This window comes from Malus sylvestris, chromosome 14 (genome assembly GCF_916048215.2).
Source record: "Malus sylvestris chromosome 14, drMalSylv7.2, whole genome shotgun sequence".
NCBI classification, from domain to species: domain Eukaryota; kingdom Viridiplantae; phylum Streptophyta; class Magnoliopsida; order Rosales; family Rosaceae; genus Malus; species Malus sylvestris.
The window spans coordinates 7,901,043-7,967,899 of NC_062273.1; the positions used below are offsets into that span (position 1 = coordinate 7,901,043).

A 66,857-nucleotide genomic window follows, 5' to 3' on the forward strand; every position below is an offset into this window, starting at 1 on the left:
ATGAAGGTGGCGTTCGGCGGAGTAAGATGGTGGCGGCGGGTGATTCGAAGTCTAGGGAGTTGGGAGGGTGAGATACGTGGAGAGGAAGTTGGAGTTCTAAAGGACCTTGACAACATTTGTTGGAGGAGACTCGTAGTCATGGTTTTTTGAGATCACCATATGTAGTGTAGTTTTTTTTTTTTCGTGTTACTTTTATTTTTGACATATAAGATTTAGTCTTCATAAGTGTTATATCTTTTATGTTGGATAGATATAAGTCATCTGTAGCTCAAAAATTGTATTATATTATGAGTTTATAATTGTATAATTGTGGCGATTCTTTGGGCATGTCTGTTATTTTGTTCCTGATCTAGGAATTTCCCATGTGTTTTTTTTTTAATTAGGTATTGAGTTGAACATACTAAAGCTTCATTGTGATTCGTTAACAAAATTTTCTATTTTTTTTTTACTAGAGTAATACTACACTTATCAGTTATCACATTTGTACCACCTAACAGAGATAAGACTCATGAGCACATGTGGATCCTTTATCTATTAGAGAAGTTGACCAAATACGGTATGAAAAATAGCCTAATCGGATCTCTTAAAATATCCAGTAAGCTATAAAAGTAGCATTTTTGTTATTACTAGATATATAGTGATAGTTGCCCAAGATTGGTTGTTCTTGGCAAAATTCATTCCTAGGTTCCTAACCCAATCCACAAGCGTGAAAATCCTCTTGGCATTAAAGAAAGGCTGCACGAAAACCCTAATCGGGGTCGAAAACTTATTGGAAAACGCCTCCGTCCACAAAAGCTTGACTAGCAAGTAAAAACACGTGCGGGGCAGCCGCGCTTTGATTCCATCTTGGTCTCCTTATGAAAACCGTCAAATATATTGAAGTTTGGTTAGTGTGTGTATTGAAATTTGGTTGGTTGATTTGTATGTTGAAGTTTTGTTGGTGTATGTTGAAGTTTTGTTGGTGTGTGTATGAAACTTTGGTTGGTTAATTAGTTTGTATATTGAAGTTTGGTTAGTTGATGTGATTTGTTCGGTTTTGAGAATTTTGTTGGAATTTAATTTAATTTTTTTAAAGTTAAAACATTCATATAAATTAAATTAAGATAACATAATTCAAAATTACAAAAAAAATTCATACCCAAAAAATTAGGGTTATAATCATTCCACCACAATTAATATATTTTAGGTTCTGAAATTTATGTTTTAAGGATTGGGTGACATTTAGTGTTCATATACCCAAATTTTGCCTTTTAGTAAGCCCTAAATATCTGAGTTTACATTCGGGTGGTGCTATCCACGTACCATTGTCAGATAGAATGAATAAATTGAAGAATATCACATAACAAAAATTAACAAGAAATGTGTGAAAAATCTTGATATACATCATTTTCACTTGGTTTTCCATACGCACGGAAGGCCATTTGTATCGATGCTAATCCTTTTTTTTTTTTAGAGAAATTATATTCACACACTCCAAATTACTTCTCCCACACATTTTTAATATTTTCTACACACCACTAGCACTTGATAAATAAATATTAAAAAATTAAAAAGATTTGGGAGAAGTAATTTGATGTGTATGAATATAATTTTTTTCTTTTTTTAATCTGGAGCAGAAATTGATGACCACTTATAAATTCAAGAACTGAAATTGGTCTAAAAGAAGTAGTTGCACTCCAACCCCTCACCAACCAATCAGGTGCTTCAAACTGAAAACAACAAGAGCAGTCTTCAACTTCCAAGTGCCAACCTCATAAAACACAACAAAAACCCATAAAAATTAAAAACAGTATTACAAAAAACCTCCGCAAATCATCATTCCCATAGCCATCGCCGGAAATGCAGCGGTTCGTGGAGCAAATCGTGGGCTACGATTTCAGAAACAAAGGAGCACTGACCCACTCCTCCTACTCTGAATCGCCGTCGTTCCAGCGCCTCAAATTCATCGGCAACGCCGCTCTCTGCTGCGCTCCGCCAATGTCAGGCTAGCACGTTTGCCTGTCCGGCACGGCCTTTAGCGCCACCTCCGCCACAATGCACCTGCGCTCCGCCACAAGGTTGTTGATATTAATTAATTAACTCTCGTTGTCCTCAATCAATTTCATTTTTTTGCGATTCTCTGTTTTATTTGTGAAAAGAAAGAAAGAACAAAAAAGTGATTCTCTGTTTTATTTGTGAAAAGAAAGAACAAGAAAAGGAACATTTTACTTAGGTTTTTTATTTATTTTTCATGTTTTCTTGCTGTCTGGATTTGTACCGGAAAACTCAACTGTTCCATAGGTATTAATTTTGTCATCTTTTTAGATTTTTCCCATTGTTTTTTCCGGCTTAATTTTCTTAACAGGATTGTTCTTGTCAATTAACGGTTTAATTTTAGGATTTGTGTGCAATTTGTTATGAATTTTACGTTAAGAAGTTTACTAAATCTGTCGGCTGGAGATAATTTCTGTTGTTTTATTGAGGCTTTGGGTTGTTGATTTTCTTTTCGGTCAAAGATTTTGGTGTTAATTGAATGGTTATAATCTGGGTATTTCTGTGCAATATGTTCTAAATTTTAGGTCACTGGAGAAGACGAGACGCCGGATATGGTGGAGTCTGCGGCAGACGCTGTGTTTGTTGGCTTAAATTTTGGTATGGAAAAATTATGGATGGTGTGTATTTGACTAGTCAAATACACACCATCCATAATTTTTCCAGATCAAAAGTCAAGTTAACATACACAGCTACTCTCCACCATATCTGCAAGAACCTTAGGAGCTCTCACAGAACCACGATATACAAGTGGCGTTTCGTCCTCGGCGTCCTCATTGGCCTTGTCCTCCCCATGGCCTACATCTTCGAGGGGGTTCTCAAGAAAGACCCAGCTAGGGATCAAAGCAGCTATATGGCCACATGTTTTTCTCCTTGCATGTCAAGTTTTCATGGGCGAGGTGGTTTTTAGTGACAGATGGACCAAGGGTGAAGGGAAGTGATTTTAGTTAACTTTAATAAAATAAAAAAACACATAGGAAATTCCTGGATTAGAAACAAAATGTTATACATGCCCAAAGAATTACCACAATTATAGAATTAGAAACTCATCATAAATATAATACAATTCCTCAGCTACAGATGAATACAGATGAATCATATCACGGGGCGAATTTGGTATAGGAGGAAAGCAATAGAGGGTTGGCCGTGCGTGATTTGAAGTCTAAGGAGTTGGAGGGCGAGATACATGGAGAGGAAATTGGAGTTCTAGAGGACCTTGATGACATTTGTTGGAGGAGCCTTGGAGCAATGTTTTTTGTCGATAATTGCAAGATCATCATAGGGTAGTGCAGTTTTTTTCTTGTGGTACCTTTATTTTTGACATGCAAGATTTAGTCCTCATAAGTGTTATCTTTTACGTTGGTTGGATATAGGTTATATGTAGTTGAGGAATTATATTATATTTCTATTGAGTTTATAATTGTATAATTCTGGTGTTTCTTTGGGTACATATGGCATTTTGTTCCTGATCACATTTGGCATGTATATCTTATGTAAAATCTAGGTCTTTTTTAATTAATTGCTATTTGATCTAAAAAAAAAACAACTACTTCATGGTTGCTTTTCCAATTTGGAAGAGACCGAAATTTCTAAATTCATTTCCTCCCTCCTATAAACAATTACAAGTGAATTTAATTTGAGAAATTGGCTGAAATAATAAATTCAAGTTTCAATGGTTGTAATTTTTTAGTATTTGATCAATACATATATCCACAAATTATGATTGACATCTAAGAGCATGTTATGACTATTCAGATTAGTAGAAGTATACGTGAACTAATCATGATACTATTTCGAACCTTGAATGCAATTTGGTTGTTCTATCATTTCTATCTTGATCAAAATTTATGTGATATGGAATTATGTCTTCTTTTCTTTTCTTTTTTTTTGATAGAAAGTAAATACCATTACCAACCAAAATAAGTACAACAAAAGCCCAAAACATCCTGGAGCATGTTATGACTATTCAAATTAGTAGAAGTATACGTGAACTAATCATGATACTATTTCGAACCTTGAATGCAATTTAGTTGTTCTATCATTTCTATCTTGATCAAGATTTATGTGATATGGAATTATGTCTTCTTTTCTTTTCTTTTTTTGATAGAAAGTAAATACCATTACCAACCAAAATAAGTACAACAAAAGCCCAAAACAAGTTCACAACAAAAGAAAATGGGCAACAAACACATAGAAGAAAACGGCCCATGACCAAACTTGGAGCCCACTACACACAAACAAACTATACAGAAGCTGCAGGCAACGCGGCCACCAGAAATTTGCTCGATCCGCTTCCTCCATGACCACATGAGATCTCACCATGAAGAAATCCAAAATTGGTGAAAAAGGCACGCAGGTATAAACCCACCTGCAACATCGCCGACAAAAGCCAACAGCGGGAAGGACCAACAAGGGCGGTGATGCGAATACCCGAGACAAAGCTCTACACGCCATCCCAGAGATTTGGGAATGTTGGGAATAATCGCAGTACGGGGTGGTTTAGGAGTGAGGTGCTTAAAAAAAAAAACATCCATAAAAAAAAGCTGTGAGAGTTTTAGGTGTTTGGTAAACTGAAAAAAAAAAGGCTTATTTTAGAAGCTGCTATGAGAATAAGCTGAAATCAAAGGAAAAAGCTGAAGCTGCTATTTGTAGCTTTGGAAAACTGGCTTTTTTTCAAAGCACACGGAGCTACAGTGCTCCTTTAATGAAAAGATCCACTATCAAACTGCTTTTTTTTCAAAAGCACTTTTACAAAAAAGTTTACCAAACACTCTGCTGATTTTTTTCACAGCCGCTTATTCTCACAGCAGTTTTTTTTCAAAACACAGTAATACCAAACCAACCCTAAGCGTAACAGACATTAACTCATTATTATCCACCATGATGCATCTCAACATCATCATTTATCAGTAAGTATTTGATGTTGATTATTGCAACAATTAGAATTTGTAAATTCATAATTTCTGCCTGTTTTTTTTATGTAGTTTATGGGTTTTATATAATTTGCAGGTTTGATAACATTTCCAATTTTCATATTGTAGTGGTAGAGCATTTTATCCTCCGCAAAACCCTCACCCTCCTTTTTGAAAAGCAGAATAACGAAGAAGAGCAAAAAAGTTGTTATCGTTTTGTACAAAAAAATATCAATAAAAAATAAAAACTCGCCACAAATATTGGTACTAATTCATTAGGAAAAATCAAATTAATATTTCATTCCTTCGTTTCTCTATAATTAATCACAAAACAGAATACAACATGAACTCATTGGTGGTGTTGGCCTCCGCATAAGCTGCCGACGCCGCCCTGACGCCGCAACTGGCCGTGATGACGTCATCAACGGATCTGACATTGGTGGTGGGCTTCTTCTGGGGTTGAAGATGATGGCGGTGTTCTTGACCAGACGTAGAGGAGCTGCAGGGAGGATGGTAATACAATCGTCCAGTTTGTGGGCAGTGAGAGTGAAACCTTGCTGCTATTCTCACCCCCGTATCCAATAATTCCACCCACTTCGCCGCCATCTTCCTAGATTTTTATGTTTCTCTGTCAATCTTTTTCTCTCTCTCTCTTTGTTTTCCTAGAGAGAGAAAGACAGAAAATCTAGAGAGATAGAACTCAATGCAACAAAAGAGAAATAGAAATGGTTTGCGAGAAAGAAGGGGAGACTTGGTCCTTTATATGAGTGCATTTTTGCTCACCACTATAAACTATGGTGTATGCTCATCATACAACTAATCAATTGACACATGTCATTTCACTAAACTCTAGTTAACTTTCACCATAGTTGTATGGTGAGCATACACCATAGTTTATGGTGGTGAGCAAAAATGCTCCCCCTTTATATAGCCTTCCCGACGGTCCCATAGTTTGGGTTTTTATATTAAGGGCCCATATTTTCTGTCAATTGCCGTGGTGCCCTTTTATTTTAATTATTTTCTTCTTATGTGGAAAGCTTCAACAAATCATTTTACTCTTTCTTTAAGGGTAAGTGGATGGAATAAGGTTAGTAATAACATGCTAGATTCTGTTGTTTGATTAGATAACTAGCCTAAGCGCGCACACTTATTGGGCGAATGCAATTTTTTTGCTTTTTTTATTTGTTTTTGGCAGGGTTTATGCAGATGTGGGGTAGAGATACGAAGAAGATATGATGCTATGATGGTATATGGATGAGGGAAGAAAAAAAATTACAAAATTTGATTTGTGCAAAATAACATTACAGTCCATAATTTTATTTTGTGCTAAAAAATTAAATTGTCTTTTCACTCTTTTTTATTAATAAAAAGGATTTTGTTGTAGGTAGTTTAGATTAGGTTGGTGTATAAGGTTAGCACGATTTCAACAACTAACAACAGAGGGGGTAGGGAATCAAATTCTACGATTTTATAAAAAATAAATAAGACTTTAGTTGTATGATAAAAACAAAATGAAAAATCCTAAATATTTATGCCTTTGCATTAGGAAAGTAATTTTTAGTTTATTTGCATTTTCTTTTTTAATTTTCAAGTTAAATTAAAAAATAAAAATAAAGTTGTCATGAACCGCAATAGTATTCAACCCTCAACAGCTAGAAAACACTCATATTTATGTGTATTTTTGCTGACCACTATTAAGTGATGGTAATGCTTACCACCTATTTATCTTCATTTGATGAGTTTAAATTTTAAGATTTGTGTCTATTCACTACACAAATCACTAAATTTAAACGCATTTAACAGTAATAAATAGAATAATGAGCATTATACCATCATTTAAGGGTAATAAGAAAAAATATTTCTCCATATTTAAATATGATTTCAGATTTACACGCTTCAGATGCAAATTTATAGACATAAAATATATAATTGCATGGGGTTTTTATGTTTTGTATGTGTCAACGTGGTGACCAGAATGAAATAAAATTCCACTATTTGTGCAAAGTCAAAATATAGAAAGAGTTGAATGACATACGTCAAAATAATGACCCCTACATATTTTTCTAGGCCACGATTTGACTAGTTCGTTTAATTATTCTTTTAATTTTTTTCAGTTTGGTTCAAGGAAATACTGCGTCACGTTCTCAGCTACGCGTTGAATATTCGCGTTTGGTCGTTAGTTTGACGGCCCCTATTACCGCGAACGTTCATGTCCTTGGATTTGGATCCTCTCATGAGCTAATGAAGAGGATCCTCCTGACCCATCATCGTGGGCCGTTAAATTTTTATCCAATGGTTATAATTATTATAATTTTAAAGGAATCCTCCTGTTTGTAGCCGTTGGATAAAAATTCAACGACCCAAGATGATGGGTCAGGAGGATCCTCTCCATTAGCTCAGAAGAGGATTCATATCCCATGCCCTCAACCTCAATGGCTCATTGGACCATTTTTTTAACCATTTTTTAACTTGTGGCTGCCGTTGTGTTGGTATTCAACGTGACGACTAGAATTTAGGACCAACCTTAGTGCCAATGCACTTTCAACTTTATGGTTCCATATTGTCACTAAAGTCAAACTAAGGCCCAACAATCTTAATTTTAGTTTTAAATTAAATTGAACGATGAAATATGTACCGACCTTGAATGTTTGTAAATATTAAAACAAAATTCAAGATGAAAAAGTCTTTTTTTATACGTACTACTTTTAGTTGTAGAAGATATTTATGCTCAAGAAAATAGTGTTGCTATTTTTAGTATCGACTTCTTTAACAGAGATAAGGCTTACATAAATATTTGAATGGACATACTATTAGACGATAAGTTATTTCGTAAGCATGTATTATGCTGCAGGTCTCTTGCTAATGTATGAATGTATTATGCTGCAAGTCTCTTGCTAATGTATGGAGCCTGCATGAAGGTCTCACACCCAACTCAAGAGGGTGACTTAGTTGTGGTTGATGTTCTTACTAAAGGTCTACATGGACCAGATTTTCTTAAGCGTTGTTTCAATTTTAAGCTTGGTTAGTATATTTGCCACATCAGTTGTGGCTTATGTCCTAAGCAACCTAGATTGAGTGTTAGTGTATAAGTATTGTTTCTCTCTCATTTGTAATAGATAAGGTCGGTTGTAATAACTGTTTTCCTCTAGTGAAATACAATTCAGTTTCCTTTCTTCTCTCTTAGAATTTCTCTGTGTTTATGAATTCTTGATTCCTCCTGTAAGTGTTAATAACCACATGAGAGGACAATCGTACAAATAAACTTTTCTTATTACGAAAGGTAGTCATTAGTAAAATGTCATACAAATAACAGTAACGGTAAGAAAAACACCCTAAATGTAGTACAAGCAATAGTCGTACACATGAACCTCTCTGGTTTAGTTTTCTAATTGCCTCAAGGCTCAAGCTACTTGAACGATCATAAGCCTGCCATCGATCTTGTCATGATTAAGAATATAATTAGCATTTTAATTAAAATATTACCTTGTCGGTTTCTTTAGCACAAATGGGTTGGTATTAGCTAATAACAATATGAAAAGGGTTGCTGAAACCGCCCTAATTTGGTTCTTTGTTCTTTGCTTATGTATTTGCTGAAACCTTTAGAATTTAATTGTTTCTTTTTTTGTGTCACTATATTTATACCTATATATATATATTCTCTCAGGTTTAGCTATCCATCGTAACAAAATTTACCCAACCCGATTCAAGGGAGCAGCCACCGGATTGGAACTCTAGGGATATGCTATCCACACACCTCTATTTATTTCTCACATTCTTTGTTAATTTCTATCATTTAATCTTTTTTATTTCAGTCGCTCTGACGGCATCAAATTAAGATGATATGTATAAAGTAAAAAAGGGTAAGTGGATAGCACATCCAAAACCCTATTATTTCTGGCCAACTCGACCCGTGCTTGCTCAACCGGGTCTCCATTAGCTACCTTCTCATGCTATCTGCAAATTAAAACAGTAAATCATAAATTAATATGAAACAAAAACATCAAGTGAACTTAAGGCATACTATTTTATTTGGATTTGATTAATAGTTGTTAGATGAAATTGATTACGACGCAAATTTCAAAATTTTAACACTTCTTACAATACTTTATAATATTTAAAAGTGGTGAGCAAATATACACACGTAAATAACGAACTTTAATATATATGTATACGGAGTCAACATAAGGATTGGGACGTCCTCCGGTGCTTGATCTTTTGACCTTCTCAAGCTTCAGCAACCTGCATGAATAATCAATTACATATCGCAACGTAAGACAAAATTGTGTTCTGAGTTCTAACTAACATATAACAAATCAGTATAGTTAGATGCATTTCAACCGTCAGATCCTCTTCCTTGTCTTTCCACAGTTTAGATCCGACATTCGAAAAATTCCAACCATTCATGCATAGCACACGCCATGTTCCCATACATATGAAAGAGTATACAAATATATGGCGAATCAAATACCACAATCTAATAACGAACCGTTGTGATTAGTTGATAATATTAGTTGATAGTTTTGTGAAAGATTCCTATGAAATGTTTCATTAACTTCATAATTTATGTCGAGTAGGCCTTGTTCTTGTGAGAATTATTAATTGATTAGTTGTAGGGAGGGACTTATGTCACAACAAACAGAGACTAAAGCAAGTGTTGGAATAAAAAATCAAGAGAGAGAGAGAATGCTAAGAGCATGTTTGGTACTCTACTTGAATCCAACTTTTTAAACTCAAAAACAATTTTCAAGTTTTAGGCCTTAAAAACTTGTTTGGTAGGACTATTTTCAAAAACTGAACTCAAGACTAACTAAAAAATATAGTCTATTATCTAAAAACATAAAAAGTGAGTTTTTAGAGTTTTTAAACTTAAACTCACTCTTTTCTTTTCTCTTCCTCCTCCCCTCTCACTCCAAATCTCTCTCTCTTTTCTTCTTTCTCTCTCCCCCTTCTCTTTTTTTTTTTTTACCTCTTTCGTCTCTCCTTCAATCCGCTATCTTGATTTTCTCAGTTCTTTCTCTCACTCCTCTTCCTCTCTATCTTCTCTGATCTTCTCACTTCTTTCTCTTTCCTCCAATCATCTCTGACTTTCTTTCCTCTTCTCTCCTCTTTCTCTCTCAACCCTTTTTATGGATCTTTTTGTCCAGTTTAAGTTGTAAGATTTAAAAATTTTAAATCGCTTACCAAACAAGTTTTTGAATCTTAAAAAAAGTTGTTTTCAAAAAAAAATTCTTAAGAAATATTTTAAGAAATTATAAAAAAATTCAAATAGGATATCAAGCAAGCCCTAACATTCTAAGTGCTTCTCTCTCCGTTTCTGAAAACTGACGGTTCTTCGCCTATATTTCAAAATTTTTCTCTCTAAAACCTTTTGCGTCTCTCTCTCTCTAAATCCGTTTTTCGTGATCACGTGGAGAGGGGATGGCCTTTGGTAATGGGCCTGCGGGTCTCGGAGTTTGTTAAAGTGCTCAATGGCTACTTGACCTGTTTGATTGGGGCAAGTTATCATTGGACTTAGGATAATTACATAACCCGACCCACCGTGAGACCTGTTTATTTTTTTATTTTATTTTTTTGGTCCCTGTTAATACTTATGAAACAACAGGAGGGGAATTCAAACATAGTCTCTCGAGTGCATTGATGAATTCTTTTATTTTTTATTTCAAACAGTATAAAACTTATTAAATTCTCCAACAAATGATTACAATATAAAAACAAAATGAACAGTTAATCTTTAAATTTATAGAGTTTATGTTCAAATGCTAAATGTTAACAAACTAATAAAACTCAAGGGTGGATGGATCCAAGTGGAAAAGAGAGAGAATGTGGTTCTAAAAAATGAGTGAGTTGGGTTTTTTACTATTTGAATTGATTGATAATAAAATATTAACTTGAAATGAATTGTTATTCAAAGTTTGTTAATATAGAGTGTTGTTGAAGATGAAAAGTTAAAGAAATTAGTTAAAGTAGTTTTCCGACGCTGTTCACTCTCTACACTATCAAAAAGTTAACAAATTGTTAGAAATGCTCTAAGTGTTTGGTATACTATATTTGGGAAAATGATTTTTGCAACAAAGAGAAATAAACCTCTCGAGCCACAATTAGTTGCAAGTAATTGCATAAAGTTAATTCAAATAGTGGAGTAGAAGTAATTCATAGCACATAATTTATGTAAAATAAAAATATAAACACGAATTTTATTGAAAAGAACAAAAATTAATGGTGTGGGAAATGTAGCATACTTACAAAGTCACAAGTAACAAAACGAAGAAGAAAATTGATCAAATATACATAACTGGCAGCAGTGTTTCTGATACACGCACAAATCTGCAAGTAGCGGTTCATGTTCGACTAGGTTAACTTCCGCCATATGGATCCCTTGGAGCTCGATAAGCACTTCACTCGCGGAAAAACGAAACCCGGCTTTACGGGCTTCGAATTGACAAGAGAATTCTCGTATATCTCTTTGCACTCTTGGACGACCTGTTTGACAAACATGTTATTACACCCCCGGGGAAATGCATGGTTATAGTTTTATTCTTCCTCCGGGGAAAAACGAAGAAAAAAAAAAAGGGAATCATGGGATTGCACATACCTCTTTGGCATCCTTCCGTGGTATGCCTTCTCGCAGTGCAACAAGCTTCTCAACAACCTCAGGCTGCAAATGGACAATAAATATTTACAATATACTCAAACGCGAAATACTTTGGTAATTATTTCTAATAGAGCGTTTGCATGAGGGACTTTAAAGTTCCATGGAACTTGGGATAACTTGTTTTGAATGTACTGTATGAATTAGATAAAATGGGCTTGAAAAATGACTAGATGCAATACAGTTTGTTTAGTGTTTTTGTAGTGCATTTCTTGTGTTTTAATAATAGCTTTGTAGTGCGTTAGTAGTTCATTGGTAGTGTTCTAGTCGTGCATTATTAACAATTGAGTCTGGGGTTAATGTTTACCGGACAGTCAGGTTGATGTTCAAGAATATTTGTGTAAATGAGTGTGAAGGTATCCAAGCTCTCCGCCGAAGCAAGTTCTCTCAAATCACCCAATATTCTGACTCTGCTTTCAACTTTCTGTAGCCAATTTCACGAAATCAGAATGGAAAAGCATTAGACACTAACAATATAAGCATATCCCACAAGCAAATGGAAAACACTGTCATCAAATATTTATTCCGATAAAATATTGGATGACAATATTTTCACAAAACGTCAAAAGCAAGGATTAGCACTCACGGAAACACTTAAATACTCCCTAAAGAAGTCCATCAGAACCTCTTCATCTAATCTCATCCTCTCGATAGTCTCTTCCTTGATGTAGTTTTTCTGCCATCACAAGCATTAACAAATATTAATTAGAAAAACGCATTAACAGATACAATTAAGTGATAAAATGGTCTGGAAATACTATTCAACACTGGAGTCCCAAACCTATGTTGTTCACAATAAAAAGTCAGCTACTTGTGAGAAATTTAACCTGTGTTAGAAGAGAATCAACATAAACGACCACTGTTTCCTCCAGACAGGCCTCGACAAATCTCCTAAATGATCTTTCTTCAATGTACCTTAAATTCAGAACAGCACAACCCAGAAAAACAATGAATTCAAGGTCACAATGAGAAAACAATAAATGCATTGAAAAACAATGAATAAGGTTTTGCCGGTGTTTGAACAAAAGAAACTTACATCTTAACATCTGTAAAATAATCACCAAATGTTGCAACAAGATACTCTGTAACCTGTCCCTCACTCCACTCTGAAAAATATAGAAAACAAAAATTAAATAGAGAATCATATAAACAAGAATAAAACAACAGGTTCTTAATAATAGCATTAGAGGGAGGGAGGGAGGGAGGGAGTAATATCAATCACAATACCAGCAAGTAAATTACCTTACCCTTTTGATAAAGCTTGACAAGTAAGTCTTGCACTCCTGGATCTTCAAAGATAACACAGACTGTTTGATGCACAGCTTCCTACCATTAAGGCAATATTATTAAAACTCAATAGCTATGAAATGACATGAAGATAATAATTGAAAGACACTTCATTATTTATATCTAAACACAAACGAATATCCTTCTTCGTGAGTCTTTAGTGCACTCAATATACTTCTATATGTGTATATAGAACAACTGTATGTAAAAGGAAAATAAACATAAAAATCCTGGTACCAAAAGGGAAAACACACTCCAACAGCCAAAATACCTTTGCAACCTCTAGGAAACCTTTGCATGTGTCTTCAAAGTTGACCTGTCATAATGAAAAAGAAAGGTTGATATTATCATGGCGATCTCAAAATCACCCCTAAATGCCACAGTTTTGATGACAGCATATGCAGCTTAAGTTGCCCAAATACCCATAGGACAGGCTCATTACAGTAACAAATAGGAGGACTTAGCTTGGGCTAGTTCAGCCCATATTTAGTACAAGTCATGCAATGAAATCATTTATTGAAAACGAAAAAAAAAACTTCAGATAATAGCTGCAGCTAATAAATAAGCCCCTTACCTGGATATAATAAAGTTTTAAACAGAAAGATTGAAAACAAAGAAACAGAGGGTCGTAATAAAAAGAATCAAGATTAATACAGAATGAATAAAACAACTACGGATGCTGCGTAACCTGCTCAGCATAGTTTTGTGGGAGAGCTTCCAAAGTGCTATTACTTAGCTCCATCGCAAGATCATAGCAGCGCAGGTTGTTGTTAACCTGCATACAATTTAATGGAGAGAACCTTTGGTAAATTACTTATCAACCAATCAATAAAATACAGACAATTAAAGGTAAGAAATTCACAAACCATTGCACATAAAGGTTCCAAACCAATTTCCGAAGCAGGTTCTTCAAGTCTCTTTCTTTCAGCAGCTTGAAAATCAATCATTACCTGAAGAATAAGAGAGACCAATATTGCAGCTCTTTAATTTTTTCATCTAATACCAAGTGAAGAAGCATTCTTAAATCAAGGAAACCGAGGAAGAACATTAGCAAATCCAGGGAAACTCATGCCTATCTCAAATCATCAGGCAAAAACTTTTGAATCTTGTAAATTTAAGCTCTACTTATATGGGCAATCAAAATATGATTAAATGCCTAAAAATTATTAAAACAAGAAATATTTGCCAAGGCACTATAATAGTGTATCAGCATGAAAGCTTAGCTGAAATAACCTGAATAATTGCCAAGGCAATCCTGTAGAGCATCAGATCAGTGCTATTCTCACGAACTATTTGCACCTGCTCTCCTAGGATCCTGAATAAATCAACAGCAGCTGGTGTATATAGCTTCCCATCTTCTGTTTTCTTTGGTGGTTGTACCTTATCAGCCTCTAAGATATTCAAGTACCATTTCTAGAAAATATAAGTGCAAACATCTTAAGACATCAGAATTTACATGAAAGAAAAACTGTAAAACAAAGCATAAGAAGATTATTAGAAGAATATTGTTACCCTTGTCGTAGCTTGCATTCTCTCAACATAAGAATTCATAAGGGGATCCATGGAACCACTCTCAGAACATACTTGAGCAAGAGATTCATCGACCCCAAGCCCAATAAGATTTTCTTGGTATTCAACCACCCAACCAGTTACCTAGTTCCAAACAAGAAAGGACAGTAGGAATAGGACTAAGAAATTCACGTTGTAAGATGAACTTCTGAACTTGAAGAATAGTTAGTAATGAAAGATAATTTCACAAGTAAAACTAATTACTCGGATCTGCAGGTATTCTAGAATATTTGGTGTCCTGGTTTTTTATTAACATTTTCTACTCTATTTAAACGTTTTAGAGTTATGATTGTTACATCTCATTCTCACCAGTGTTTTAAAAATAGGCCTAGGCAGCTGCCTGCCGACCCTACTAAGCATGAAGTTTGGCGGCAACCGAGAAGAAGATGATACATGAATAGTGGTGACCGAGAACAAGAAGATGATGAATAGAAACTTGTTAAAATAACTTACGCTATACAACGACATTTACTTATATCTAAGTGGATGTCAGCATCTTTCAATTTTCCATTTAAAAGTTAAATGGACTTGGAGTTTAATGGACTTTTTGACCCAATCAAAAACGTCCAAAATAAACCTAGTAATACAAATGAAAGTATATGGGCTTTTTCATTTCTAATTTTTTTTTTTTATTATACCTAGTGGACTTACATTAGGTTTTATTGAGATTTTTAAATATAAGAATGTAATTATTCATATGTTTTATATTAAATTTAATTAAAAGACAAAAACCACCTAGGCCCCTCCCTACAACCTAGCGATTTTTAGAACATTGATTCTCACCCTATCTTTAGCAACAGGTAGTAACCCAACTTTTTTGTATCCAAAATTTGGTTTTGTTAGGTCTTATTACTTCAGTTTTAGTTTTTAAAATACAATACATTGATTTTATTATTTTTATAATTGCATTCCTAGTTCCTGTCCCCACCCCTCCCAATGCCAAGAGTCAAAGCTTTTGGCCCCTTAATTGTATTTATTAGAGTAGAATATAAAACAAATATCATTCACCACTACACCAATTTCTTAGCATACACATGTTTTTATCAAATACAGACAAACATTTAGTTTCATGCAGAAGAGGTATCTTCAAAACTTATAATTTATATTTAGTATAAATGTATAGCATACAAGGTTGGTTCTCAAGAAATGCAAAACTGTCTGCAAGTTTGGAACAATTAAGGAATCAGGAGAGTACCTTTAAAATCTCTATGTTCGTCATTTCATTTGCCCTGTCACTGAGTAATCTAAGCATTTGAACGAATCTTTCCGTATACAGATTGACCATCAGTTGGAATATTTCATATCTGCCAGAATGAATTTTCCATCGCATCAAATAAAACATTTAGTTAAGATAGTTTTCTAAACAAAATGCTTTCCAAATTCATAGCATGTGCATGAAAAATTTGGGCAAGCACCCACTTCCTAGAATACTCTTGACCCATTAGATCAATTATGAAAGCTTCATATACATTGCTTACTTTATTCTCCAATAGCTTAAACTTGTGTTATAAAACATATTCAGTATAGTATTTAAGTTCTGATTTTCAAAGGTTTTGGGCTCCGAAACTCTCATTCCCCAAAGCCTCTATTCTTCTTAGCTACATTGCCCTCTAACTGGTACTACCAGCAAACGAATGAAATTTCCACCCAAAATCCAAATTACAAACATAAAGTGATGACCAAGGGAGTAGAGATAGATTAGAGGAAAAATAAAAAATAAGAAGCTAAGAATAACCTTAACACTTTTTGTTTGCACAATAATGCTTGATAAATTCAATTCTAAGATCTATCCTAGACAATCAGACCCTTTCAGGACCGGAGCCAAAACAAACAGTTGCATAGCTCAAAGGTCGTAAACCAAGGAAAATATAAAGCACAAACCTTGGGGGGAAACAAGGAGCCACATGGTCATATATATCTCCAAGCTCTTCTCCAATCTAGAACATTAAAAAAAAAAAAAAAGTGGAAACTGAATACAACAATTCAGTTCTGGTATCATTAAAGAAAGTGAAACACAAGAAAGCCAATCACCACAACTAACAAGAGTGAACAACATGATACTAAAACAGAAGTACAATTCAACAACCTTCATGAGAAATGTGTTAAAACGAAAACAAACATCATTTGCCGCCATATAGTTGTTAAGGTAGAAAAGGATAAAATCCCAAACCTACTCTTATTTAATTCAAACGAAATTACACAAAATTTCAAGCTTCCATTAAAAATCTACCAATATTTCCAGAGACATCAATATTCATGTTGGCATTTCCATAAATCCTAATGATATTTCTACCAACATCAACATTTTGATCCTTGGTTCCAGACTACACAAAAATCAATTGAAAAACTTATCAGATCATCAAGATAAATAGATAAATGCGTGTACCGTTCGAGCTTCCTCTAAGGCTGCCTTAAGATCTTCAAAAACAAGCTGTTCCAAAAATTGCAATACCAATAAGATAAGGCAACAAGAAGTCATGGAATTTTCATCAATATGTGGCAAAATGATTATTTTCAAATGTACCTCTGTCAGTAGCTTGTTGAATCGTCCTTCAACAGTCTTCCTAATTTGCTCATAGCATTTGTCCTTATAGCCTTTGCCTTGAACATTCAACTTCTGTTGTGCCAGGTTTCTTGAAGAAGCCGTTGATGTGGTAGACTTTCTGCAGTTAAGATGTATTGATGTGTAACATGACTTGGAGATGCATACACGATATATCCCTATGTTAGCATTATATTTGGTGACTATCATGAGAAGAGTCATACACCAATCAGAAGATAAGACATAAAACTGAAAATCAATTCAAAATAGTTACTTGGCAGTTCTACGAGGATTTGCAGCAATTGTTGCCATGGCACCACCTCCCTCAGCCTCAGCTGCTTCTTCAGCAAGTTGTTGGTCAAGGATTTCTTGCATTTCAACAACCCTAACAGGGGGACACAAAACAGAAGAACAAAATGGTTATCAACTATTGAAGTAGCATAAAAAAAAATTGAAAAAAGGATAACAACACACAAAACATTGCCATATAAACTATCATTGATCTAACACAATAACTGTATGAACCCATAATTTCATAAACACAAAAAAGGAATTCAGAGCTTTAAGAAAATAGATAGAACTCCAGTTTAAGCCAGATAAAGTAGCAGAAAATTAGGTTTTAAATCCATTTGAGTCAAATATTTTTATATGAAATTTCACAGCCAGAGAGTGGTTAATTTTCAATACATGGTTATTATCAAGGATCTCTGTATTCAACGGACGTGAAGAGATTATTAATAGTCTGCTACGGTAAAGAAAAAAAAATACAGCAGTTCATTGTATAACAAGAAGACAATTGCAGAAATGTATCCCAGATTCATACCTTAAAGCACGAACCAAAGTTTGAGGGCTGCAACATAGAAATGATAAAAAGAGCATTAGATGGATCTGAGCATACTCAGAACGACATACATATTAAAGTTATCAGGATGCTTCAATGCATTTGTGATCTGAAACCAATATACATAAAGAAAGAAAGATTAAAGCCAGGAAAAGTGTGAGAACAAAAATAATTAATGATACTCTTACTCTGAGAGGACACTAAAAGCATCGTAAGCAAATCTTTTATCATCAAAGAAAAAAACAAATGCTTTGTAGGGATGCAATATGTTAGCCATCCTTTGGGTCATATGTTTAGAAACAAATATAAGGATTTTAAAGATTTTAGCGGGTTGAGGACGAATGAACTTTGGTATAAGGCCAGATTTTGGTGATCACCCTGGAATTCAGTATTTATGGAATTTAAGAACTCCCTCTCAGCAACTCTTCCCAAATGGAAGGCTGCAGCATGTTGGAATCATTTAATTAGGAGTGTTTGAAGGAGCTTCAGAGTCTCAACTTTGTTCTCTATTGGATGGATACCTGAACCTCAATCACTGCAGAGAATTCTACAGAACACTAAATGACAAACATCACATAGAGCAGATTCATACAACTGCCCCTATTGAACCATTATCCATAGAATGGAGAAAAGCACCTGTCTTTGGAAAGATTATAGAAGTTGGAAACATGGCCCCATAAGGTCTTCTCAAATGTCTCCCAGGTCCTGTCGACATCTTCGAAATATACACTACAGTACACAAAATTCAAAATTGAAAAAAAATAGTAACAAGTCATCACGAATTATGTATGGCAAGCATCAGATAAACAAAATAGAATGACACAAAACTATTATTGCGACCATTACCATCACCCAAGTCCTATTACATTGTCAGGTTCATCAAGCCAACCCCAAATGGGATCAATTTCAACAAACTGACCCAAAGTGAACAGGACACACAAATAGTTACAGAACATCATAGGTATTGAGATTGCTAAAAGAACTATAAATGCCAATGTGAACTAGAAAAGAGGATATGTACATACCTTAGCCTGCCAACCTCTTCCTTGTGAGATGCTGCAGCTGCTAATGCAAATCTCCGCTTTCCGTCAAGAGCTGTTAACCTCTATAACAAATTTAAGGATGAAAATGAAAAATTTGGAGCATAAAGATACAATGTGGAATGTAAAGTTTGCTGAGCTTTATTAAATTTAAAGATAAGTGGATCATTAGATGAGAAAAATAAGGTAGCAACCAAAACAAACTAAAGTATAAGAGATTAGGCTTAAAAATATCATAATACACTAAATTTGCAACACTACTTTTACCTCATACGTATTAATGAGCTCTTTATCATCACTCAAAGAATCCCGAGCCTCAGAGGCTTCAACAGAAATTGACATCATACCCTCAACATCCTATCAAAGATCAATATATATCTAGTGAGCAACCATAGAACAATGTGAGATCCCAAAGCTTCGCACATCTAATTATTATCAACCAAACTATGCACATACACACAAACAGAATCACAAAGGAAAAGCTTGCCAACCTTCAGGGTTGTATTCAAGTTATTCCTTGCATTGCTGAGGAGCTTTATCTTATCATGGTTTTCAATCAATGTCTGGCATTCTTGACATAGCCTGATGACAAGGAAATCATATTAACCAAAGAATTATGAACACATCAACGTTGCACAATTGCTTATTAATATTATACAGTGCAACACACAAAAGAAATCTGTTTTAAATCATAAAGCCTCTAGAAATTCCCATGAACAACATACTTCTCAATAGAAACAAAGTTCTCGCGGAGTTGGTTTATTGACTTTTGAGACAAGGACAACGATTCCAACCCGGTCTGTGCTTGTTCAACCTACAAGAAAAACAGTTCCTTTGTAAGGCACTTGTGATACTAATTAAGAGTCAACAGACTATAAACAAGAAACATAACTTCTATACAACAATATTGGAAGTGGGGTTTCGGCTACACAACAAACATAAGACCTCTGACCAACTCGAGAGCGATACCACTAGACCGTAATGCTACTGGTAATCAACCAGCAACTTTCGACTATGACAAAAAGAAAGACCTCTGGAAATATTGATCAAATTTACACATGGTGTACCTGCTCGGCGACCATCGTACTAAGCTGTGCATCATTTGCCTGAAAACACAGAACAACTCCAAATTATGTTGAATTTTCAAACATTTAAAATCATTTAAAAAAATGTATTGCAATCTCCTAAATATGCAAGCATATATTCATTAATTAGAGTTTCCAATTCAAATACACTCTCATTAATTACATAAATAACATCAGGAAAAAATGAAAATTACTAAAAAATAAATTGAAGAAAAAGAAAAGGGGGAAAAACCTGTTGGCGGGCAATGTAATCGGCCTTGATGGAAGATATGGACTGGAGGAGTTCGGGAAGCGGCAAGAGCTTGGCGACCTCGCGAACCGCCGATTCCTTGGCTTCCACCCCAAGATCCTCCACCATCATCTTAGGAAGTGTTTTATCCGGAAAAGAATAAAATGACAATTCTACCCCTAGCGCAGAATCCACGAACTTCCGGCCGGAAAATCCACGAACTTTCACGGCTTAGATCTGAAAATCGAACCTATTAGCTTCGAATTTGATGAAATAAGGTAAAGATTTGGAATGGTATGAAGAGAGGATTCTAGGAATACCAGGTTTGGGGTCATTAAAGGTCGAAGGACAGCGGCGCCGTCGTCCCTGCCGTGCTGCGTCTTGGCTGCTGTAGCAGCGTGAAAGGGAGAAAGCGAGAAAGGGAGAAAGGGAGAGAGAGAATGCGGGGAGGGGAAGGAGTCCAGGAGAGAGAGTGGAGGAACAGAGAAAAGTAATGGATTTTCCTAAATGGGCAAAACAAAAAGAGATCTCCAGAAAAAAAATTAGAGAAAATGGTAAAGGGATTAACATTATAAAATAGGAGTGTGCTATCCACACACTCATTTTTACTTCTTACACACCTTTTGTTGATTTATGTTCTTGATCTTTTTCAATTCATCTGATCCGACGGTCGAAAATTAAAAGGATGTATAAATATCACACTCCTATAAAATATTGTATAAAAATATATGAGATGATGGAGAGTTTATGGAGATCGACTTTAAGAGAATGTCTTTAGCATTTCTCAAACTAAAATAAATATGGGTTAAGTCGTCTAACAAATTTGTTTCGACTCTTAACATTTTAAAACATTTCAAATAATTACCTACTACTTAACAAATTAGACATTTGTCAAGTCACTACTATTAAATAATATTCTTAACAAGTATTAAAGTGAGATTTCACTCTCACGTTACTTTACAATTTAAATAGAGAAAGGTTGCGAAGCATGGTACGACGCAGTAGTTGATATAAAGATTCAACTTGGATTTGCTCGGAATGATCAACGAGTATGCAGGACAAGTATTATTTGTACATGCTAAGAAACGGGTTGTTGGAAGATTTAGGGCACGTTTGATAGCCCAGTTAAGATTGGATTTCACATTTCGAAACAGTTAAGTTAGGATTAGAGTGGATAGGTTTGGAGTTTTGTATATTGTTTGATGTAGACAACTAAGCTGTATCTAATTTGGCTAGGATTCTAGTTTGGCTAGGATAAGACAATTGAAACTATATCTTGAGGCCAAACTTTACTCACTTAGCTTACTACCATATAGCTCCTAGATCACAACTTGAGGCCTCTTTTTCTCATAGACAAAGACTTGTTCTTAATCCTAGGTTACCTTCTTGGGTCAAACCTTTTTCCGGTTCCTCAACCTGGGTGACAACCCACTGTGATTGAGAGAGCCAACAACACTTTCACCATATAGAAGGGGTGACCATAGTGCAAACCAACTTAGTCTCTTCTGTTATTGTCGAGCATTGGGAAATGAGAGTGCTCATGGGTAAAATGTTTGGCAAGCACTTGGAAGCTAGATTGATCAAATGGAAGATGAGCTTAATCTGGAAGATTGGAGTCAATGACTAGTTTTATTTGGACCACTTTGGTCACAAATTGCTTGCGGTTGCGTTCACTAACGAAAATGAACTGTAGTTTGTGTTAGATAATAGCCCATAGTATGGCAAAAGGTAAATTTTCCATTTTGAGATATGGACACCTGAGTTCAGGGATGTGGATAGGGTCAAATCTGTAGGATTGGGTTCGTTTACCTAGACTACCTATTTAGTTTCATGAGCAACGAATCATTGCTGATATTTTTCAGCCTATGGGTGCTACCGTCAAGGTCGATGAGACTAAATGGACTTTTTGTCCAGATTTTGATGGAAGTCAATTTACGTTTTCCTTTTAAGAGAGTCATTATTAGCAAGGATTAGGACAATCAGATATTGGTTAGTTATGAGAAATTTGTTTAAAGTTTGCTTTTATTGCGGACGAAAAAGCTTACAAGGACATGTTTGTCCAAAGGATGATTCTGATGAAATGTGTTTTCTTATAAATCATGTTTTGAGGATGAACTTATGGTTTATCCTAAGTATGCTACAGTGGATAGTGTTTATACCATATTTAGGGCCTCGTATTTAGATCTCGTATAAATACTCGAGGGACTTAAATCTAATTATGTGGTAAAAGAAAGGGCAAATATGTAATAAGTGAAGAGTCCTTATTATATAAAAGGACCCCTCACCCTCATAATTAGGGGAGGCCATTTCTGAGGCCAACTCTTATACCTGAAACCCTCTCACATCCCCTCTCATATTACAGAGGCTCTTTCCCTCGCTTCTTAGAGAAATACAATACAATCAGTGTGGACGTAGCCTAAACATTGGGGTGAACCACGATACATCTTGTGTTATTTACATTTCTTGCAGATTCACAGTCGGATTTACGTTGTTCCAAGACCTCTGGTTTTGTGCATCAACATTTGGCGCCGTCTGTGGGAATTGACACAAAAAACTATGTCGGTTCTCTTTCATTTTTTTTTACCTCCACCGTGAATCTGCAGAATCTGCAAAATCTGCAAAACCCAAAATGATGCAAACCTGAGAAGAGAGGTTTGGAAATCGAGGCAAAAAGAACAGGCCAAAGATGCAATTTTATCAAACACGAGGGCTTTTCAGAAAATTCAACTGTCGGATAAAGCGACAAGTGTAACATCATTCAGCAAACGAAGATCCAGTTTTCTACTCAGACCCACCATCGATACAAAGCTTGTTTCCGATCTCCTCCGTTATGGAGAGGCACATCGAGATATTCCTGAAGAGGCTCTCCTACGTCGCCATCCTCATCGACACCGTCACCTTCGTCTTCATCCTTCTCAAAACCCCTGACATCTGTGTTGCACCAGGTTCTTCCCCCAAGCCCCACCTCTGCTTCCCCAAATCCTCCTGCGACGCCTCGTCGCACCAGGTCCTCACGACGGCTCTAATCTCAATTTTTGCGATTTCTGGAGCTCCCTTTGACTCTGACCCATCACCAAATCCATATATTCTTCCTTCATCCGCCTTGCTCCGCCACTACATCTCCTGAAAACCACTAAATCCCCCGATTTCAAGATTACCTAGTGTTGGAAATGTGCCCTAAAACCAATCATATGATGATACTTTACGGACATTTCACAAGTTAAACTAACGTAGTTTAAATATAAAGGGCAAAGGTTATTGTTTGAGCCGTCTCATATAAATGTTATATGCTTAAACGATAAGTCCAAGGAATATGTGATTGGGAGAATGCAATCTAAAGAAGTTAGATTCATGAGACCATTCTTTCGTAGACACATCCTAAACGTTCCTGATCATAGGATTGCCAATTGGGCATTGACAGTCCGTTAAGATCAGTACGTGCTGTGTCTTCTCTCAGGGAGAGTGACTAGTCTCGAGTCATTGGTGTGTGTGACATAAAGACAAATACGTAGGTGCTCAATAGAGAATGAGTTCACTGAACACGATCAACGAAGAGTTCTCATATTCATGTCACATGAGAACTCATGGTTGGGATAATGCAAAGTAGTCATTTGACCTGAGGCATCACAGTTATCTTGTGGTTAAGTTCTTGATCTTTGATTATGTCAAAGTCACCCCATCTGCGGGTGTCCACGGTATCGTTGGGGTTAAGCCACTTAGCCGTGGAGGCAAGTGAATGCGCAACAAGGGATCTCTAACCTTCAAATCGTTTGAGGGAGAATACTCTATGATATGATTGAAAATCTCTGATCAGAGTATGAATGAGATTTAGGAAGACGTTCCAAATCACATTCAAGGTAATCATATAAGCACACGAATCACATTGGATAGTAGACATGAATAAACTATCAAACCAAACAATGTGGTCAAGAGTATTGTATTAGAGAAAGACCGTATTGCATTTGTAATCCTAAACTGAATAGGTTCTCCACCTCTTCTGATTAGCTTGGGTAACCATGATATGCTGCTAGGTGTCACTCATGGTTTGTGGAAGCCCTAAACGTGTATAATCACTAAAGGAAGAATTGAAAGTAAGTTTCAATTCACAATCGATTTGAAATGGTTTTAATCGCCCACTGCCTCGCTAAAAGGAACCTAATGGATCGTACACCGAGTAAGGTGGAGATTGAAGAAACAATGGAGATGAGTAAGAATAATTAAATGGTTTAATTATTTAATCATTTATGGCAAGGATTAATTAATATGTTAATTAATCAAACGAATAAAGTTCGTTAAAAGACCAAGGGTTAGTTTTGGGCCTCAAGGCCCAATGGACTTCGAACGTCAAGCCCATTGACTTAAGTTGTATGACAACTTAATTCACAAAGGCCCAAAAGCCCAATAAAACCCTTATGGCCGGCCATGTTAGAGAGAATGGCTTTTTGGTTCTTTAGGTCACTTATTTGAAGGGACTATATAAAGGACTTTATAGCCTAAATTCATTAAGGGTTTCTTTTGGAGAAAATTGGAGATAACATGTCTCTCCCTTTCTCTCTAAAGAGGCCGGCCCCCTTGGAGGGATTAGCTAGCAATCCAACTCCTCCAAGGTCACTCATTTCTTCTCTAATCTAACCTTGGTGTAGAAACTTAGAGGTTCTCTATTTTGGGAACTTGGAGAATCCTATTCTTCCATCCAAATCTATAGATTTAAGAAGCAAGGAATGAATGCTCTCTCTTTGAGTGATTAACCTTTGCTTATGCAAAGAGGAATCTACAAAGGTATAAATCTCAACTCACTTTGTTTTTTAGTTGAGTCTTGGTTCACCAATCTACTAGGCTTTGAATTTCATGGGTAATGTTTTGTTTTTGAATGCATGCTAGCATGATTCCGCCTTTAATTGTTAATTGCATGCTTATAGATGTTATTCAAATGAACATGTTTTCACAAAATCTTCCTTCACCTAGATGCCGGGTTTCTCAGATTTCGTAACTCTAGTTCACGATCTGAGGTGGGTTTGGTTGCAACGTTCGGGTTTAAGAGCTTCGAAGAGCATACGATAATGCCTGGTGCCCACTCGTTCTTAATCACGACACAATCGGAATCGTTGTCCTCCAGTTCGGGTTTAATCTCGACACAATCAAAGTTTTCATCTTCGTCGTAGAGTTGTTGGGGTTTGGGGGATGATCGGAAGTCAAAGGACTCGATTGGGCGCGGCGTCAGGGTGCGAGGCTTCTTGAGGACGCATGAGGGCTTGAAGGTGGATGAGTGCTTATCCCATTCCTCGTCGAAGATTTCGAAATCGTCGAACCCGCGCTTCATGTAAGCGGTGTAAAAATGACGGAAAATGGGGCAATGGAAAACCCTAATTGCAAATTAAGAGGGAGTGAGGGAGTGAGTTGTAGCGTTACTAATTGAGTAGCAGTACAAGAGAAGATCGAGCGGTTCAAAGACTCCGTGCAGAAGTTGCTCATGGCTTTGACGAACGGATTAAAACAGAGATCAGAGAAGGCCGAGGCCAGAGAGGTCTTGGAGCTTCTGCTTGATATGTTTCATGTCGATTTAATTCGAATGCTTATGGGTTTTATGGTTGCTTTTACTGGGCAAAAATATGCTGCAAGGTCCATTCCTACTTTTGTTGCTAATGGTACCTACACTGTCACCACATTTACCCTTATGCTTGAATTCAACAAGGGCAGGCTGCAGAACTTGTGCTCAAGTCCCATGTCACCGGCTCCCCTGACTCCAAACTCACCGTCTTTCTCATCTCTGACATGGTTCATTGCACTCACGGTCGGGAATAAACCCATGCCAACTTAGCTCCTTTTGGAGCTACCCACGCATACCAGATAGCATGTGCATATCTTCACCCTTTTCTTTTGCAGCCTTCTAGCAACCAAAGTTATGTTGAAGAGACTGAAAGCAATTTGTTCTCCAATTAGCATATGGCGCAACAGCTGTTGAATCAAGAGTGCAGGTGGATAACAAGTTGTGGACTCGTGGACCACGGAGCGCTAGGAAAAGAAAATGGAGGCTTTCCTCACATGCCATCCCACTACAAAGTCCTAGCAACAACCAAACAGAGAGCAAAAAATGAAAGCAAAAACAAAGAAGAAAACAAAAGCAAAAGTAAAAGCAACGCACCAACAATCTGCAACTGTCGAAGCTTTTGTGTCGAAACCTTTTGTAAACACGGGAATTCCTGCGATAAACGAGACAAGAACACGTGTACAAAATAATATTTGTATTAATGATTTAGGGGTTACAATCTCTTCTACAAATTTAGCCTCTGATTCTATCTTTGAAACGTGTAGATGTAGTGTTGTTGATCCAAGGGCCGTCGAGGCTTGATCTTGGACGAACAGTTGATGAATGATGAACACCTTCTTCAAGGGTCGTCGAGGGCTTGATCTTGAATTGGTGAAAGTTCTTCAAGGGCCTTTGGGGCTTGATCTTGATTGGTGGATTGTTGATCCAAGGGCCGTCGGGGCTTGATCTTGGAATAACGATGAACGAAGAACGAAGAACACTTTCTTCGAGGGCCGTCGGGGCTTGATCTTGAAGAATAATGATGAACGGATCTTCAAGAGCTTTTGGGCTTGATCTTGAAGATGGATGATTGTTGATCCAAGGGCCGTAGGGGCTTGATCTTGGGATGAACAGTTGTGTGGATTTATTGATGTTGTTGATCCAAAGGGCCGTTGGGGCTTGATCTTAGGATGAACAGTTGTATGGATTTGTTGATGTTGTTGATCCAAAGGGCCGTTGGGGCTTGATCTTAGGATGAACAGTTATGTGGATTTGGTGATGTTGTTGATCCAAAAGGGCCGTCGGGGCTTGATCTTAGGATGAACAGTTGTGTGGATTTGTTGATGTTATTGATCTAAAGGGCCGTTGGGGCTTGATCTTAGGATGAACAGTTATGTGGATTTGGTGATGTGACTGTACTTGAAGTTTTGAAGTTTCAAGTTGCCTACGTACCCTCGGTTGAGGAGGGATCAAGTCATGACGTAGTTCAAATGAGCGATGAATTTCTTTTTTTTTTTTAATGGTGATTTTGATGATGATTTTGCCGTACACAGTTTATGCTCTTGCGGGCCAGGAGCCTGGTCGTCGCCTTTTTAGGGGTAGTATCGCTTCAAGAATCTGCCATTGATGGAACTGATCTTCAAGCCGTCTTCTGCCATGATTAAGTAGGCGCCGCTTGTGTAGACCTCTTGTATTACGTACGGTCCATCCCACTTTGATGTGAACTTGCTTTTTGTCTTGTGAATTGTGATGATAGGCCTTCGTAATGCAAGGACGAGATCTCCAGTTTGGAAAGACCTTGGGCGGACCTTCTTGTTGAATGCCTTGGATAGCCGTGCTTGGTAGCATTCCAGGTGTTGTTGAGCTTCGAGCCTTCTTTCGTCGAGTGATTCCAACTCTTGAAGGCGCAACTTTGCATTCTCTTCATCAGTCAAGCCTTCTTGTATAGCCATCCTAAGTGAGGGGATTTGACTTTCTAGCGGTAGAACAGCTTCCACGCCATATACGAGAGAATAAGGGGTAGCTTGGGTAGGAGTCCTATGCGTCGTCCTATATGCCCAAAGTGCTTCGCTTATTCTTTCGTGCCAGTCTCTCTTTGTTCGGCCGATCACCTTCTTTAAGAGGTTGCACAATGTTTTGTTGAATGCTTCTGCGAGACCGTTGACCGGAGCATGATACATGGAAGACTTGTGCTGCTTGAACTTGTATTTCTCACAGAGCTCGTCTACAAGTCGGTTGGAGAACTGTTTTCCATTGTCAGTGATAATGTAGCGAGGCACACCATATCTGTGGATGATATGTTCTTTGATGAAACGGACAACAGTTTCCTTTTTTACTTCCCTTAGGGGTATGGCTTCAGCCCACTTGGAAAAGTAATCTGTTGCAGCTAGGATGTAGGCTTCTCCTGCGGATGACTTTGGAGTAATTGGTCCCACGACGTCCAATCCCCATGCATCGAATGGCCATGAAGCAGTTGTAGGGTGTAATGGTTCAGGTGGTTGATGTATGAAGTTGGCGTGGAATTGGCAGGCTTGGCACCTTTTAGCATGTTCCAGGCAATCCTTCACCATACTTGGCCAGTAGTAACCCATTCTTTTGAGCTGGAAATGTAGCTTTGGTCCAGATTGATGCGCCCCGCACACGCCTGAGTGTGCTTCTTCCATGGCTTGATTGGCTTCTTCCTCACTTAGGCATCTCAGAAGTACTCATTCGAAAGAGCGCCGGTAGAGTGTTTCTTTGTAGTAGAGGAAGCGAGGTGCTCGTCGACGTATTTCAGAGCTGTATCTAGGATCATTTGGAAGTTTTCCATACTCCAAGTAGTCAATCAATGGTTGTCTCCATTCTTCAACATCGACTGGAAGTACCGAGATGACATTTGTATCATCTAGTAGCATTTCGGTGGCAAGGGGGATGACCCATCTTTGGCAAACTGGCACATCTGCAGCTTCGTCTTCTCCTAGTGTCATACTCGAGGCTAGGTTAGCGAGAGCGTCTGCCATTTGATTTTCTTTTCTCGGCACATGTTCTAGTGTTACGGCCTCGAACTTTTGTAGCAGCTGAGTTGCCAGTCGGAAGTACGGAACGAGATCATCTTTCCTCACCTCATATTCAGTCAAGAGTTGACTAATTATGAGCTTGAAGTCGCCATATACCTTAAGGGTTGTGATTTCTATGTTGATCGCCATTTGGAGCCCGATGATTAGTGCTTGGTACTCAGCGACATTGTTGGAGCACAATTCGCTTAGTTGGAATGAATAAGGTAGTATTTGCCTTTGTGGCGACATGAATACTACTCCTGCCCCCGCTCCGTCTGCTCGTGCGGATCCGTCGAAAAACATCGTCCATCTCGGGAATATGTCAATGTAGAATACCTCCTCGTCAGGCAAGTCGTCTGAGATTTTCCAATCGGCTGGGATTGGATGATCGGCAAGGAAGTCTGCTAATGCTTGTCCCTTGACGGCTTTAGCTGGGACGTAAATGATCTCGTATTGATTGAGAATCAACGCTCATTTAGCTAGTCGCCCTGTCAAGACTGGCTTGGACATGACGTATTTAACCGGGTCAGCTTTAGCAACCAAGTGGATGGTGTAAGCATGCATGTAATGTCTGAGCTTCTGGATGGCAAACACCAAGGCAAGGCACATTTTTTCTATTGGGGAGTAGTTCAACTCAGCGCCGGTGAGTGTTCGACTCAGGTAGTAAAGCGCTCATTCTTTCTGGAATTCGTTTTCCTGTGCCAAGAGTGCTCCCACTGAACTTTCCTGAGCGGCGATGTACAATATGAGTGGTTTCCCGGGCACATGCCCCCCTAGGACAGGTGGACTTGATAAATATTTTTTTATGCTTTCAAAAGCATTGTGGCACGCTTCGTCCCATACGAACGGAACATTATTTTTCATGAGTCGGCTAAACGGTTGACAACGCCCTGCAAGGTTGGAGATGAAGCGTCTGATGAAGGCTAGTCGTCCTTGTAGACTTTTCAGCTCGTGCAGGTTTCTTGGCTCGGGCATGTTTTGAATGGCCTTGATCTTTGATTGGTCCACTTCAATGCCACGGTGCTTGACAATGAAGCCGAGGAACTTTCCAGAGGTGACGCCAAACGCACACTTTAACGGGTTCATCTTGAGGTTGTATTTTCGCAGCCTTTCGAACACTACTCGCAAATCCTTTAAGTGATCTGATTTTTTCTTTGTTTTGATCACCACGTCGTCTACATAACATTCTACGTTTTTGTGTAGCATGTCATTGAAGATTTTCTGCATTGCTCGCTGATATGTGGCTCCAGCGTTCTTTAGACCAAAGGGCATCACCTTGTAGCAGTAGATACCTTTTGGAGTGCGGAATGCTGTTAGTTCCTCATCTTCGAGAGCCATACGAATTTGATTGTATCCAGAAGAGCCGTCCATAAATGACAGTGCCTCGTGGCTAGTGGTTGCGTCCACCATGATTTCGATGATCGGTAAGGGGAAGTCGTCTTTCGGGCAAGCGTCATTGAGGTCCCGGAAGTCTACACAAACACGTATTTGTCCAGATTTCTTAAGGACGATGACGATGTTGAAGATCCACTTGGGGTATTGCACCTCTCGAATGAAGTCTGCTTCTATTAGCTTGTCAATCTCTACCTCGATTTGTGGAATGAGCTCGGATCGATAGCGCTTTTGAGTTTGCTTTATCGGTCGCGTTCCAGGCTTAACTGCAAGATGATGCACAGCGATGACAGGGTCAAGGCCGGGCATTTCCTTGTAAGTCCAAGCAAAGACGTCTTTGTACTCTGATAACAGTAGGTAATACTCCTCTACCTCGTCCGCACTTAGCAGTGCACTCACGAAGATAGGTTTCTGCTCCTCTTTTGTGCCTAAGTTGAGCTCCTTGAGATCATCAACCGTGGATTGCCCCCCATCCTCAAGTTGCGGTGGCGCAGCAACGACATCTTCTTCGGGGATCTCATCTTCTCTGCTTTCTTGGATCGTGATGTGGAAGACATCTTGGAATTCCTCTTCGGTGTCGTCATCTTGGGCTGGTCGGCATGAAGATTGTCCAGTGTGGATGATGGTGCGCCTTCTTACTTTCAGTGGTCCATTTGTGTCCACCTCCAAGATTGCTTGGCGCTTCATCCTTGAATGAATTGAGCTTCGAATATCACATTTTTCTGCTATCATGTCGAGCTTTTCTTCCTTTGACGTTGTCTTCCTGTTTCTAGAAAACTTCTTGTTGTCTTCAAGTTTTTCCAAAGCTGACTGACGAGGAAGAGAGCTAGTCGTGTTGCTTTGCTTCTTAGGTTTTGACAACCTTTCAAAAACAGAGTTTTGGGATGCTGGCATGTTAAGTCTCTTGAAGACGGAGGTTCGGTTTTGACCATCAATGCGGTTAAGTGCTGACATTCTGGGTCTTGAACGATTCATCCTATCGAAGACTGACGTCCAAGGAGTGGATTTAGGCTCATCATGATCTTGTTCAATACTCACGCTGATGTGTTGAGTGCTAGCATTTTTCGCTTTGCTTGAAATCTTCATGGGTGCATTTGGTGTGAAGCCTAGTCCAGCTTTGTTGTTATCAACTCCGTAACCGTGCTTCTTCAACTTCTTTTGAGTCTCGGTGAGGTCACGTTCTTTATTGTTAACGGTGTTTGAAACATTTTTTCCATGATTCGAAGAAGAAGCGAAGTCGTAACCAGCTTTCGACATGAGTTTATAGGCGTTTGGATCAAAACCTTCTTCGGTCCTCTGGGTTGGGAGAAAGCTTGGTTCCACCCCCTTTGGTAGAGCTTTTATGAAGCCTTGTGGTAGTCTTACGACCTTAGTGCCGCCTAGCTGTGTCAGAGGTAAAACTGCATTCGTCTTGAGCAACTTTACATTATCCATATGCCTCCGTGCATCGGCTTTGTTTGTTCCAGTTTCGAACGGAGATTGACCATTCTTTCTTCTCGACATCGGGATGTATCGAAAGACGAGTGTGTTTGGTCCATTTGAGGGCGTCCTACTCCCCTTTGTTGTTGCACGTTTAGCCAGCTCATTATCGTTCTTGCTTGAAGACGGTGTAACTTCTTCTTCTTGCTTCTTAGGCATGGCTTGTCGCTCCTGCTTTTTAGGTGTTGCTTTGCCCATGGATTTGATCTCTTTTGGAAGAGCTTCGGGCACCATGTCTTCATCCATGTAGAACTTGGCGTCTGCGAAATGTGATTCGACTTCAGTGAATGGTTTGGTGTCGCCATAGATCACCTTCACTCCTTCTCGGTAGAATTTTAAGCATTGGTGAAGGGTGGACGGTACTACTCCGTTCGCATGGATCCAAGGCCTTCCTAAGAGTAAACCGTAGGAAGTTCTTGCATCAATCACGTGGAATATCGTGCTCGACTTGAGTTCACCAATAGTCATCTCCACTCGGATCATGCCCATCGCTCTTTATCTTCCTTGATTAAAACCTTGGATTAGTAGACGACTTAGGGACAGTTCATCCGCCTTGATGCCGATTGTAGTCATTGTCGACTTTGGCATGATGTTTATGGCTGATCCACCATCCACAAGCATGCGGTTGACTTTGTGCCCTTTTACATACCCAGAGACGAAGAGAAGACGGTTGTGAGGCTTGGATCCTAGCAGCAAGTCTTCATCGGTGAAATGGATTGCGTCATCGATGGCGCAACATGTGGCACATTCATGTGGCCGAGGCTTCAAGCCTTCGTTCTTGCTTTCTTGTACTTCGTGTTCATTGGGACTTTCCAAGACAGCTGCTAATGCTATTCGCATCTTCTTTGGTAATCGTAACGCTTCCTCAATGCTAAAGTGTGTTGGCAGACCTTCTTCGAGCGTGAAAGTTTCTTCTCCCTCAGTGGTGATATCTTTGCCTTTTGAAGGTTCTTCCATTTCTACTTCGACCATATGGCATGCAGCGATAGTGCACTGTTGGAAGAAGTCATTCGGGAAGTACTCGTACAAGGAGACAGGAATGCGTGGCTCTTGCTCCATAGGTTCCCCAGCATACGTTGGCTTATCGACTTTTACGTTTCTTTTAGGCTTCCTACTGTTGCGGCGACGATGTTTTCTCACTTGTTCCACCTTTGGTCTTGTGGCTTGTGGTTTTGGTTTCCTTGTTTTTTTGTAGGTCACCAACGTCCATCCTTCATCATCATCGGTATACGTATCTTATTCGTTTGCCCCCGGCGATGGTTGTGTAGAAGGCGTCGTGTAGCTTGCACATTGATAGGAATGGTCGGGTGTCGTTTGGAGAGGCACATGATCGAAGGATCCGAACGCCACTGTAGTAGTATGTGTTGCGGCTGTGTCCTCAAGGTCTAGCTCGATTCTCCCTTGTTGCGCTAGCTTCATAATGAGTTCCTTGAGGACGAAGCACTTGCCCACATGATGGCTTACGATGCGATGGTACTTGCAGTACCTAGGATCGTTCGTTCGATTCATTTCTTCAGGGCGCTTGCACTCTGGTAACTCAATTACCTTCTTTTCCAGCAAGTCGTCTAACATCGCATCCACGTCTGAGTCAGGAAAAGGGTACGTCTTTTGCTCCAACTCTCTCAAGGTGTTTTTATACTTGTCTTGGGTGCGAGGAGGCTCACTTTTCTTTGTCTCATTTGCCTTGGTCTTGGAGGAAATCTTGATAGGTGCAGAGGTGGTCTTGATAGGCGCGGATGGGGTTTTGATGGGGGTAGTGTTGACAGTAAAAGTTTCCTTGGCGGGCTTTTTTCCGGTCTTGTCTACACTCGGGGCGAACACCTTATCCTTCTTGAAGTGGGTGATCGGCTCATTCTTTCCGTGATTGGCAATACTCAGTTCCATGTCGTGGGAACGAGTTGCCAGCTCCTCAAACGTTCTTGGTTTTATGCCTTGGAGAATGTAATGTAACCCCCAATGCATACCTTGAACACACATCTCAATGGCAGAGGTTTCAGAAAGCCGATCTTTGCAATCCAGACTTAATGAACGCCATCTATTGATGTAGTCGACGACAGGTTCCTCCTTCCACTGTTTCGTACTGGTCAGCTCCAGCATGCTTACGGTGCGGCGCGTGCTGTAGAAGCGGTTGAGGAACTCCCTTTCTAGCTGATCCCAACTGTTGATAGACTCGGGCTCGAGGTCGGTGTACCAGTCAAAGGCGTTGTTTTTCAGCGAGCGCACGAACTGCTTGACGAGGTAGTCTCCCTCTGTTCCAGCATTGCTGCAGGTTTCAATGAAGTGGGCGACATGTTGCTTCGGGTTCCCCTTTCCATCGAACTGCATGAACTTTGGTGGCTGATAACCCCTCGGCATCTTCAAAGCGTCAATCTTCTTGGAGTAGGGTTTTGAGTATAGTACGGAATCATGTGAGCTTCCTTCATACTGCGCCTTGATGGTGTTGGCGATCATCTCCTGCAGCTGCTGGATAGAGAGAGACCCCATGAGCGTCGCTGCTTGGTCTGGCTTCAGCGTCTCTTCGAAGTTCTCCACTGGAGGTTCCTCATCCTCGTCGTTTTCCTTCTTTACTGGATTATCCCCTTGCCTGGCTTTCTCATCGGGCTTTGCATCTAGTTGGTTAACGAGTGCTGCGATTTGCAGGTCTTTGTCCTCAACAGTCCTTGTGAGTTTTGCGATTGTTTCATTCATCTGAGCCAGCTGCTCCTCAATTGAAGTCGCTCCAGCAACCATGACTTGCATAGCTATGCCGCTGCTTGAGTCGGCATCAGAAAGTAAGGATTCAGAGTACTTCCTCTGGCTTTCCTCTCTTGGCGCCCTGAGCGAGGCCAGGGTGATCACCGATTTGTGCCTCGGGTGCTCTTGTGCCTTCGGCGGAGTTGATGCAGGGGCGGAAGAGGCGGCAGAAAGAGTTTTTGCCTTGCTTCGAGTTATGATGCCTGAAGTGACGCCTCCTGCCGTGATGACGCTTTTGTTTCTTGCATTAACAGCGAGGACAACTTGGGCCTTCTTTGACGCCATTTGTGCTTGTTGCGGATTCAAAGATAGAGATGAGAGGTAGAGACTATCCCACCGGGCGTGCCAAATTTGTAAACACGGGAATTCCTGCGATAAACGAGACAAGAACACGTGTACAGAATAATATTTGTATTAATGATTTAGGGGTTACAATCTCTTCTACAAATTTAGCCTCTGATTCTATCTTTGAAACGTGTAGATGTAGTGTTGTTGATCCAAGGGCCGTCGAGGCTTGATCTTAGACGAACAGTTGATGAATGATGAACACCTTCTTCAAGGGCCGTCGGGGGCTTGATCTTGAATTGGTGGAAGTGCTTCAAGGGGGGTTAGGGCTTGATCTTGAAGGAGGATTTCACAAAGAACGAATAGGGCTTTCTTGTCCTTCGGGGTTTGCTTGAGAGCTTCAGAGTTTCGAGGCTTCAAGGCTTTGGTGTGGTGTGAATTCTCTTCCAATTTGGGAGTAGAGAAAGTGTATGTCCAAATCCCCCTTGATTCTTTGATGGAGGAGCCTATTTATAGGCTTTGGGAATGGATCACCACCATCCATTTGTTTTGGGTGGATGTTGTAGGTGAATTTTGGTGGGTGTTGTAGGTGAATTGAATGAAGGTTGTAATTTTAATACAATGGTCAACATTTATTTCACTAAAATTTCAATGTTTTACAAATGTAATCTTAATGCAACGGCTAACATTTATGCCACTGAAATTTCAATGTCTACACCTTTGTTTTTGTATGATGTAATTTATTTTTATCTTTCGAAGACATCTATATAAACCCCATTAGAGGGTAATTAAAAATTAAAAAAAAACGGAAAAGCCCAAAATAAATGGGCTGGTATGTTGTGGAGGGCGAAGGCCCATAAGCCCAAAATAGCTCTAACCAGGTGATCAAAAGTACGCCCAGTACTCCAAAATTATTCCGCAACCTGCCACTATTACCACTAACCAGGTGATCAAAAGTACGCACAGTACTCCACAATTATTCGGCAACCTGCCGCTATTACCACCAACCAGGTGACCAAAAGTACGCCCAGTACTCCACAATTATTCTGCAACCTGCCGCTATTACCACCAACCAGGTGATGAAATGTACAACCCGTACTCTAATATCATTTAGCAACTAGCCATTCATGCTACCAACGAGGTGATGAGATATACAACCCGTACTCTAATTTGGCAACTAGCCATTCATGCCACCAACCAGGTGATGAAATGTACAACTTGTACTCCCATTCATGCCACCAACCAGGTGATCAAAAGTACGCCTAGTACTCCAAATTATACATTAGCATTACTCATGTCATTCATACATAAACATTCATGAGCATCACTCATGACAATCATACATACACATTCATGACCATCATTCATGTCAACATTCATGAGCATCACTCATGTTAACATTCATGAGCATCACCCATGACAACATGCATGAGCATCACTCATGTCAATCAACATAAACATTCCTGAGCATCACTCATGTCAATCAGCTTCAAAAGCTTCATTTACAAAGCTCTAGCTTCAAAGCTTCACTTGCAAAGCTTCACCTACAAAGCTTCAGTGCAGGGTATACAAATACCACATCCGAACAACCACCACTTCGGCCCATACATGGATTCAATTTGAAGTCTCCAGCTAACAGACTTTATTGATCGAAGACTTGGGAGACTACATTATGTACCATATATTGGGCCTCAACTGGGCCTCATGAACAAAAGCTTCATTTACAAAGCTCTAGCTTCAAAGCTTCACTTGCAAAGCTTCACCTACAAAGCTTCAGTGCAGGGTATACAAATACCACATCCGAACAACCGCCACTTCGGCCCATACATGGATTCAATTTGAAGTCTCCAGCTAACAGACTCTATTGACCGAAGACTTGGGAGACTACATTATGTACCATATATTGGGCCTCAACCGGGCCTCATGAAAAATACTTTGGGGACTTAGCCCATTACTTATGTATTGAGGAGCGAGCCTTTATTCTATAAAATGGACTCCCTCACTTTCATTAGAGAGCACCCATTATTCATGTACTGAGGAGCGAGCCCTTATTTTATAAAAGGGATTCCCTCACCATCATTAGAGAGCAACGCCGCCAGTTGAGCAACCGCCTCGCCGCGAACATCACTCCCAACCCATCACTTATGTATTGAGGAGCGAACCCTTATTTTATAAAAGGGACTCCCTCACCACCATTAGAGAGCATCGCCGCCTACTGAGCAACTACCTCGCCGCGAGCATCAACTCTAGCCCATCATTTATGTATTGAGGAACGAGCCCTTATTCTATAAAAGGAACTCCTTCACCATCATTAAAGAGCATCAACTCTAGCCCATCATTCATGTATTGAGGAGCGAGCCCTTGTTCTATAAAAAGGACTCCCTCACCTTCAAACGTCGCAAGCCGAGCCAACCAAAGTAAAAACATATCCACTTGTGGACTTCGAGTCTTGTGTATCAGATATCTAGTTAACATCACAATAGCCTTCAAGTACTGCTAGATATCTTGTGAAGTGCAATCCATAGTTCTGCGTAAATTTCAAATAACCAAGAACCGTTGCAATTGCCTTCCAATGATCATTTCCAGGATTACTCGTATATCTACTCAATCTGTTAACTGAATATGCAATGTCCGGACGTGTACAATTAGTAATGTACATTAGACTACCAATTATTGGTGCATATTCACTTTGAGATATACATTGACCAATATTCTTTGATAAATGCAAATTGACATCATATGGTGTTTTTGAAGGACTACTTACATAATTACTAAATTTTGTAAGTATTTTCTCAATATAATGTGATTTGAGATAAAATTAGTCATTCAGACGTTCTAGAAATCTTGATTCCTAGTATAACATCTGCAACTCCCATATCTTTCATATCAAACTTACTAGCCAACATTCTTTCGGTAGATTTAATAATCTCATGATTACTACCAATAATTAGCATATCATCGACATATAGACACACAATGACATATCCCTCTTGTGTGCTTTTAGTGTAAACACATTTGTCACACTCATTTATTTTAAATCCATTTGACAACATTGCAATGTCAAACTTATGGTGCCATTGATTAGGTGTTTGTTTTAAACCATAAAGTGATTTAACAAGTCTGCATATCTTTTTCTCTTGGCCATGCACTATGAATCTTTCAGGTTGTTTCATATAAATTTCCTCATCCAAATCACCATTTAGAAAAGCAGTCTTGACATCCATTTGATGAATATTAAGATTATAAATTGCTACAATAGCAATCAACATACGGATGGATGTTATCCTCTTGACTAAAGAATATGTATCAAAATAGTCTAAGCCTTCTCTTTACTTGTAACCTTTGGCGACAAGTCTTGCCTTGTACTTATTAATAGATCCATCTGATTTCATCTTCCTTTTGAAAATCCATTTATAACCTAAAAGTTTGTTTCCAGGAAGAAGATCCACCAATTCCTTTGTATGATTTTGCATGATGGATTCAATTTCAACATTAAAATCCTTTTTCCAAAATGGAGCTTCTGGAGATGATATAGCTTCCTTATACGTTTGAGGCTCATTTTCTAATAAGTAAATCAGGTCCAAAAGACATTGATATTTTAGCCCTCTTACTATGTCTTGGTTCAATTTCTTGTACATGTTCTCGGTCAACAGAATTCTCGTTACTTTCTTTATGACTGCTATCAAAGTCATCATAAGTTCTTTTCAAAGAACTTTGTTCTTGTGCAATTTTCCATGGAAATACATTTTCAAAGAATGTGGCATTCCTTGATTCAATTATTGTATTAACATGTACTTTGGGATTATCCGATTTATGTACAAGAAACTGATATGCACTACTAATTATGGCATAACCAATGAAAACACAATCAATGGTTTTAAGTCCTATTTTAATCTTCTTAGGATCAGGGACCGTTGTTTTAGCTAGACACCCCCAAACTTTGAGAAATTTATAAGAAGGCTTTCTACCTTTCCATAATTCATAAGGTGTCTTATCTAACTTCTTGTGAAGTAATTTATTAAGAATGTGGTTTGCAGGAAGCAATGCTTTTCCTCACAAATTCTAGGTTGTCCCAGAACTTATTAACATAACATTCATCACTTCTTTCAATGTACGATTTTTGTGTTCAGCAACTTCGTTTTTTTGAGGTGAATAGGGAGCAGTAGTTTGGTGAATAACCCCATGCTGAGTACAAAATTCAGAAAAGGGTGCAATATATTCACCTCCCCTATCGCTTCTTATAACCTTTATATTTTTGCTAAGTTGATTCTCAACTTCGTTCTTATAATTTTTGAACGCTTCTAAGGCTTCATCTTTGCTTCTTTGCAAATACACCTAATAGTACCTTGTGCAATCGTCCATGAAAGTAATAAAATATTTCTTGCCTCCTCTAGTTTGCACAAACTTTAGATCACAGATATCACCATGAATTAATTCTACAGGTTCCGTACTTTTTTCAACAAAGTGAAATGGTGCTTTAGTTGACTTTGCTTCCACACAAATTTCACATGTATGACTTATATCAATATGAAACTTAGATAATAGGTCCATGTTAATTAGCCTAGGTATAGTATCATAATTCACTTGTCCTAACCTTCCATGCCATATATTTGGCAATTCCACAATATAAGTAGAAAAATTAACTTTATTGATAATTTTGGGTACAACAGTCATTACATTCATTTTGAAAAGACCATCACTGAGATATCCTTTCGCAACATACATTTCACTCTTTGTTAGTACAAACTTATCAGACTCAAAAACCAAATGGAAACCATTTTTGCTCAACAATGGTCCGGAGACTAAGTTCTTTCTGATGTCAGACATATGAAGCACATCATTAAGAGTAAGTTTCTTTCCAGAAGTCATCTTTAGAATTACCTTTCCTAGGCCTTGAACCTTGGATTTAGAAGAATTCCCATGAACATATGCTCTTTATGAGTAACTTCTTGATATGTGGTAAACATTTTTCAATCAGAGCAGATATGGCGAGTAACCTTAGTGTCAACCCACCATTCCTTAGTGTTTCCCACCATGTTGACTTTAGATACCACGGCCGCAAAATTTATGTCAGAGATCTCTTTGGACAACCTATCTTCCTCGGTTATGTGTACTTCATTACTCTTCTTTTTGGAATTGTCTTAGCCCTTACGGTTTCAACATTCGCTAGCACGATGTCTTGTCTTGTTACAAACAAAACACTTGCCTTTGAACTTCTTAGAATTCCCTTGGCTTGAACTTTCACCAGAGTGCTTCATATTTTTGTTATTCTTAGACCCACCATCCACAATGTGTGCCTTGGCTTGCATAAGTTGACTATTAGACTTCTTTTCAGAGCAACGATTATCCTTCTCAATCCTGAATCTTACGATTAAATCCTCAAGTCCCATCTCTTTAAGCTTATGCTTGAGATAGTTTTTGAAATCTTTCTAAACAGGAGGTAATTTTTCAATTTTTGCAGCTACTTGAAAGGTTTGCGTTGGCAAATGTCTTCCATGATACAACGATCTTTCTCTTTGCGGAAGTAGCACTCTAATCCACAAAGAACAGCGAACCAAAAGTGTTTAAAACTCTCTCTTTCTTAAACACTAAACTACTATAATTTCTATATGATTTCTTGATGCAAAAATATATCTAGAATGCTTGACTTGGTAGTCTATTTATAGGCTTTAACATGCCCCATTTTCAAAGGTTGCGTCTGCTTCCAAAAGACAAAGGATGCAACCTTTGTTCGAAATTGCATTTGCTACCAAAACACAAAGGTTGCGTCTGCTTTTCCAAATGACAAAATGCAACCTTTGTTCAAAGGTGCATCTATTTCCAAAGGACAAAGGTTGTGACCTTTGTTCAAACATACATAACCTTTTGGAAAAGCTGCAGGTCAAATCCATCCCATCCCATGACTACTTTAATTTTCATTCACTTAAATATTTAAAATTTAAATATTAATAATGATAATATTTAAATTATTAAATTTCTAACATTTATAATTTCTTTTCGCAGTATTCCCACATTTGCATATTCCATACATTTAAATTTACATATTTTATTTACGTTTGTTCTTTCTTCATAACTTGCATGCTTGCTAAAATGGCTTTATCACCCTAAGGTGTCAGCTAGCACGTGCTCATCTTGATGTTTGGAGGATATCGAGATTGGGGCGTGTCATCTAAGCCATGACGGTTGGACTGTTGGAACTTGTGAGTGGGACTTAGTCCCACATCGCCCAAACACATGGTGGAAGTCCACTTTATAAGTCTTTTCCCTCCTTTATGGTTTGAAAAGAATTGGGCCAAAGCTATGGACCTTGGGCCTTATAAATGGAGGTTTGGGTGTATATATTAAATGTCAAAGATGGGCCTTGTGCCTGGGGCTCTTGGGCTCGGATTGACGAAAACACAAGTTTAATTTTTGACGTTTTTGATTTTTGCATTCAGTTATTTTTCGAAAGGATAAAAATGATGACGAACAGTTACAACCGTTCTAAAAACGGCTTCAACTGCTCCATTACGCCATTATAAATATGGCCATCAGATCAGAAACAAGATATAATTTTCCATCATTTCCTTTTATACTTCACAGAGAACCATCACAACAAATTCGCCTAGAATCCAAGTTCTTGTGCAAGAACTTGGATTAGATAGTTGTATCTTGCAAGATAGACATCCTTTGAACTACTGCACTGGTGTAGGGGCGTATTTCTATCTTAGGAGATTGCTCTGCAAGCCTCTATCTTCCGCAAACAAGTCAGTGTGTTTTTGTGATTTGTTATTTCAAATTCATTAAATTGTTCATATTGTAAGATATATCGTATCTTTGTGAAATTTCTATTCAAGATAAACTGTGCAGTTGTTATATATTATACACTTGACATTTGATTTGTTCTAACATGGACTACAATAGTTTTTAGAAGGAGAAAAAGACTACGAGTATGTTCGAAGTGGGAAGCTACAATGATGCTGCAATAGGTGTTCACACGTATCGGGTCTCTAGATTTGACCTGGCTTAGAACAGGAGAGCAAGTTCTTATAAGGACTCTGTTTCCTTGGGGGTAAATACCTTAGTAGATAATTTGTTTGGGACAAGGAACAATCATGGTCTTTGGCCTCATAGTGAGGCTGATGATCTTTATACTCATGACCTTGAAGTTGATATCATTAAATCAACTAGCTCTACAAATTACTATGCCTTTGGTGCTAATTTTAATTTTGTGACTTCTAATATCTTTGAGAATCATATGATAAATAATAGTACATTTGACTTTTTGCTTTAAATCAAATGTGGAGATGTTATCTATTATATATAAAGCGAATATGGCATGGAATAGTGCCGATTTGGTGTCATAGCTTTGACAAAAATATTAGGACAAAATTGTCCCTCAATAAAAAAAATCCAAAAGTGGCCCAATATAATATATCAAATAATGCAGGGATAATTTGGTAATTTGGTCATCATAAATATAATATAAATATAAGTGGGAAGAGAGAAAATAATAAAAAAAAGGAAAGGATGAGTGAAAGTTGATGGTGCCCACGTGAAAGGGAAAGAAAAATATAATAAAAAAAATAAGGGAAAACATGAATATTGATGTGATCAAGCTTCAACAAAAATATTTGGACAAAAATGCCTCCAAGGCAAAAAACTTCAAGGGCATCCCAAAATAATGCATCAAATAAGGCAGCGGCATTTTCGTCATTTTAACAGTGCTTCACAATAGGTTAGCAATAATGTGGTTCACAATATGATAGTAATAATGTGATTCAATTTATATATTTTTAAACACGTTCAAAATATCTTAAGAAGCGTGTAATGCCAATTATAAAAAAGGTCCATCGCATGTGGATAATAATGTCATTAAATAAGTTGTCAAATGTTTGTTTGTTTGTTTTTTTATTTTTATTTTTATTTTTAACAAACGATTTTATCTACACTAAGGGGAATGAGGGTGGGCTTAGCCTCACAATGGGCTAGTAATAATGTGATTCAATCAGTTATTTATTAAATATTACTTTCTCTATTTTTAAACAAGTTCAAAACATCTTAAGAGGCATGTAATGCCGGTTATAAAAAAAGTCTTTCTCACGTGGATAATAATGTGATTACATTAATTGTCAAATGATTGTTTTTTTTTTTAACAAACGATATTATCTGCACAAAAGGGAAAGGGGTGGGCTTAGCCTCACAATGGCCTCGCAATAATGTGATTCAATCAGTTGTTTATTAAATGTTATTTTTTCAATTCTTAATGTAAATTCTATAAAGATGTATTTTATTATGTGAATTCAGCTGCTTTAATTGGTTTATGATGAGTTTCTTCTAGCATGATTTAAAATTATTCATTTACTTCAAATATTTGACTTTCCTTTTGTCAATTTATGCATATAAATACATTTAAAACGTATAAGTTGCGCGTAGCATGCCGTGATTAAAAAAATACCTTATGCACACACGTGAGCTCGTGCATGAAGGCTAGTGTGAGATTAAAGGTGTGAATGTCAACTTGGACAGAGATGGCACTTGAGGAAAAGTTCTGTTAAGAATTACAGAGTGGGGAGCAAAACCATCATCTGTTCCAGAGCAGTGGACAAAATCCAACGTTTCACTGAAATTGACCATGCTTGGTCTGAAGAACACAAAAACCTAATCTAATAAGGAATCAGTTAGGTTTCCTATATTCTTGGAATCCTTACAATCTAAGGATTGCCATGCACATCAAGTAATCATACTTTTAAAAAGATACAATATCTACTCCTAGATATCTTATAAGATTCTCCCGGTTTAATACGAATTCCATATTCTAAAAGGGCCATATCTCGATTGGTAACAATACACCCTTATAATCGCACACATATTTTCTTGCCTAAAGCTTGAGTCTCAAATATTTGCTTACTAACTTGCTCGCCAGAGAGCCTTTGGCTAGCCCCCGATCCTTGACTGTTCAATGTTGTTTGTTCTTTATAGGTTAATGGATTTGTGCATCTCCTCAATACATAGTGATGTGCAAGTTTGATTCCAACATAGATGTCATGTGGTAAATAAATATTTATTAATTAAAAATATTTTTTAACAAACGATATTATCTATAATAAGGGGTGGGGGAGTAGGCTAAGCCTCACACTAAACTAGCAATATGTGAAATTCGCATTTGACATGAATCGAACCTAAGACCTCTCACTTACAAATAAAGACGAATACCACTGGACGGAAGTACTAAGTGACAAAAATATTATAAAATAACATAAAATAAAAACAAATGATGTCTTTCCTTCATCAACCAGCAACTCGTACGGCAACCAACCTCCCATGCCCTACGACCTTATTCTCCTACTATCTCTATATGAAATCAACAATTCTTAGTGGAGCCACCTACAAACTTGACCAAGTCGCATATGATCCGCGACTTCTGAACCTCCAATGACTTGAGGGGGATAATGTGGTTGAGATGAAGGGTGTGCGGTGGGAAGCTGGTGGGGGAGGGTAGAACAAGGTGTAGGAACAAGAGCTGCTATCATTGTTAGGGTTGTTATTTGTTATTTGTATTTTCCAAAATTAAAAAAATAAACTAATTTTTATCAAAGTGGTGCACACATGGAGTCCATGTCAGCCAAGATGTAGGATCTATGTGGTCCACATCATCAGTTAATAAAATTTTTAACGGCAGATGATATATTGCAACGTACTGCAAAATTCAGGTGATCACTAAAAAGAATTAAAATTCAGATGGTAATCACATATTAATTTTCTCAAACACACAATCGATCCAATGGTTTGCAGAGCTGCAATGGAGAAGAACCAACTGCAAGTCCAGACCTCCCCGGGCCCCCACCAAACTGCAAGACCAAGACTTGAAATTTAAGTTACTCTCCTTCTGTCTTAAGTCTTAGCGCACCTGTCGGCAGTGCAACCACTTGAGCGAGAAAGAAAGCAAACGCTCAACAGCTTGCTCAAATCACACGCAGCCGGCAGCTCAGCTCTCGACATCTTGTTACTGTACAGAAGCAGCGCTGCGAGTGGATGTTTGTCGATAGGAGCTCAATACTTGTCGATACAGCTTCTGAGTCGAGCCATTTCTGACTGAGGAGAGGAGTGAGGAGGGAGAGACAAATTTGGGGTTTTGAATTTCGTTTCAATGTTGGTCCAAGAACGCAACGGAACCAAATCCCCAAAGTACGCTCACTCCAACTCTCACTCTCAGAGCAGAGCATCCCTTTCCTTCGCTCCGAATCTCGATTTCTCCACATGGGTTTCCGAGAATCTGTACAAAATCGTCACCGTCGTGCTTCTGATCGTCACTGTCGCTGCCCTCTTCGTCCTCCGTAATATTGGCGACACCGCCGCCTTGCTCTGCTTCGAGACCCAGGCCCAGAACCTCGAGAAGATTCGGATGCCGCAGCTCGAATCCACCGTCAAGACAATCTCCGACACCTCGTCTCCCTACGCCAGCTTCCGGTCTGAGAAGTGGGTTGTCGTTTCCGTCTCCGATTACCCGACCGACTCGCTCAAGAAGCTCGTGAAGCTCAAGGGGTGGCAGGTCCTGGCAATTGGGAACTCCAAGACGCCGTCAGATTGGAGCCTCAAAGGTGCTATCTTTCTGTCCCTTGAACAACAAGCTCAATTGGGCTTTAGGGTTTTGGAGTACTTGCCTTATGATTCTTATGTTAGGAAGAGTGTGGGTTACTTGTTTGCGATCCAGCACGGCGCGAAGAAGATCTTCGACACTGATGATCGCGGAGAGGTGGTTGGTGATGATTTGAGTAAACATTTTGATGTGGAGTTGATGGGAGAGGGTGCTAGGCAAGAGACTATATTGCAGTATAGCCATGAGAATCCCAACAGGACTATTGTGAACCCGTATATTCATTTCGGGCAACGCTCTGTGTGGCCGAGAGGTTTGCCATTGGAGAATGTTGGTGAGCTTGGCCATGAAGAGTTCTACACTGAGGTTTTTGGTGGAAAGCAGTTTATACAACAGGGTATATCCAATGGACTTCCTGATGTCGATTCTGTGTTTTATTTTACACGAAAATCGGGTTTGGAAGCTTTTGATATTAGGTTTGATGACCATGCCCCGAAAGTGGCGTTGCCGCAGGGAACAATGGTGCCTGTTAATTCTTTCAATACAATTTACCATTCATCGGCATTTTGGGGTTTGATGCTTCCTGTTTCTGTTAGCACAATGGCTTCTGATATATTAAGGGGTTACTGGGGGCAGAGGCTTTTGTGGGAAATAGGTGGATATGTTGTAGTTTATCCCCCAACTGTTCATCGGTATGATAGAATTCAGGCATATCCCTTTTCTGAAGAGAAGGATCTTCATGTTAATGTAGGACGTTTGATCAAATTTTTGGTTTCCTGGAGATCGGGTAAGCATAGGTTGTTTGAAAAGATTTTGGAGTTAAGTTTTGCTATGGCCGAAGAGGGGTTTTGGACTGAGAAGGATCTGAAGTTTACTGCTGCTTGGCTTCATGACTTAATTGCTGTAGGGTATCAGCAGCCTAGATTAATGTCATTGGAATTGGATCGGCCTCGTGCAAATATTGGTCATGGGGATACAAAAGAGTTTGTCCCGCAAAAGTTTCCATCTGTTCATCTTGGAGTTGAGGAATCAGGAACAGTGAACTATGAAATCGGAAATTTGATTAGATGGAGGAAGAATTTCGGGAATGTTGTGCTTATCATGTTTTGCAGTGGACCTGTGGAACGTACTGCTTTGGAATGGAGATTGCTTTATGGGCGGATATTTAAAACTGTGATCATTTTGTCTGATCTAAAGAACATTGACCTTGCTGTTGAAGAAGGAAAATTGGAGAATGTATACAAGTAAGTCCTTTTTCTCATGAATTTGAACCTCATCTTGCTTATATCGCTTTTACTAGATTACTTTGTTGGCTTTCAATCATGTTTAATTATGTAGTTCCACTTCGGATATTCTTCTGGGTAGTTGGGGAGTAAGGTTTAAGAAGAGAAGGGGATGCCGTGCTAATCAATTGAAACTTGTGTTTGATTTAGAAACATTAATCCAGGGATTAGGTTAGATACAAGTTTAAGTGATATCAAAATTCTGGACATTTGAGTTTTCTATTTTTAAAGGTATTGATTAATTGTTGCAATAACAACCGGAATAAACCATCTTGATATAGTTGTATTAGAGTGCTTATAGTTTAAGACTTAATTAGGCGTAGTAGTGGATGATAATAGGAACTTAAACGTGCAGTTAACAGTAAAAGTAGGGCATCTTTTGAGGCATGCAAATTCATATAACTGGATCCATTTGCAGTTAATATTAGAAATTTACTTGTAAAATTTAATGTACGTGGGTGGGTACATGTCATTTACGAATAGTTAGTAGCATCAGTGACCTAGCTAAGTTACACAGAGTTCATCATCTATAAGAACTTTGGGATTGATGCCAACATTATAGGTTTTTGTCATCAAGTAGGAGATGTCATTCTTAGCTCTGTTCATTTCTTGAAGGCACAGTGCAGAAATTTTCATCACTTAAAGGGGTTGTAGTCTCGGGGGACATTTATTTATTTTTTGGTAGATATTTGGTAGATATCTGCATTATTGATCCCACAACATATTCAGTAGCTTGTTACCAGAATTTGAGATTCAATTGCATGTCTTCCTGTTATGATATTGTTGAATTTCTGCAGTTAATGGTTGGTATTAGTTATACCCAAAAACCCTGCGGTTTAGAAAAGATTTTAATTTTAGAGGAGTATTTTTGTTTTTCTTTTCTTCTTGGTTTTGTGAATTGGTGCCTTTTGGTATGTCCCATATGCTAGTTACATTTATAGAATTTCCGCTAAATAAGATGAGTTAACTGAAGGCAGCTTCAGAAGCAGGTCCTGTAACCCCCAATTCTATATTTTAGACTTCAGAGTCTGTGCATAGCGTCTGTTACAAGGTATGCTTTTAGTTGAAGCACTGTTGAATTGCTTCTTTAGAAAGCAAGTTTGGTAGTTCCGCTGTCAATTTTACTTTTCCATAGGCATTCATTTTCATTGTTTATATTGATGGCAGAAATGGTTATATGTGAAATCCTACTATTTTTCTAGCATTTTGGTTAGAGACTAACCTGGAATTAGTTAAGTTGGGCCATCACTAATTTTCTAGTTGTGCTTTTTAATGTTTCCTTACAGGTACATGCCCAAAATATTTGATCAATATTCCGGTGCAGATGGATTTTTATTTGTTCAGGACAATACCATTCTTAATTACTGGAATCTTCTACAGGCAGACAAAACTAAATTGTGGATTACAAATGAGGTGACATGACTTTTATTAACCCCTTTCGGCATTTCTTTACACACGTATAAACCTTCCATAAAAGGAAAATAGATACAAAATTCAAATTCAAATCGTTGTAGTATCACTTTCTCCCTCACAATTCAATGGGATTCAGGTATCCAGGTCTTGGAGTACAGTATCAACAAACGACAACTCAGATTGGTTTTCAAAGCAAGCAGGCATGGTAAAGAAGGTTGTTAGTATGATGCCAGTTCACTTCCAAGTCAGTTATAAGAACAGTGTAACCAGTCACAAGAGCATCACAATATGCAGTTCTGAGGTGTTCTACATTCCTCGTCGGTTTGTAGCTGACTTCGTTGATCTTGTTAATCTAGTCGGAAACCTAGAAATTCATCACAAGGTTGCCATTCCAATGTTCTTTCAAGCAATAGATTCACCTCAGAACTTTGACTCAGTGCTCAGTACAATGATCTATGAGGAACAACCACCTTCTACTAATTCTTCATCCTTATATTCGGCTAAAGTACCTGCGGTTCACCCATGCAATGTGACTAGCGAACAAGAGTTCATTAAACTAATACGAGTAATGGCAGAAGGTGACCCTCTTCTAATGGAGTTAGTTTGAAGGTAACTTCATCTCTTTTGGTACTAAAATTTAAAATACCATGAAAAGGGAGTAACAAAGAAACATGTACCATTTCGTTAACTGTCATACAGAACTCTTTTTTCGTTTATTTTTTTATTTTTTTTATTTTTTATTTTATTTTTGGGTTTTCATTTTCTGTAGGTTTATGTTTTACCATTCATTACTGATTGAAGATCCTCTCCCCCCCCCCCCCCCCCCCATGTATTCATCCATCTCTTTTTGCTCATCAATATATGAAATTAGAATTGTGTGTTCTACAATCCGACATTGACACTGTAGATTGATTCAAATTCTTGAAACTGGTACATTTGGATTTTTGTTAAAATGTTTATGTCTCAAACCTATTATCATCTTGGAAATATTAAACTCCCACAAACTTAGCGGTACAGATGGCTAACTGTCCAACCTTTATGTTTGGCTTTCAAAACCAAAGAGTATCTTGGAATTATGAAATGCTGTGCTTGTTTTGCTAGAAATTGAAATGCACTGAAATTCTGACAAAACATAAAATACTTAAATTTCATCTTGGTGAGTCGGGGTGGACATCATGAAAATAAAACATTCAAACTTTTTTTTTAAGATTTCTTGTTTCTTAAAAATGAAAGTTAAAAAGAGCTTACATGTAATTATTTGGGAATTTTTGAAGATTATATTAGAGAAAGCAGGAGGTATGATTCTCAGAACACATTACTAGTAAGAGTTAGCTCAGCAAGATTGTATTAGTTAGATAGTCGACGTCTCTTACTAATTCAGGGGAAAGGTAGGTAGCAGAGGATTAAGGATATTTCTTTTGCAACTCGTTGTTACAAAAATGCCAAATTGTAATATCAGTCGGGGGAATGAGTAAGATTGTGCGATTTCACTCATGACCATCCTTCTGTGAGGGAAGTGTCACGACCCGAAATCACTAACCGTACTGTCATCAGATTAAGAACCTGATAGTAATCAATACTGTTTCTGTTATTGTAGCATTTGAGAGTTGTCAATGCATGGGAACTGAGAGTTAACAGATGATGTGGAGAATGCGTTTGACAAATTGTGAAAACATGTATTTATAGGAATAGGACTTAAAAATCTGCAGGTAGCAGTACAGATACATATCCCCGACGGATTGAACTACAGTGGGGAACTGGTTAAAGAATTCACATTAGACACTAGACAGGTCCTAGAGGCTTTGCCTATGCTCCTTTTGGAAGGAGGAGCTGGAGGAAGGGAAGGGGGAGGCAGGAGCTCAAGTAAATCGTAGTGTTACTGATATTTTCAAATTAATTTACAGTGTTCTCAACAATGAGTATGAGTTTACCGATCGATTCCCTCAATTTTGTCTTCAACTTCTTGGTACAACTCCTTCAACTTCTCAATGTTCTCCTCTGCAGTGTCCCAGTAACCACGTCCGTTGGCCTCAAGGAATGTCTGTACCAGCTTCCTGAAGGAGTTTGGATTTGTTTTCATGAGCCTTTCCAACATCTCCTTGTCTTGAATGAAAGTTGTGTTGGCCTCTTCGTACACCCAGTTGTCAACTTGGCCAGAAGTTGCACTCCACCCAACTGTGTTAGTCAGCCTTTTCTCAATTTCACGAACACCCTCGTATCCGCTAGACAACATTCCCTCGTACCACTTAGGGTTCAACAACTTGGTCCTTGCATCAAGACGTACGGTCTCAGAGAGCGTGCGAACCTGCATTGCAACACGAGCTTGTTAATTAGGAACTTTGTATTTTTTGTGTATTCCGAGCTTCTGCGGTATAATCTGCTAAATCATTCCCCAGCTAAAAGTCTGAACTTAGAGTTGGAATAATCTAGTACACGTAGTGTGTCGATTCTCACCTGGGCATTAGCTGTGGTGGTGTCAGCAATGTAAGCACTGGGTTTCTTTCCATCCTTCCTTAGGCTTTGCACCAGATTGGTCGGATCCGAGTCAAAGTAGTGACTCACATCAGTGAGTGAGATCTCCGACGAGTCAAGGTTTTGGAATGTTGCCTCAGCTGTGCTCAGAGCCATCTCAAAAACTTTCCTGTTCTCAGCCATGCCTACACCAGGGGCATCAGAATCAAAAGCAAATGACTTCCTGCTTAGATACATGTCTTGCAGCTGCTTCTCATCATTCCACGAGGAGTTCTCCACAGCAAGATTTATATTGGAGGAATAGGATCCCGAGGCATTGGAGAAGATACGAGTTGCAGCTTCACGAACCCCTATTCCTAGGGTTTCTGCTTGCTCCAGTGCGTGCTTCCTGATAAAGTTTTGCTCCACTGGCTCGTCTAGTTCAGCTACCATCTTCACTGCCCGGTCGAGCAGATTCATCTGTAGACAATAAGATTTCGGTGAAGAATCGTAAGTAACTATTTTATATACTGTGAGTGCCATATGTTTCTAACATGTACCACAAGTAATGGGAAGCAGAGAGAGGGACAATACCTGATTGATGAACAGGTCTCTGAAGACGCCTGAGCAGTTGACAACAACATCAATCCTCGGTCTTCCAAGCTCTTCAAGAGGTACTATCTCCACCCGGTTGACCCGTCCGAAGGCATCAGCAACTGGTAATACACCCACCATCCACAAAACCTGAGCCAAGGACTCACCATAAGTCTTGATATTGTCTGTACCCCACAAAACGAGTGCTACAGTCTCGGGATACTTTCCCCCGTTATCGATCTTCTGCCTCTCTATCAGCCTCTCCACCACAATTTTTGCACTCTGCATTGCTGCTGTTGTGGGAATAGATTGTGGATCTAGTGCATGAATATTCTTTCCTGTTGGCAACACTTTCGGGTTTCTTATTGGGTCACCACCGGGACCTGGCTCTACATATTTACCCTCCAATGCTTGTTTTAAACTCCCTATCTCATTGTCAGCCACAATTAGCTTCAAGCATTCTGCCAAGAACACGAACAACGTTCTGAGCTTCTCCCTATCAGCCCTGTAAAATTTTGTGTTTGACAAGTACTGCACCCAAGGTTCGTTTATTCCGAACCCAAGGATTGAGGTCAGTTTATCAGCAACGTCAACTACCTGGCCCTTGCTATTCGTCGTACGCTCCACAAATGCATAAATTGCTCCCCGTGATGTGTCTGTTATTTGCCGAAGAAGCTCTACATCCTTCAATATCCCCTTATCGCTGCTTCTGTATATATCCTCTATGTCTCTTCCGGCTGTCTCAGCTAATATAGATGGGAGGGAAGAAATCCCTTCCTCTGGACGGTCAAGTGCAGCAATGTTAACCAGAGTTGCAACTGCTTCCATGGCTGTTGGAGGCTCACCAATGACGTGAAGCCCACAAGGTAACAGGCGAGACTCAATCTCCATGATTTTGGAATACACCTTTCCAACCACAAGATCTCGTTCTTTTGCTGAGATTTCCATTCCTTCTTCAGGTAGGTCTACGTCCTTGTCAAGATTGCACTGCTTGGCTGTGCTGATTATTGAGCTAACGATCTGTGACCCGCGGCCTGTGTCTTTCAGGGATTGGTAGGAGGAGATGAGCTCACTCAACTGCTTAAGACCTTTATAAAGTCCAGCATTTTCTGCAGGAGGAGTCAGATAGCTGATGGTGTTGGCATAGCTCCGACGTTTAGCTATCGTAGCTTCAGATGGGTTGTTAGCAGCATAGTAATAGACATTGGGAATGTTCCCAATCAGACTGTCCGGGAAGCAGGCATCACTCATTCCCACCTGTTTTCCAGGCATGAATTCGAGTGAACCATGTGTACCGAAATGTAGAACAGCATCAGCTTGGAAAATCTTTTCAACAAATGAATAGTATGCTGCAAAGCCGTGATGTGGGCTAGCAGATTTGGAGAACAGCAGCCTCATCGGATCACCCTCATAGCCAAATGTGGGCTGAACCCCGATGAAGACATTTCCGTACTGTTTTCCATATACCAATAGATTCTCTCCATCGGAGTTGAGGTTACCAGGAGGTTTTCCCCAGTTTTCCTCCAACGCAGTGGCATATGGAGTCAGACTTTGATATTCACGGACCCCCATCTTGTAAGCGACATTCAGATTTGGGCTGCTGAATTGAGCTTCTTTGTCATGAATTACATCCTCAATCAAGGCATCTGAAGTCTCTGGAAGGTTCTCAACGTTGTAACCATCTCTCTTGAGTTCTTGCAGAACAGCGAAGATTGAGGAGAAAACATTGAGGTAGGCAGCTGTTCCAACATTTCCTTTGTCTGGAGGGAAACTGAAGACTGTGATAGCTACCTTCTTTTCCGCCTGCATCAACGAACAAAGTTTATTCAGCGAATAATCACAGGGTGAAGACATCATGCTTAAGAAATACATTTTACTCGTGAACTGTTGATGATATCATAGCATGGAGGGGAAGAGGAATCATCCACGACCGCATCAGAGTATTAAAGAACCCGGCCTATATGGCATTCTACCAGCCAAAGTTAAAGGTACTTTAATTTTTTTTCATCCTCGTTGTGATCAAATTTCTATCTTAGATTCTTAAGCAATGACTAACACAAAGCATGAAACTCAAGGCGTATTCAAGGTTTTCAAGTTCATAATAATTCTTGATATGCCTGCTTAACACCCCCAACCCTCCCCCTGGGAGCCGAAGAAGTGCGGATTCATGAAATAAGTTCCTTTCTTTTGTAGGCATTTCTAAAGATATATGCAATTATAAAAGGTCGTACCCAGTGCACAAGGCTCCCGCTTTACGCAGGGTCTGGGAGAGGTGAATGTCGGCTAGCCTTACCCCCATTTATGGAGAGGTGCAATTATAATATTGTATATTGAAAATAGGCATGAAAGTTCTCTCTTTCAGTTTCATGTCAGGTGCTCGAAGCGACTTCCTTTGTTTTACGAAGAAATAATAAAACGTAAAAGTACATACCTTTGTCTTCCTTTTCAGTTCACCCCATCTGATTGCCCTGGTGCAGAGCTGTTCTACCCTCTTGTGAAGAGCATGTGATTTCCCTGCAATCACATTACAATATTCAGCAACACCTTGTAAATTTCGACTATAGCGGTTCACGCGAAGAGGAACAGAGACAACCAGAACAGCAAGGAAAGTGGAAACAAGTAGGAGTTAACTGTCTAAGCAATAAGGTAGGTAAATAACTTTGGTTCACTCATTCAGTTAAAGCACGGAAAGATTAATTTTTTCGGTTTAGCGTTCCAAACAAAAAGCCGTTTATCTTTCCGGCTTTCTCTTTAGTAGTCATTCCAAAGTGCTAATTGAAGACTGGTTATAAATTATGGACATCGTAAGAGAATGAAGCTTTACTGACCTGTTCTAGGATCCCGGCCAGCGAAAACAATGGGCTCCATGCCTCCGTCCAGCTCTGGGAGGGCCACCTGCAAGGCCACCTGAATTGGGTGCAAACCCAAAGTGCTATTCAACCACTCCTCGGTTGTTTGGAACACTAAAGGCACCGCGACAATGTATGGAACGTCGAGCTTCATCAGAGCTTCAACGGCCCGTGGATGATCCTGTCTTGCTGGCCCTCCAACAAGGGCAAAACCAGTAAGCGAAATTGCAGAATGGATAAATGGTTTCTTAGTAACAGGATCAATCAGAAACCTCTCAACCGGCCCTGAAAAGTCAAGCCCACCAGCAAAAATCGGTATCACCTTCGCCCCTCTTGCCTCCAGTTCCATGATCACAGCCACATAATGACTCTCATCTCCGGTAACAATGTGACTCCTCTGCAGAATCAACCCGACCACAGGCGCATTCGGGCTCTTAAGCTTCTCATTGGCATCCTTCCTAGTTCCATACCAATTCAAGTACTCCTTCACATCATCATACATACAAGGTGCCAAAGGGTGCCAAATTCCGGTATCCAAAAACAAAACCGGGTCTGAATACGGAATCTTCTCCCCTTTTAGAGCCGGAACATAAGACCCGGATATCATCTTAACAAAATTCTGCAAGTTATCCGGCGACCCTCCAAGCCAGAACTGCAAACTGAGAATGTAAAGCCTAGCATCCTGCGCCTTATCACTCGGCAAGTACTTCAACACCTTAGGCAAAGTCCTCACAAGCTTGAGCATGCTGTCAGCAAACCCGGCGGACTGCTTCTTCCTCTTGAATAGCTGGAAGAATGGGCTTTTCGATTGGCCGAGCTGAGACATGCTGAAAGATCCCAACTTGTTGAGCCTCATGACCTCCGGCATTGACGGAAACACCAACACTGCATCCATCCTGTCTCTCTGCTTCTCCACAGCCTCCTTCACTTTGATGGCAAGCTCCTCCACAAAAATTAACGACCCAATGAAAATGTTGGCGTCCTCAAGGTCTTGGCAGAACATTTTATAGGTGTCGGCGTCACGAAGCTCTTCGACTAGATAACCCACAACTTGGAAGGAGGCGTAGCGGTTGCCGGCGTTGAGGGACTGGACTGCAGCTGTGAGGGAGGATTGGTACTGAGCCTCCAGGACCACATAGACAATTTTGACAGTGGGGAGGCCCTGCTTGTTTTCAGGGACGATGCGGCGGACTTCCTGGGTGGTTTGGGTGAAGAGGCCATTGCCCATGGCACATTTCACTTTGAGGGAGGACTTAGAGCCCAAATTGGTGATATTTTTGGGGAGGAAGGAGTGGAGAAAGTATTGCTTTCTGGAGAGGGAAGAAAGTTGGTCTGCTTTTGTGTTGGGTAAGGTGAAAGGTGAAGATACCAAAGAAGCCATTGCCAATCAGCTTCTCTCCACCACCTACAGCAGAGACGACTCCTCTGTTTCAAAATTGAGGAGTGAGAAAGTGGATTTAGAGAGAGAGAGAGAGAGAGAGAGAGAGAGAAGCAGAGAGTTCTCTTTCTTTTTCTTTTGGTTCTGGAGAAGATTGGAGTCTTATAGTTTGTGTGGAGAAGAGAGGGAGGAGAGCAGAACTACAATTGGTGGGGGGAGTGAGGAAGAAACAGTTGGTTTTCATGGCCAGTGGTGGAAGTTGGGGACACGTGGCTTAATGGGTAGTCAGGGAATTATGAGGGAAGTTATTTTATGAGGTAGAGTTTCAATTTGGTCTACAATTTTTGGAGTGAGACTAGGAGTACAGAGAGAGAGAGAATAAAGAAGTGGGCAATAAGAGTGGTAATCTAATCTGTTGGGGACATTGTGATGGAGTTTGCTGCATTCTGATTGGCTGGAATAGATTTCTTATAAGGAGGCCTGAGAGAGACTGGATGATGAGAGAGAGAGAGAGAGAGAGAGAGAGAGAATCCTTAATTTCATTTTATTGCAAAAAAAAATAGTCTTTTTAGAAAATTTGTGTCCTTTTTAGTAAAAAAGGGGAGGATATTTTTTGTGTGAAATCCCTGGGACCAAGTATCGGAAGCATAAACTCCGAGAGAGAGAGAGAGAGAGAGAGAGAGAGAGTGAGAGTGTGTGTGTGTGTGTGTGTGTGTGTGTGTGTGTGTGTGTGACTCTTTGTGTCTGTGTTCACGGTTAAATGAGAGCCAGTTATAATCAACTGGAGAAGGCAATGACACATGACCCGCTTGGATGCAGGTCCTGCTTATACTCCGGTGTATCTTATACCGAGATTTTTGCATGATAGTTCTTGGATAAAGATTGAGGGTGAGCCTTGACGCAATGGAAATGTTTCTTCTTTGGTTTGAGTTATGAAAACAGCCGCTTTGCAAAGCAAGAGTAAAGCTGCATACGATAGACGTTTTCCCTGACCCTCGCAAAGTGGCGAGCCTTGTTGGTTTGGGGTCGTCCTTTAGTTCTTGGACAGATTCAATGGCCAAAGAAACAAATGTATAGAATACACCGGAGCATAGTTTAATTTTTGTGTAGAGCTCAGTTAAAATTCCGAATGTGAGTGTTTTCGAATGACCTCAAATTGAGTTTTCCATAAAGGCATGTCATATCAATTTAATTTCGTTGGCTTAGCTCAATTGGTTAGAATAGTGTGCATTTAGTATATTTGGAGAAATGATAACTACATATTCTCTTTCTCCCCTCAAAACCTTTTATAATCTTGTTCGTTGTTTATGTTTGAGCTATTCAATCGAAAATCTAGAAATAAAAAACCATGTATGAGGAAAAAGATAAAAAGAGCTTGATCATTTCCTATATTTGAGTGTACAATGATAATCTAGAAGCATGAATAGCAATTATGGAAAAGAAAAAGTGATTTAACAAAAAACGAGTACACTTACCTTCTTCCACGAGACAATAACACCAACAACAACAACAACAAAGCCTTTTCCCACTAAGTGGGGTCGGCTATATGAATCCTAGAACGACATTGCGTTCGGTTTTGTGTCATGTCCTCCGTTAGATCCAAGTACTCAAGTCTTTTCTTAGGGTCTCTTCCAAAGTTTTCCTAGGTCTTCCTCTACCCCTTCGGCCCTGAACCTCTGTCCCGTAGTCACATTTTCGAATCGGAGCGTCAGTAGGCCTTCTTTGCACATGTCCAAACCACCGGAACCGATTTTCTCTCATATTTCCTTCAATTTTGGCTACTTCTACTTTACCTCGGATATCCTCATTCCCAATCTTATCCTTTATCGTGTGCCCATACATCCCACGAAGCATCCTCATCTCCGCTACACCCATTTTGTGTACGTGTTGATGCTTCACCGCCCAACATTCTGTGCCATACAACATCGCTGGCCTTATTGCCGTCCTATAAAATTTTCCCTTGAGCTTCAGTGGCCTACGACGGTCACACAACACGCCGGATGCACTCTTACACTTCATCCATCCAGCTTGTATTCTATGGTTGAGATCTCCATCTAATTCTCCGTTCTCTTGCAAGATAGATCCTAGGTAGCGAAAACGGTCACTTTTTGTGATCTTCGCTAGATTGCTCCGGTCATTAGTGTGGATAAGTATATAAATGGATAGAGATAGGAAAGCAAACACAAGATGTACGTGGTTCACCCAGATTGGCTACGTCCACGGAATAGAGGAGTTCTCATTAATTGTGAAGGGTTTACACAAGTACGTACGTTCAAGCTCTCCTTTAGTGAGTACAAGTGAATGATTTAGTACAAATGACATTAGGAAATATTGTGGGAGAATGATCTCGTAACCACGAAACTTCTAAGTACCGGAGTGTGGTATCGTCTTGACTTGCCTTATCTGTCTCATAGGTAGATGTGGCATCTTCTCTGGAAGTACTCTTCCTCCATCCAGGGGTGGTATCTGTAACTGGTGGAGATGCACAAGGTAATGTATCAATTTCACTTGAAGCTTACTTGTAGTTTCAGGCTTGGTCAAGCGCGATACAAACCATGTAGTAGGAGTCCCCCAAGTCGCCGGGCTAGGGGATCTGTTGAAAGAGGTGATAGACAAGGTAAGCAATCAGAGCTCCGGCTGATTGTTCACATTCTCCCTATCTTGCAGGCAGCATGAAGGATAAAGAGAAGAAAAATGAGAAGAGATGATATGGGATACTTTTGCTTTTGAAGAAGTAACTTTCCACAAGCTTATTCTTGAACCGGGCTGGAGGGTTTTCTGGTTTCCTCCAGAGTATAAGGCCAACTAAAGAATTTGAGGGTCAAAACAAGTCCATCAAATTTAGAGTACGTTCGACCTTGCTGATATGGAATACTTTTGCTTTTGACAGAGAAGTGGATGTATCGGCACATGTGCTGTTACGCTTGTCTCCACATGCTTCCTTGTATCCTTCTCACTTGCCCTATCTGTTCCTCAGGTAGATGCGGTATCTTCCCTGGAAGCATAAGATGTTGAAGATGAGTACTCGAGAGCAATGCCAGGTAAGTAATCAGGTAAGGGGTTCAAGGCAGTCAGTTCCTGGCTGGAAGCTTGATTCCAAGTGCTGACTGATTGCTCTCTTTCTCCTTGTCTTGCAGGTAAGAACAAGGCCAAAGGAAAAGACAGGGAAAAAGCATGATATGGGATACTCTTGCTTTTAACACTGATGATATGAGATATTCTTGCTCTAGTATAGCTTGTTTACAGAGGTATTATCGGGGGGAAAGAAAGCTGAATATTTCGAAAGGCTTCGTTGGGAGTGCCCTTTCAGATAAGAGAAAGGGTTGAGCATTTTTGCAGGTCTGCCTGTCCGTTAGGGATGGAGGTCGACATATATAGGAGTCTCCCTAACATCAAGTAATAATGCTATTCCTTTACCCTGCTTGGTCATAGCACGGTAGTGGGAGCTGCCAGCTTCACATGTTTTAACTCTGTCAGAGCACTTTGAAAAAGTGGTCTGTGGTATCTGGAAAGCTGATGTTGCGTGTGAAGATTACAGACAAGCTTTATCCAAGGAGATCCAGCTCTTGAAGTTGGGAAAGTGGTGCCTCTTCGGTTTTCGAACAAGCAATCCTATCGGGGATCTGGCTCTCGAGATTCGGAGAACGATGCCTCTTCGATTTTTGAGAAAGTAATCTTGCTGGGGGTCTGGCTCTCGAGATTCGGCGAGCGGTGTCTCTTCGATTTTTGAGAAAGTAATCATGTTGGGAGTCTGGCTCTCGAGATTCGAAGGGCGGTGCCTCTTCGATTTTGGAGCAAGCAATCCTGTTGGGAGTGTTTTCTCGAATGTGAGTAAAGGTTGAGCATGTTTGCTAGTCTACCTTGCCACAAAGCACAGAGGTTGACACACCGGGACTTTCCAATTATCCAGCAGTGGTACTGTTCCTTTACCCTTGTGGGTAATAATATAGTAGCTAGACCTTCAAAATTTATGTGTCTAAACTTTGTTAGTGTTGTTTCTTTGCAATTCTTTTACCCTTCTTGGTCAGAACGATGTAGCGGGAGCTGCAAGCTTCACGTGTCTCAACTTTGTCAGAGAACTTTGGCAAAGTTATCTGTGGTACCCATGAGTTACTGTTGCGTGTGGGAAGTGGGTGATTGAACAGTACGATTCATGTGCTTTCTACTTCGCCAGAAATCTTCGACAGAATGCCCATAATTTCCGCAAAGCTGAGTGTGCGTGTGACAGGTGCTGACAAGGCTGGAAAAGTAGGTGCCTCTTCGATTTCTGAGATCGGCCCTCGTGGTCTCTTAGCAGCCCAGCTTTTGAGAAAGCAAGCCTCTTCGATTTCTGAGATCGGCCTTCGTGGTCTTTGAGCAGCCCAGCTTTTGAGAAAGCAAACGCCTCTTCGATTTCTGAGATCGACCCTCGTGGTCTCTGAGCAGCCCAACTTTTGAGAAAGCAAACGCCTCTTCGATTTCTGAGCAGGCGCCTCTTCGATTTCTGAAGCTTCGTCGAGTGCAGATTTTTATAAGGGCTGACATTAAGTTCCAAAGCACACTTGAATATCCACCAGTAGAAGCTCCATTCTTACACTTCTAAGATCTTGATTTGTCCGACCTCTTCTCTCTTCAACACCTTTGAAAATGTCTGGCCCCTCCGACCGTCGTTTTGACTTGAACCTTGTTGAAGAGGCAGCCCCGCCTTCTCCAGATAACATATGGCGCCCATCCTTCGTCTCCCCTACTAGTCCCCTTACCGTTGGGGATTCCGTGATGAAGAATGATATGACCGTTGCGGTAGTGGCCAGGAACCTTCTCACTCCCAAAGATAACAGACTACTTTCCAAACGGTCTGATGAGTTGGCTGTTAAGGATTCTCTGGCTCTCAGTGTTCAGTGTGCAGGTTCTGTGTCTAATATGGCCCAACGCCTATTTGCTCGAACCCGCCAAATTGAATCATTGGCGGCTGAAGTGATGAGTCTCAAACAGGAGATTAGAGGGCTCAAGCATGAGAATAAACAGTTGCACCGGCTCGCACATGACTATGCTACAAACATGAAGAGGAAGCTTGACCAGATGAAGGAATCTGATGGTCAGGTTTTACTTGATCATCAGAGATTTGTGGGTTTGTTCCAAAGGCATTTATTGCCTTCGTCTTCTGGGGCTGTACTGCGTAATGAAGCTCCAAATGATCAACCTTTGATGCCTCCTTCTTCTAGGGTTTTGTCCAGTACTGAGGCTCCGAATGATCCCCCTCCGGTGCCTTCTCTTTCTGGGGCTCTACCGACTGCTGAGACTTCTCCTAAGCAACCTTTGTGAATGCTCCCTCTTGTTTGTTTATTTTGACTCAAGTATATGTACATATTTGTAACTTATCGGGGATATCAATAAATAAGTTTTCCTTCATTTCAACGTATTGTGTTAAATACACCAAAGCCTTCTTCGCTAAGTTCTTTGAATTTTCTTTTGTTAAAGCTTGTATGTTGAAGCTTTGTGAGTGGAGCATGTAGGTTTAGGTAGTGTTCCCTTAATTTCCCGAGTGAGGAAAACTTCTCGGTTGGAGACTTGGAAAATCCAAGTCACTGAGTGAGATCGGCTATATAAATCTTAGAACGCCATTGTGTTCTGTCATGTGTCATGTCCTCCGTTAGATCCAAGTACTCTAAGTCTTTTCTTAGGGTCTCTTCCAAAGTTTTCCTAGGTCTTCCTCTACCCCTTCGGCCCTGAACCTCTGTCCTATAGTCGCATCTTCTAATCGGAGCGTCAGTAGGCCGTCTTTGCACATGTCCAAACCACCGTAACCGATTTTCTCTCATCTTTCCTTCAATTTCGGCTACTCCTACTTTACTCCGGATATCCTCATTCCTAATCTTATCCTTTCTCGTGTGCCCACACATCCAACGAAGCATCCTCATCTCCGCTACACCCATTTTGTGTATGTGTTGATGATTCACCGCCCAACATTCTGTGCCATACAGCATCGCCGGCCTTATTGCCGTCCTATAAAATTTTCCCTTGAGCTTCAGTGGCATACGGCGGTCATACAACACGCCGGATGCACTCTTCCACTTCATCCATCCAGCTTGTATTCTATAGTTGAGATATCCATCTAATTCTCCGTTCTTTTGCAAGATAGATCCTAGGTAACGAAAACGGTCGCTCTTTGGTATTTCTTGATCTCCGATCCTCACCCCTAACTCGTTTTGGCCTCCATTTGCACTGAACTTGCACTCCATATATTCTGTCTTTGATCGGCTTAGGCGAAGCCCTTTAGATTCCAACACTTCTCTCCAAAGGTTAAGCTTTGCATTTACCCCTTCCTGAGTTTCATCTATCAACACTATATCGTCTGCGAAAAGCATACACCAAGGAATATCATCTTGAATATGTCCTGTTAACTCATCCATTACCAACGCAAAAAGGTAAGGACTTAAGGATGAACCTTGATGTAATCCTACAGTTATGGGAAAGCTTTCGGTTTGTCCTTCATGAGTTCTTACGGCAGTCTTTGCTCCTTCATACATATCCTGTATAGCTTGGATATATGCTACTCGTACTCCTTTCTTCTCTAAAATCCTCCAAAGAATGTCTCTTGGGACCCTATCATACGCTTTTTCCAAATCTATAAAGACCATGTGTAAATCCTTTTTTCCATCTCTATATCTTTCCATCAATCTTCGTAAGAGATAGATTGCCTCCATGGTTGAGCGCCCTGGCATGAACCCGAATTGGTTGTCCGAAACCCGTGTCTCTTGCCTCAATCTATGCTCAATGACTCTCTCCCAAAGCTTCATTGTATGACTCATTAGCTTAATACCCCTATAGTTCATGCAATTTTGTACATCGCCCTTATTCTTGTAGATAGGCACCAAAGTGCTCATTCGCCACTCATTTGGCATATTCTTCGTTTTCAAAATCCTATTGAAAAGGTCAGTGAGCCATGTTATACCTGTCTCTCCCAAAACTTTCCACACTTCGATTGGTATATCGTCTGGGCCTACTACTTTTCTATGCTTCATCTTCTTCAAAGCTACAACCATTTCTTCCTTCCGGATTCTACGATAAAAAGAGTAGTTTCTACACTCTTCTGAGTTACTCAACTCCCCTAAAGAAGCACTCCTTTCATGTCCTTCATTGAAAAGATTATGAAAATAACCTTTCCATCTATCTTTAACCGCGTTCTCTGTAGCAAGAACCTTTCCATCCTCATCCTTGATGCACCTCACTTGGTTTAGGTCCCTTGTCTTCTTTTCCCTTGCTCTAGCTAGTTTATAGATATCCAACTCTCATTCTTTGGTATTTAGTCGCTTATACATATCGTCATAAGCCGCTAACTTAGCTTCTCTCACAGCTTTCTTCGCCTCTTGCTTCGCTTTTCTATACCTTTCACCATTTTCATCGGTCCTATCCTTGTATAAGACTTTACAACATTCCTTCTTAGCATTCACCTTTGTTTGTACCTCCTCATTCCACCACCAAGATTCCTTTTGGTGTGGGGCAAAGCCCTTGGACTCTCCTAATACCTCTTTTGCTACTTTTCGGATACAACTAGCCATGGAATCCCACATTTGGTTAGCTTCCCCCTCTCTATCCCACACACACTGGGTGATTCCTTTCTCTTTGAAAATGGCTTGTTTTTCTTCTTTTAGATTCCACCATCTAGTCCTTGGGCACTTCCAAGTCTTGTTCTTTTTTCTCACTCTTTTGATATGTACATCCATCACCAACAAGCGATGTTGATTAGCCACGCTCTCTCCTGGTATAACTTTGCAATCCTTCCAAGTTATACGATCCCCTTTCCTCATTAGAAGAAAATCTATTTGTGTTTTTGACGACCCACTCTTGTAGGTGATCACATGTTCTTCTCTCTTCTTAAAGAAGCTGTTGGCTAAGAAGATATCATATGCCATTGCAAAATCCAAGATAGCTTCCCCATCCTCGTTTCTCTCCCCAAAACCATGGCCACCATGAAAACCTCCATAGTTGCCTATCTCCCTGCCCACGTGTCCATTTAAATCTCCTCCTATAAATAACTTCTCCGTCTGAGCAATTCCTTGCACCAAGTCTCCAAGGTCTTCCCAAAATTTCTCCTTCGAACTCGTATCCAACCCTACTTGAGGTGCGTACGCACTAATCACATTGATAAGTTCTTATCCTATTACAATCTTGATTGCCATGATTCTATCTCCTACCCTCTTGACATCTACAACATCTTGTGTCAAGGTCTTGTCCACGATGATGCCAACACCGTTTCTCGTTCTATTTGTGCCCGAATACCATAGTTTAAGCCCTGAGTTTTCTAGATCCTTTGCCTTATGACCAACCCACTTAGTTTCTTGTAGGCACATAATATTTATCCTTCTCCTCACCATAACTTCTACTACTTCCATAGATTTTCCCGTCAAGGTTCCTATATTCCACGTTCCTAAACGCATTTTGCTCTCTTGAACTCTACCCTTCTGTCCTAGCTTCTTTACCCTTCCCCGTCTAATAGGATCAAAGTACTTCTTTTGTGTGTCCCGTGTAAAGTTGATAGGAGCATATGCTCCCAAACAACTTTGAGTGGAGTCGTTCGAAAAGAAGTTTCTATAGCCCCCTTGCTCATTTAACACCGCATCCGGGTGCCGATGGAGATACAGCGACCCTTGCTCACTTATCACTGTGCTCGGGCCACACAGCGCGCCACTTACGGGTGACGCCCTAGTTTTAGCGCGATTTCGTTCTGGATTCATTTTCATAAGGATTCGACGTGATCATGGAGTGCCGGCTGTCGACTACCTGACGCCCTCCCCCTCCTCCTTTATCCGGGCTTGGGACCGGCAATGTAAGATAAACTTACACGGCGGAGTTCATGAGACAATAACACCACAATATGATATTTTCCACGAGACAATAACACCACAAAATGATATTACCAATTCATTCATGTTATTTTCCGTCATCTCTATTCTCTAATATGCATCTTCACGATTGTGAAATCGATGGCTCTAATTTTCATTCAGGTTTCCTTGCTTTTTAGTGGCACCGATTGGACCTATAGTTTTCCCCCGCATACTTTGGGATATTGTCTGTCCGGGATGAACACTTGCACTGCAGATTTCAGTTCTATATTCTTCGTCTAACGAGGCCAATCACCGCGCCAAGTTTCTAATGGTACCAAAGTCAATCGACAAGTAAAACACTCCTTCTGTATTTTAACCATTCTGCAATGCTTGTAGCAATTAGTGAGTATCCGACAGTTGCTAATTGCTTCAAATATGAGAAAATTAAAACTTCGAAGGTGTATAACAAAATAAATGCAGAACCATTCGACATATAAAATAACCAAAATTGACGAACGATTCTACCTTTTAGAAACCTTTCTCTAGGTAACAATGCCAACACAATACAAGGATAGAACGAAGCTGCAAATCAGTAACACATTCCCCAAGGAGTTGAAGGACGACGAAACTAGTCAATCTCCCTACCGCAGGTGGCTTCATCTAAAATGGCCTGAAGCTCCCTCGCTCGTTTTCTATCCAGTGCAACACAATCCTGCAACCACAGAGAGTATTCCTTGTAAGAATCTGGATCATGACTTAACTGGTTTTTTTCATAGGCCATCTCTTATTAAACATATCTAAGTTAATTATTACTCCGCTCCACTAGCATCTTTCTGCATATTTTACAAACCGGAGCAACTATATAAATAAAGAAGTAATAATTCACCAAGATAGTTTCAGGACGAGGAATCAACTTTCAGAACTGCTTTACATTTTGATTAAGTTGCAAGCCATTTGAAAAGTAGGACCTTTTCCCCGCAAAGTTCCACTAATTCAAAGGTTACCAAGTTTCAGAACATTGGTTCAAATAGAAAAAGGGTTGAAAATTTGATGTCAAAACCAATTTTTAATCCTTGAATGTAACATGAACATGACAGTCCCTTCACACATACCGATATACGTTTTCTTTACTTTCGGTTGTCATGGTTGAGCAAATGGATCACAGGAACAGATTCTGGAATTGTAATTGTAACCATCCTACAAAGTTTGTGTGGGGTACCATCAAAATAATAGCTTGGGGGTGAACACTAAGTAAGTGACCTGGATAGTAAACATGAGGATGCCAAATCATGACATACATTCTGTTTTAGTTAGCCAATTATAGTGTGCCATGTGTACAAAGTTTGTTCGATCTGTTAGAAAGATTATTGTACATAGCTTTGGCTATATATACAACAACTGATGTAATTATTTATTCATTTCAATGAAACAATAAACATTCAGAAATATAGTGTTCTTGGTTTCCTATATGGTTTCATCGACAACCGCCTCATAGCCTCTCTCGATCCTTCTCTCTTCTGCTCTGCTTCTCTGATTTATGTACAATTCGATCGATTTATTCGTTGTTTTTGTACTCTGATCATCGATCTTGACCTGTATTCTTGATCTCTAATGGTGTCTCCATCTGCGTCTTTTTCCCCTTTTGAGTCGGTGCCAATTCCGAATCCCAATTCCTCTTCAAACCTTAATTCCTCTCAACCTTATACCTTTCTCACGATCCAAAACATTGGCAGCATGGTGCCTATCAAGCTTAAACAATCCAATTATCTACCATGGCGAGCTTTCTTTGCCCCAACTCTTCGGCGATATAGGCTTCTTGGTATCGTCGATGGCACAGAACCTGTCCAGCGCCATTTCTGCCCGATCGCTCTCTGAATCCGGCATTCAAAATTTGGTACGAGAAAGATAAAAACCTCCTGATTTGGTTCAATTTCACATTGTCTGAGGAGGTAATTCCATTCACGGTTGGAGTTTCGTCTTCTCACGATCTCTAGCTCAAACTCAAGCAAAGATTTGGAGGTGTTTCTGATGCACACATTCATTAGCTTCAGTCACGACTTCAAAGCATTCAAAAAGGTTCACAATCCATGTCTGACTACTTGCAAGAACTTAAAGAGATCTCCAACTCTCTCACTACCGCTGAAGCCTTAATTTCTGATCGTGATCTGATTGCAACCACTCTTGCCGGTCTTCCTGATGATTTTGAGTCTTTCACCGATTCCATCATGCTCAGGTTATCCTCCACTTCTTTGGATGAATTGCATGGGTTGTTACTCACCAAGGAGCTCTTTATGAATCGTCGCATGAAAGCTGCCTCATCCAGTAATGTTGAACCTTTTCATGCTCTATTTGTCCAAGCTCAACCACCGCTCATTCCCACACCGCCTCAGGTGTATGCAATATAGAATCCACCCTTTCAAAACTCTTTTCGCTACAATTTGAATTGAGGACGGACCAACCGTTACAATAATACTCGTGGCACTAGAGGTATCTTTTGAGGAAATCATTATACCAGTGGCTTTAATTGCAACAATAACAATTCTCATTCTCGTGGTTCATCTTCTGGTCATCGAGCTCTATGTCAAATCTGTGGCAATCATAGTCATGAAGCCCTTGACTATTTTGATCACATGAATCCAGAGATTTCTGGTCGTATTCCTCTTGCCAAACTTCAAGCAATGTGTGCATACTACACTGCAAAGCCTTCTCCTTTTTAGATGATTGACTTTGGAGCCATCTCGCACAACACCAATGACATCTCAAACATCAACTCTCATACTCCTTACATTGGTGAAGAAAAAGTATACATCGATGACGGTAAAGGTCTGTCCATTTCTCATGTTTGTTCCTCTACATTACGTACACCTACTGCT

The 66,857-nt window shown here is 39.6% G+C and overlaps 3 protein-coding genes and 2 long non-coding RNA genes across 7 annotated transcripts; 3 read left to right on the forward strand and 2 right to left on the reverse strand.

The window, feature by feature from the left end:
• The first annotated feature begins 1,674 nt into the window (after positions 1–1,674).
• LOC126600660 (uncharacterized) lies at positions 1,675–3,501 on the forward strand. The gene is made up of 2 exons (XR_007615501.1): positions 1,675–2,057; positions 2,559–3,501. It is a non-coding gene; the product is annotated as an uncharacterized LOC126600660 (long non-coding RNA).
• A 7,605-nt stretch (positions 3,502–11,106) lies between these two features.
• LOC126600666 (exocyst complex component SEC6) lies at positions 11,107–20,694 on the reverse strand. 2 transcript variants are annotated; one of them, XM_050267273.1, is made up of 26 exons: positions 20,506–20,691; positions 20,189–20,422; positions 19,939–19,977; positions 19,597–19,685; positions 19,363–19,453; positions 19,139–19,228; positions 18,857–18,936; positions 18,468–18,560; positions 17,814–17,840; positions 17,265–17,375; positions 16,973–17,111; positions 16,835–16,879; positions 16,330–16,385; positions 15,644–15,752; positions 14,392–14,532; positions 14,113–14,292; positions 13,746–13,829; positions 13,568–13,654; positions 13,151–13,195; positions 12,840–12,918; positions 12,629–12,698; positions 12,420–12,507; positions 12,179–12,268; positions 11,900–12,016; positions 11,536–11,598; positions 11,107–11,423 (listed from the first exon to the last, which is right to left on the reverse strand). In XM_050267273.1, the coding sequence occupies exons 2-26, from the start codon at positions 20,315–20,317 to the stop codon at positions 11,292–11,294; spliced, it is 2,274 nt and encodes a 757-aa protein (XP_050123230.1). In that variant the 5' UTR covers positions 20,318–20,422; positions 20,506–20,691; the 3' UTR covers positions 11,107–11,291. The 2 variants fall into 2 exon arrangements, with proteins under 2 accessions (XP_050123230.1, XP_050123231.1); XM_050267274.1 differs by lacking the exons at positions 11,107–11,423; positions 11,536–11,598; positions 11,900–12,016; positions 12,179–12,268 and having other exon boundaries at positions 12,835–12,918; positions 20,506–20,694.
• Positions 20,695–44,361: 23,667 nt separating this feature from the next.
• On the forward strand, positions 44,362–48,861 carry LOC126600664 (probable glycosyltransferase STELLO1). 2 transcript variants are annotated; one of them, XM_050267272.1, is made up of 4 exons: positions 44,362–46,456; positions 47,782–47,908; positions 48,045–48,517; positions 48,678–48,861. In XM_050267272.1, the coding sequence occupies exons 1-3, from the start codon at positions 44,766–44,768 to the stop codon at positions 48,513–48,515; spliced, it is 2,289 nt and encodes a 762-aa protein (XP_050123229.1). In that variant the 5' UTR covers positions 44,362–44,765; the 3' UTR covers positions 48,516–48,517; positions 48,678–48,861. The 2 variants fall into 2 exon arrangements, with proteins under 2 accessions (XP_050123229.1, XP_050123228.1); XM_050267271.1 differs by having other exon boundaries at positions 48,045–48,861.
• A 702-nt stretch (positions 48,862–49,563) lies between these two features.
• On the reverse strand, positions 49,564–55,635 carry LOC126600661 (magnesium-chelatase subunit ChlH, chloroplastic-like). The gene is made up of 5 exons (XM_050267267.1): positions 53,782–55,635; positions 53,385–53,467; positions 50,954–52,756; positions 50,363–50,839; positions 49,564–50,213 (listed from the first exon to the last, which is right to left on the reverse strand). Exons 1-5 carry the CDS (start codon positions 55,181–55,183, stop codon positions 49,836–49,838), a joined length of 4,143 nt encoding a protein of 1,380 aa, XP_050123224.1. The 5' UTR covers positions 55,184–55,635; the 3' UTR covers positions 49,564–49,835.
• On the forward strand, positions 52,752–53,406 carry LOC126600668 (uncharacterized). Its single transcript, XR_007615504.1, has 2 exons — positions 52,752–52,941; positions 53,147–53,406. It is a non-coding gene; the product is annotated as an uncharacterized LOC126600668 (long non-coding RNA).
• Positions 55,636–66,857: the final 11,222 nt, after the last annotated feature.

Bases quoted from the DNA above. Each gene is read 5' to 3' on its own strand.
- LOC126600666 (XM_050267273.1), bottom strand. From the start codon at position 20,317: ATGATGGTGGAGGATCTTGGGGTGGAAGCCAAGGAATCGGCGGTTCGC. The intron at 14,533-15,643 runs GTACTCTCCTGA...GTTTGGAACTAG, and splicing joins CGAACATAGAGATTTTAAAG to GTAACTGGTTGGGTGGTTGA. The intron at 12,699-12,839 runs GTAAGGTAATTT...TATATTTTTCAG, and splicing joins TGTCAAGCTTTATCAAAAGG to AGTGGAGTGAGGGACAGGTT.
- LOC126600664 (XM_050267271.1), top strand. From the start codon at position 44,766: ATGTTGGTCCAAGAACGCAACGGAACCAAATCCCCAAAGTACGCTCAC. The intron at 46,457-47,781 runs GTAAGTCCTTTT...GTTTCCTTACAG, and splicing joins AAATTGGAGAATGTATACAA to GTACATGCCCAAAATATTTG. The intron at 47,909-48,044 runs GTGACATGACTT...AATGGGATTCAG, and splicing joins AATTGTGGATTACAAATGAG to GTATCCAGGTCTTGGAGTAC.
- LOC126600661 (XM_050267267.1), bottom strand. From the start codon at position 55,183: ATGGCTTCTTTGGTATCTTCACCTTTCACCTTACCCAACACAAAAGCA. The intron at 50,840-50,953 runs GTATTGTCCCTC...TATTGTCTACAG, and splicing joins GAGACCTGTTCATCAATCAG to ATGAATCTGCTCGACCGGGC. The intron at 50,214-50,362 runs GTGAGAATCGAC...GTTGCAATGCAG, and splicing joins CCACCACAGCTAATGCCCAG to GTTCGCACGCTCTCTGAGAC.